At 36.7% G+C, this 72089-nt stretch overlaps 1 protein-coding gene across 1 annotated transcript; it reads right to left on the bottom strand.

The window, feature by feature from the left end:
* Positions 1 to 42410: 42410 nt before the first annotated feature.
* On the bottom strand, positions 42411 to 43469 carry LOC147531923 (uncharacterized). Its single transcript, XM_086649868.1, has 2 exons — positions 42690 to 43469; positions 42411 to 42449 (listed from the first exon to the last, which is right to left on the bottom strand). The coding sequence occupies exons 1-2, from the start codon at positions 43467 to 43469 to the stop codon at positions 42411 to 42413; spliced, it is 819 nt and encodes a 272-aa protein (XP_086505994.1).
* Positions 43470 to 72089: the final 28620 nt, after the last annotated feature.

The following is a 72089-nucleotide window of genomic DNA, read 5'->3' as shown; positions in this document are numbered from 1 at the left end:
GGATAGGCAGGAAGCTGGTCACAAAGTTAGGAGCTATTTGGGAAATAACTCAAACAAAAATGAGCTTGTTAGTAGGTTCAAATTGGGCTTTTTTTTTTTTGAAAAGTTCAAATTGGGCTTGAAAATTAGTACTGAAAATACTAAAGGAAAAACAAATGTTTGTTGGTGTTTGGTAACAATCGGACCTAGACTTCTCGAACACCCATCTCGACTAATCCAGACACTCAATTACTAATATATAACACGAAGTCCTACCACTTACTAAGTGATAGTAACTATAAATGTTATGTCGTTTGTTTTCCATCACTTGTATGTAAGTACTTGATTTTTATATCAATTCTAAATGTTATAAAAATGAGTGATTGTCTATTTTGACCTTAAAACATTTGAATACTAATTCATTAAGTTCACGAGTTTAGGTATAAAAGAACTAAAGTTTAAGAAATACTTTGTGTCGAAAACATTAACAATAAACAATTAGGAATTATGAAGGAGAAAGAGCTCACGTTGCGTCATGGAGTTTGGGTGATTCCGTAATTATTAATTATGAAGGAAGAAAGGTGAAACAATTTTACGAGTTTAGGTATAAAAGAACAGTTAGGAATTATGAAGAAGGAAAGGTGAAACAATTTTACGAGCTTAGGTCAAAGATGAGCCAAGAAGATAAGAGTCACCGTTAAAGTCATAAATTTTTTTTTTCTAAATCTATCAACTTTTTAAGATTTTATTTTTAGTTATTATTATATTGGTCATTATTATATTAGTCATTATTATATTAGGAGGAGAATAGAGATGTCATTTTTACCACTTATAAAGTAAGTGCAAAAAAAATAAGCTCAAAGTTAGAGCTTACTTTTTTGCACTTACTTTAACATCACTTAGAAGTGATTTTCATTTATAAGTGAAAAAACAAATGGCTTACAATTGCCAGTCCGTACTTAATAAGTGAAAATCACTTAATAAGTGCAAAAATGAAACACCCACTAAAATCATCTAAATTTTTTTTCAAAGTATTTTTACAGAGGGATGATAGGCTATAAATAAACCAACCTAAATTAAAATATTGTACTTCTCTAACTTTAAATAAATTTTGCTTTGATTTAGGTTGTGTTTGATATCAGGGAAAGAATTCCGTAGAAATAAAAGAGTTCCATGGAAAGTCTTCCACGAAATTTATTCCATGGAAATAAGAGTTCTTTCGTTTGATAGTCATTTATTATTCCCTGGAATTAGGAACTCTGTTATTTGGTTGACAACTAACTTCTCCGAATATAATATTCAATTAAGAGTTTTTATTTACTCCTTATGTAGTCAAAATGATTTTTTTTTTCTTTTATGTTACCAAAATTACATTTTCGTCCTTATGTTGTCTAAATTACATTTTTACCCTTATGTTTTCAAAATTATATTTTTACCCCTATGTTGTAAAACTATTTACCCTCGTGTCATTTCAATGTAAAAGTGTAGACATGTCATTTTTACAAGATAAAAGTAAGAATGTATTCAGACCACATAAGGGTAAAAATGTCACTTCTGATTTATACGAGGGTAAAAATGTCATTTTGACAACATAATGGTAAGATGTCGATTTGATATTATAAAAGGGTAAAAATGTAATTTTAGCTATATAAAATCAAAATATCATTAACAACTTTGTAAACATGTCATTCTGTAAGAAGGGCAAAAATGTCATTTGCTCAATGTATAAGTAAAAGTTTATTTTGCTAAATTTTATGGGTAAAATGTCATTTAGAACATATACGGAGATAAATACTGTATTAGGTTTCAAGTATCCGAATATATTAAAATATTTTTATTTTGATTTTTGACTTTCCACGGAAACTAATTCCTAGAGTGGAGTAAGGAATTAAAAGTGGGCTATTTCATGGAAATAGATTCCCTAGGGAATTAAAGTCATGGAATTATACTTCGTATCAAACGGTTGAAATACTTAATTCCATAGAAATTCTTTTATTTCCATAGAAATATGAGATATCAAACACACCCTTAATGTAACTGACATTTTAATTTGTTATAGAAATTCGATTTTGCCTAATTGATGAAAGAAATATTTGTCTTATATTTAGGATTGTTTTACCAAATAACTTTACGTATCATTATTTTCAATACATGACATTAATTACATCACGATAATATAACAGTGAAAGAAAATATAACTTTAGGATAAGCAAACACACTAAAAATGGATCTTTAAAAGGCCTTCGTCACAAGGGGCTTGAAAATACATCTTGACTAGTTTTACTCTATTGAAGGAAGGTCCGGAAAGGTAAGAAAAATATGTTAATAAGGAGATAATCCATGGTAAAAATAATTCGAGGATAAGCCTAAAAATCAGGTTCATGATAGTAAAAAAAATCGCACTTCAGTGTGTTTTTGGTGTTAACAGAAGTTGACCACTTTTATTTATAAAACCCATTGTATGTAATATATTTCTCAATGTACTTTTCGTGCCAGTAGAAGTTCCAGTTTTCTTAACAAAAAACGTTGAGATAGAAAAGTGAATATGAAGAGGGTTGAGATAATTATGTATAGTGTTGTGATACATTTTAATTTTTTTTTTTTTTTGTTGAAGGTGATACATTTTAATTACTTCAAGAAGGAAAATGTTTTTTTTTACCATGATGTATCCTAGTTGTATGACAAAATAATTTGATGTATTATTGAGAGAAATTTTTTGCCTAATCTACCAAGTTTAGCCATGTTGTTTGGCCTAAATGCTAAATAAGTCTAAACTTAGTAGTCATCTTGATTCTTGAGAGACTATTTATGGATATGGATTAGGCCATTCGGGAGTGGACAATTGGATTGGTGCTTGTAGCTGTACAACTTTTTGTTCTACATAAATGGGACCCCAAGTATTTAAAGCATGTCGGACCGTGGGACTTGACTTGAATGACTGTAGCCTAATCAAATGATTGGGACACCCTTCAACCATCCTGGACCTCCAACCCTATTTCAACCCCAACATTTGAAAATTGCAATTGATAATGAACCATTTCTAATGTTCTAGATGACCATTAAAGTTTGAGGAAAAAACAGATGGCGCCAACAATTTCTTTGTTAAATGCCATAATTGTTAAGATTTTCCTCATGGGCGTATGAGGGTCTATAGGCGACATGTTTTTAGTCAGGCTCACTTTCTCTGTTTGTGCCCCACTTAGACTGAGTTTAGTTCGTGATGAACTTGAACAACACGGACTAAGACCAATCTGAGAAAAGCCAAGAATGAAGACGGACCTGAGTAAAAAAGTAACGGTGCCTTTAGACGTAACCTTTAGTCATGTGTTTCTTTGAGCAGGATTGATCCATATCCAAAGCAGTTGTTTTGGCCCATAGGTTTTAGGGGCACCATTACTAGGACATCAAACACCACTTCAAGTTTTATAGTGTTCTTGAATCTTGATAGTATAAAAATTCAGTTTGTAATTGATACTTTGGTTAGAAGGAGAGCTTTTATGCAGTCATTTTGGTAAAACATATAACTTGGGGGTTTTTCCCTTCTTATATAGTTTTGGGTTATTGCGTACGTCAAATAACACTCTGCCCTATCTTCATAATTCTTATAACCCTATTATTAATTTTTAGTGTATGAATTGATAATGTAGCATGTTAAGTTGGGTAAATATATTCATTTAAGTTGCCGATACAAATTTTTCGATATTGATACCCTCCTAATCGGTAGCCACATTTTTAGTTGTTTCTTATGCTATATTTGTTAAAAGGTTTGGCATGCCCAACCTACGTGCCGCAAATTTTCTTTCAAACCGCAACACCCAATTCTATAGAATAGAGTAACTTTCAAAAAAAGAAAGTCCATAGAATAATCTTCACTTTTATATCTTATTGAGAAGTAGAATCGAACTTATGTCGAAAAATTAACTATCTGTTTAGAATGAAAATTTTCCACACCTTTGGAGCAGGGGCGGATCCATGGGGGTGCAAGGGGGTGCGGCCCCTGGATCCTCCCGAAAAGAAAATGTAGTAGTTATAACTTTTTTTATATATATGTACATGTGTATATAATGATGTGTGCCGATGACATGAAGAAGGTTTTGGCGTCATGGTTAAAACACGGATTTCAAATCAACTTGACTGTATGGGCATGCCTTTGAACCCTACCCTTACCATTTTAATTTTTCATTTTGAAATGCATGTGCCTTTAAGTCTATATTTAAATGGGCGTGTATAGTTATAACAAACTAAAAGAGTGGCCGGGATGGTAGAGCGGGTGGTCTTGTGGAAAGGCAACTTAAATGACACGGGTTTGGAGCCCTTCCTCCTCCAATTTTTGTTTTATTTTTTAAAATATAATCAATTCAACTACCAACCTATATAAAATCAATTCATCTACCATAAACCTATAAACTTCAATTCATCTACCATAAACCCCTACAAACTTCAATTCATCTACCATAAACCCCTACAAACTTCAATTCATCTACCCTAAACCCCTATATACTTCAATTCATCTATCCTAAACTCTAAAAGCTTCAATTCATCTACCCTAAACCCCTACAAACTTCAATTCATCTACCCTAAACTCTATAAACGTCAAATCATCTACCATAAATCCTAAAAAATTCAATTCATCTACTCTAAACTTCAATTCATCTACCCCTTTCATGTTCGGTTCTGTGATAGATGTCCTTGAAGTTATTGCTACACATTCTGTTAAAGCGGATCAAAAGAGGGAAGCAATAGATTTGTTGTCCAAGATGAAAATATTTGAGTTCGCATTTTGTTTACATTTGATGAAGCTTTTGTTGGGAATAACAAATGAATTGTCACAAGTACTACAAAGAAAATACCAAGATATTGTGACTGCCATGGATTTTGTTGAGTCCTCAAAATCTAGAATCCAATATGTACGAGACCATGAGTGGTAATCATTGGTCTGGAATGTTTCTACTTTTTGTGAAAAACATAATATTGAAGTTGTTGATCTTAATGGTTCGTACATAGTTCAAGGGAAAAGCAGAAGGAATGCACAACAAATTACAAACATGTATCACTATCAAGTGGAGATTTTCAATACCGTTATTGATATGCAACTTCAAGAATTAAATGCTCGTTTCACTTAGAAGAATACAGAGTTGCTCCGTTGTATGGCATGTTTGAGTCCATGTAGAGATTTTGCCCTTTTCGACAAAAGTAAATTGATGCGTCTTGCTGAATTTTATCCGTAAGATTTCAGTAGTCTTAACACTATGCTACTAAGTTCTCAGCTTGATATTTACATTTACGATATGAGGCAAAATGATGATTTCTTAAATTTAGATGGAATTGGAGATCTTGCTAGAACATTGGTGGAAACTAAGAGGGATAAAATGTATCATTTAGTTTATTTCCTTATCACTTTAACACTAACTTTGTCGGTTGCAACTCCCTCTGTTGAAAGAGCTTTTTCAGCTATGTAGCTAGTTAAAACACACTTAAGAAACAAGATGAGTGATGCGTGGCTAAATGATAGTTTAGTAGTCTTTATTGAAAAAGAAGTTTTTAGTGAAATTGACAATGAGTTATTTATGCGAACATTTCAAAATATGAACTCTCGTAGAGGTCAATTGCGTTTGTAATCATTGATGTATCGATATAATTAATAAATATAAGTATTTTATTAATTATTGTGTTTGAGAATTTTTTTTATTTAGGTATATAATTCCGCACCCCGTAAGTGAAAATCCTGGAACCGTCCCTGCTTCGGAGTGCCTTGTGGTCACTAAAAGTGAGAGATTTGTATACTAATTATTTGTTTTTTTGTCATCGATTAAGTTTCACTTTATGTTTTGGTATCCTGCGAAACATGTGTGCCCATGAAAACTATTTTCGTGGCATTGGCCGTTGTCGCGAATGGAAATTTTAACGGCTCTTTACATGATACTGAAGGGTGGGAAAAAGTATCACCCTGGATCTCTCTATACTTTATCTATATAATAAGGGAGGAGGGTGTTTTTTAGAAGAGTATTTTGATTTTAGTAGTTTACCTCCTCAATATTAATTGGTAATTAACTTTACTCCCCCCATTATTTGGTAATTGAGTTGACCTCATTAGGCTTAATATTTTTGGCAAGATACTATGACTATGTTTGGCGTAAGAAAATTAAAATCATAAATTAGATAATCTATGGACAAAATAAGTCCCTAGTAATTATAATACCCAACACTAAAGTAGGGTATTACAATTATTAAAATCACATTACCAGATCTTTATTCTTTGTAGTCAAATTTATTTTCCAGACGTCAACTATTGTCTTACCGTTTTAAAAGAAATAGTAAATTCAAGGGGTAAACTCAATTACCAATTATTGAAGGGAGCCTCAAAAGACATCCATCGAAATTTCTATTCATACCGAGTGCATGTTGGCGCAGGATACGATCTGGGTCAGGCACCTAAGCGCTCGACACCCACTTTAACTGTTCCCTTTTTTAATCCTGTTTTTCATATGTTCTTCTTCCTTTCTTCTTCTTTCTTTCTTCTTCTTCTTCTTCTTCTTCTTCTTCTTCTTCTTCTTCTTCTTCTTCTCCTTTTTCTTCGTGTCTTCTTCTTTTCCTTCATATCATCACCATCACCATCAGTTAAACGAACCACCATGAAATCCTAGAGCATTAAACCACAAGAAAATCCTAAAACATCAAACCAATTATGACAAATCAAATTTGACCATCATCTTCTTCTTCACCTTCGCATCATCACCATCTTCTTCTTCTTATTCGTGAAGACCTAAAATAGAAAGCCCTAAAATAAGTAATATCAAAACATAAATTATTTTCAAATCTAACATTGAGCAATCAAATTAGATATATTATTGGACCATCAAATTAGGTTGAAATTTGTCTTGAAACAAAGCTAGGGTTGAATATGATAGCAACCTCAAAACAAGCAAGATAGGAGCTTAAACTGGCCAATCCGAGGGGGTCGGACTGGTCAGTCCAAACGCTTTCTGTGGGTCTCAGACTGGTCAACCCGAAACCTAAAGCAAGAGCTCGGACTGGTCAGTCTAAACCTTTACTTAGGTTTTCAGACGACTCGATCCGTGTACTTTCTAATCGGGTGCCAACAAATGGTTGTGGTCAAAACAGACTGACCTTAGTCAATCTCCTCGAATGAGTGCTAACAACATTTTTTTTTGGGGGCCTTTAGCCGCTCCCATTATTGAAAGGGTAAACTTGACCAATTACTATTGAGGGGTAAACTCAAAAAGCCCTTTTTAGAATATACCCTCATCTTGAATGACTAAGATTACACTTCCCAAATTTTTCTCCAGTGGTTGAGATTATGCTTTTCATATTTATCTACATGTTTACAAAAAAATATATCCCTCTTTGTTTTTACGAAAGGGAAGTTTTATAGACACTGTCCATACTTATTAGAGGCAATGTATTTTTCACTCAAGACTTGGTCAAAACAAGTATGTAATCTATTAGGACTCATACTTGGTTATGCAGAACTATAAATTTACTTGCAGGAGCTAACGAGTTGCAGGAGCTAACGACTTGGAGTATAATGAGTCGTCACCATTCAGATCCAGATAAAGGATTCTGGACCACAACTAAAGAACATCCTAAAGAACTTAGGAAGTACGCATGATGAGTTCTTGGTACGAAGTGGGAAGTAAAAGATTGTAAATGTCATGTGTTACAAACTCCCGGACATGGAAAGAAAGTAAGCTGGAAAGTGTTCCAAGCTGATTACTGTTGCAAAACTAAAAAACGAAAGAATATAGTCAAGGCTTTAGAAGCATTAATTCTAGTAAGGAGATACTAGAAAATTATCAAAATAATTGAAGGAAGCAACCTTCGAGTAGATGATAATAAGCAAAGGTTTACTCGGATTGGATCCGTTTTAGCTAAACTGTCACCTAAGACAAAGTATGAATGGAGTCATACAAAGAGTCTAAGGCATAAGGTGCATTTTGGAAATGACCATGACCAGTAAATTGAGTAAGTAAAGGAGTCTCGGAGGAGACTCAAATTTACAAACTCTTGTTATCAGAAATAAAAATTGTTTATTTCGTTGTCTAAATTTGATTTAGTATTTAAACGACAGTCCATCGATGATGAAATATTCCAAATAGGTTTGTCAGATGCATGATTTGATGAATGAAACCCTAGTAAGTGAACTTGAAATTATTTCGTTATCATCTCCCTAGTCCAGGTCATTGATGGACAACAATGACTTATGAAGACTAGCACGTGAGATTGACAAGATAGTGTTGTTTCATGGGCTGTGGGAATAGGAGTACTCAAGTCATCTACGTGGGTGTAATGGTTGGGAATATCACTAGACAACCCACCATGAGAGTACATCAAGAGTGATGAACGTCAAAAACCTTTCATTGACAAGATTTGAGAGATTCCTCAAAACATGGTGAGTAGCAACTGAAAATGTGTGGTCACACTCAAATAGATTAAGTGATTACTCATTTGGATTGACTGTTGTGCTCCGGATCAAGAAAGTCTGAAAGATATGACATATCAGATGGGATACAAATTGACAAAGGAATCGAGCATTGCACTTGTTCTAAGTACAAGCTGGAGACTGAAGGAGATGTCCTTCGACCAAAGATGAAATGCGAGCAATTTTTCAGATAGGGAAATTGATGAAGAAGATCATCAAGTCCGGACGATTTAGGGATCGTAATGTTTATCTAGAAACCAACTACGATCGTCGAATCAAGGGGCGATTCGTGGCTAACTTCGTCCAGATCCTACATCGGGTTACACTGAAGAGTATCGATTCAATCGGAAGATATGACTAAAGGGATGAGACATATAAACATGGGTTGGATCCATAAATATGTCCAAAAGGCCAAAGAAAATCTAAGACAAAGATAGTAACAGACCGGGCTTAAAAGGAGTTTTTGACCGGGCGCTCTAGGCCTATTAGTGGGCCGCCCAAGGCATGGCCGACCAACTAAAGGGGGCCATGCTATGCGCTAAGGAAAAAATAGAAACTAGTTTCTATTTTGGTGAAATCCTTATTATGCTTCTATTTTGCCTTTTAGGAAACCTAATTAAGGTTGAACTCTAACTTTGGGATTCTATATAAGGCCCTCATTAGATCAGAATAAGGTGTGGAAAATTCTCAAAGAGATTTCTAACTCTACAACATCAAGTAGGAAAGCAAGAAAAAATAGTTCCCAACTATCTATCCAGTCTAAATAAGGTGTTCTTCGTCTAACCACCATTAAAGTTTTAGGTAAACTTGAGGTGGGAGATCAAGTTGATTACTCGGTGTCTCGGGTAGAGGAGCTACAATTGGAGCTCTTTATTCAACCGTTTAAGACTGTGGGAAATAACGATTAAGGTAACAATCTCTATATTAACTTAGTTTATATTAAGCTTATGCATGAGATCCTGGGAATACTAGTGTTAGACATTAGATGTCTAAGATTCCGCTTATAACACTAAGAGATACCATAATCCTACACATATCATCACCATCATCATCACTTAAACGAAGCACCATGAAATCCTAAAGCATCAAACCACAAGGAAATCCTAACACATCAAACCAAGTATGACACATAAAATTTCACCATCGTCTTCTTCTTCTCCTTCATATCATCACCATCTTCTTCTTCTTCTTTTTCGTGAAGACCTAAAATAGAAAGCCCAAAAATAAGTAATTTCAAAACATCAAACCCTAAAAGACAAATTATATTCAGATCTAACATTGAAAAATCAAACTATATGTGTTATTGGACCGTCAAATTAGGTTAAATTTGTCTTGAACTAGGGTTGAATATGATAGCAACCACAAAACAAGCAAGATAGGACCTTAAACAAGCCAATTCGAGGGGTTCGACTGGTCAGTCTAAACGCTTTCTCTGGGTATCAGACTGGTCAGTCCGAGACCTAAAGCAAGGGCTCGGACTAGTCAGTCTGAACCTTTGCTTAGGTTTTCGGCCATATTGATACATGTACTTTCTAACCGGGTGCCAACAGATGCTTCTAGTCAAAAGAGACTGACCTTAGTCAATCTCCTCCATCGAGTGCTAAAACCAATTTTTTTGGGGGCCTTTAGCCGTTCCCATTATTGAAGGAGTAAACTTGATCACCAATTAGTATTGAGGGAGTAAACTCAAAAAACCCTTTTTAGAATATACCCTCCTCTTGAATGACTAAGATTACACTTCCCAAATTTTTCTCCAGTGGTTGAGATTATGTTTTTCATGTTTATCTGCATGTTTCCAAAAATATATCCCTCTTTGTTTTTACCAAAGGGAAGTTTTATAGAAAATTCTCAGGATTTTTCGCTAGTTTGATAGTTTTGGCGAGCTTGGAGGTCGTTCGCTTATAATCGTAAGTGTTACCTAAGGCTTTAGAGTTTCTTTTTTGAATATCTCTAGTGCAATACTCAATTGAGATCTTAAGATGATGTGAAAGCATTTAATTTTAAGATGTCTCAATTACAAACTCTATTTTTTAGACCTCTTTTGAGTATCATAACTATCATAGTCATCAAATCTAATTTGAGTACCAATAAAAAGTCTTTCTCTCTCAACAATTTTTTCCTATTAAATGTATGTGGGACATGTGTAATTACTTGAGTTTTTTAATTAGAGTGTTGTATTTTTTTTTTGAGATGTTTTAGAGTGTTGTACCGGAGAAGGACTTGAATTAGAGACACACAATTCAGCCATACAGGAATAAGAATCCCAATTGCGGCTTGACACATAAGTCAATTAGAGTTTTTTTTTTGTTTTGCATAGGGGAGCTCGAAGGCAAGATTTTTCCCAATGGTGGTTAGTCCAGCAAGACCAAATCTTCGTAGATATTGGGTGACAGAGAGATAGGGTTTAAGCGACAAATAGAATGAGATTGAGGGAAAGAGAAAAGAAATTGAGCGAGAGGGAGAAAGAGATTTGTAGGAATGAAGAGAGGGAGACATAGAGAGACCGAGATATACAGTTATTTGTTAGAGAAGAGAGAGAGAGAGTGTGTGTGATTTTCCTATAAGAAGGAATTCCATCCATAATTGGGGAAGAAAGTAGCGTGTGATGGTGTGTGAATAAATTTGAAGATGAAAAAAAGTCTACAGTTGTCCACGTAAACTCCCTATTTGTTAGATTTCAAATTTTAAAAGATTATCGAGATTGAATCACACATATCTTTAAAATGAAAATAAATGAATAGTGAGTCGTGAGCTTGTTAGAAACGGTCAAAGTGAAAATTGGTGTAGCGTCGTTGAAAACATATTTCCCTCGGCCAAATCCACTATGTTTGTGTTTGATATCAGGGAAATAATTTCATGGAAATAAAAGAGTTCCATGGAAAGTCTTCCACGGATTATATTCGCGAAAATAAGAGTTCTTTCGTTTGGTAGTCATTTACTATTCCGTGGAATTACTAACTCTGTTATTTAGTTGACATCTAACTTCTACGGATATAATATTCAATTAATAGTTTTTGTTTACTTTATATGTAGTCAAAAGGACATTTTTACCCTTATGTTGCCAAAATTACATATTCATCTTTATGTTGTTCAAATTACATTTTTACCCCTATGTTATATACTTATTTAACTTTGTGTTACTTTGGTAACTTAAGAGTAAGAATGTCAAATTGTTAATATATAGCACAAGATAAAAATGTAAATTTGACAACGTATAGATAAAAAAAAGATTGTACTAATATAAAAGGATAAAATTGTAACGTATAGATAAAAAAAAGATTGTACTAATATAAAAGGATAAAATTGTCTTTTTAATATAAAAGTTCAGAAATACATTTTTACAAGATAAAGGTAAGAATGTCATTCAGACCACACAAGAGTAAAATGTCATTTTGGTATTATACGAGGGTAAGAATATCATTTTTGACAACTTGGTAAACATGTCATTTGGTAAGAAGGACAAAAATGCCATTTACCCAATGTATAAGTAAAAGTTTATTTTGCTGAATTTTAAGGGTAAAATGTCATTTTGAACATATATGGAGATAAATATTAGGTTTCAAGTATCCAAATATATTAGAATATTTTTATTTTGATTTTTGACTTTCCACGGGAAGCTAATTCTTAAAGGGGAGCAAGGAATTAAAAGTGGACTATTTCATGGAAATAGATTCTCTAGGGAATTAAAACTATGAAATTATACTCCATATCAAATGGTGTATCTATTTCTATGGAAATAGGAGATATCAAACACACTACAGGCAAATTTTGAATTTGGGTCATGTGCCTTTACCCACGTGTATGGCCCTTATAGAAACTTCGTGTGCCCATAACACTTTCCTTAGCAAAAAATGAGGCCCTTAGAACTTCTTGTCCTTATATACACTATTAGAAGTTAGAGGCGCCCCACATATCGTCTGGTTGCAGGTCACAGGTGCCACCAACTTCGGTCAAATCGCTTATCTTTATTCTTTAGGTACTATTCTATCGTTAACCAATTTCCCCTATCTTTTTAAGAAGAACACGACGATGATGATTAAGATGAAGAAGAACATTGAAGAGGTATTCCCAAACAAGTTTGAAAAAAGGAATTCAAGATGAAACAAGATGTGCAAAAGGTATATATACTTTTAGAAGTTCTTTATAACATAGTGATGGAGCCATGGTTTTTATTTTTTAATTGTCAACGTGCTTGAAACCTTGACTTTTAAAGTGGAAGACCAAACCTCTTACCACTCCAAGCCAAGGGCGTTGGCAAGATGGACCCATGGTTATTCACACCATCACCCAAACCTATTTTTACCCCTCATAAACTCTCTTCTTGTATAGCACAGAAATGTCTTGTTTTTTGGCCAAAATTCCAAAAGCATTCAAGATATAAACTTTGCATGTCTTTCTCCTTCTAAAACTATTCTAACAAAAAATGGTGGTTAAAGCTGCAACCTTCAATTTCTTCTTCTATCTTCTCATCTTTTTCGTTCCACTTCCAAGATAGGGTCGAGTACAAGCTGTTAGGGTTTCGATTTTGTTGTTGAGGTTCTACTTCAAAGTTCAAAGGTTCAATCTTTTTAAGAATTATAAAATTTTGGAAACTTTTGGATGATTACGAATGGTTATGATTTCGATGATAAAAATCGAAATAATACTACAGTTTAATGTTATGTATAATTTTGTTTCAGACGATACGGATTTGTTTTGTTGACGTGAGAGTCTTGATTGTTTGCAATAGCTGTAGCAGCTCTAGATTTTATGTTGATAAGACGATTGCCAACGTCGTTTGAACTAAAGCGAAAAGATGCCTCAAATTGTAATGTTTGACAGTTGGTCTCAATTCATCCTACCGAAGGAAAACGAATTATATTTTAAAAGAGTATCTCTCGATGTAAGACGATTGTTCTCGTCGTTTGGAAAAAATCAGTAGCTATAAGAGTAATGCAACATATCGGAACGGTACCTCTCGTAGGTTACCTTCATAACGTTTTTGTTTTCCTGAGTGAACACCACTTTCAAAAAAAAAAGGAAGATTTATGCAATGTTTGTATAGCTTTAGAGTGGACTTCTTTTCTCTTTATAGTTTTGTTTGGGTCAAAATAAAATTTTGAGCTTTCCTTTTTTCTTCATGATATTCACCAGTGAAACAACAATACAAATCTTCAACAGCTTGAATGTGATCTTGGAGGAAAATAATGGTATGACTTCGAGATATTCCTGAAGGAGGTGTCAACTAAGATCTGCAGTTCGATGACTGAAGTTGCTGCCAACTGTAATTGGGTCCTACAAGGGTTACATACCATGAGCATCAGACTGGATTGCAAGCTCGGAAGATATATGTGATATGAACCACGGTGGTTGAGGATACAAGGGAGACTTTGGATAGGCACATGGCTTGCCCAAGGTGGCCGAGAGCATTGGGCAATGCTGACCTATGTCTCGGCGGAGGTGGCCGAGGGCATGGCACAACAAGCACTAACCCAAATCTCTGCCCAAAGTGTCTGACGACATGTCTCGGTTGAGATGGTCGAGGGTTGCTCTTCAGGAACTAGGACATCTCTTAGGCAGAGTGCTCGAGAGGGTTGGGCAGCATGTGTGCCTGGCCATGCATGGGGCGGGGCTTTGTGCAAAGCCCAGTTGGGCTTAGGCACCGCCTTGGCCAACCGATTTATGGAGTCCCAACCGCTTGGGAGTCCAGTTAATTTAAGGAGTTTCAAGGGGTGGAACTCCTCCCACGCCAAAACCACTCCTAAAAATCAACAAGGGGACAACCTCCTAACTGTGTGACTCAAGAGAGAACGAGCTAGAAAAACCCGAAAGTTCTCTACCTCTTCCATTCTTCTTCTACTTAATAGAGGAAAGGGGTTTTCTGTTGGAATCGGAGCCTATCTTGGCTCGACCCGACTCGTCAAACTCAGAAACGGAATGCGCCATAGTGTTCGTCTCGTCGAGCTCTTCATATTAGAGCCTAGAATCACTCAAATCCGATTCCGGATGAATGAGAAATTCAAGTTTAAAGTTTAGACGGAGATTGGTTGAAATAGGTACTGAAATGTCAAAACGGACAAAGTTAGATTGAGGACCATCTGGGCGAAGCGAGCACGTCCAGATCTGGACGGCTCGCGTTCCACCCGAGTTTTGAAGCGGGATCTGATGGTTGCGCCTGAAGATGAGCGTGACAGAAGTGGGATACCGCCAGAAGCGTTGGATCAGCAAGATCCAACGGCGCGCGTCACTTCCGCGTCGAGACAGTGTTGGGATTTCGATTCCCATCTAACGATTGGCGTTCTATCTGCGGATTTAAGCCAGATCCAACGTCCTAGGATGCGCCGCCTCTAAATTTTCAGTTAAGTCCGTGAGTTTGAAAGGTTATGTCTTTTGAACCCAAAAGACAAATGCACCGATTCAATTCCTATATAAACAACCCAAATCCACTTCATTTTACATCAAATTCATTCACTTCTTCTCTTCTCTTCTAACAATTAGTGTTCTATATGTCAGAATACTTATTGGGAAGAAATTCATTCTCTTCTTTTCTTCTCTTCTGACAATTAGTGTTCTGTATGTCGGAATACTTATTGGGAAGAAATTCATTCTCTTCTTTTCTTTTCTTCTAACAATTAGTGTTCCGTATGTCGGAATACTTATTGGGAAGTAATTCATTCTCTTATTTTCTTCTCTTCTAACCATTAGTATTCTGTGTGTCGGAATCCTTAAGGCGTCTAGAAGATCATCCGCATTAGTCCAAGAGCTCATAATACTTACGAAGGTTCGTCCGCTTTCAGAATATAGAAGTACCATCTTAAAATTCTGAAAGGAAAGTCGTTGTATCCCGAAGGCATACACCCTAACGTTTGGTACTGTTACGGGGGTGTAAAATGTCTTAAGGAAAGAAAATTTATTCTTGCCTCGACTCCATTATCTTTATCTATCTCGGTTAATCCGAAGGAAGGAATTACTGATAAAGTCGGTATCTCTCTATAATAGAGAAAGGAAGTTCCCTACTTCAACCCAGACTCTGACTTAATCAAGACTAGACAGAGTTAAAGTTAACTCAAACCATAACCAGAGGAACAACAATCGGCGCCCACCGTGGCAAGAACAAGAAGAACACTACGGGTTAATCGAGACCTTCATAAGGAGAGCAAAAAAAGGTCGTCTTCTTGCTCGTGTTGTAGCTAACATTCAGTGGTGATCAAAGATTTGTGTTCGTGTGTCTTGAGTAGAGGAATCTCATTTAAGGTTCTTAATCTTCTAAGTCGCGAGATAAAGCTCCGGGTTCTTATATTATAACTTTCTAGATGAATCAACATGAGGTATATCTTACCTCTAGTTAGTTCGTTATTGATATGTTTATGAGGTCCTAGGCTAGTCTAATGCTCCGGGTTCTTATATTATAACTTTACAATTCCTAAGAACAAAAAAGCTTCAAGTGGTGGGACAGTGAGTGTGATAAATGGAGGGAATTCTAGGTTTTTAGGGTGGCGTAAGATTTTTTGAATATACTTAGCCATCTTGACCACTATTGACTAAGTGGTGAGTGAGAGTGAGAATTGACTAGGTCAAAGCAAACAGATTAAGCCAACCCGTATACAAATGTGGTAGGCGTACATAAATTTTCCACATCACAGTTATGATTTTGCAAATAGAAAAGCTGAAAGAAAAAATTTTGGGGGTGCCTACAAAATGGTGCTTAGAAAGCATGTATACATTTTGGTCTATCCGAGGACAGTCAACAATCAGGTATTTGGTAAATGGACGGTAATGAGACTATCAGATGCAAAACCAAAATCCATAAGGTACGACCGATATGAAATTTACTAGTGCAACCCGCCTTGACCAAATTAGCAATATTTTACGTATATTTTTAGTATATTTATATAATTTATGAAGAATTGACATATAATAAAAGTACGAGATGATTTTTTTGTTAAGTACAAGATGATTTAGATGGCGACAAATAATAATTGTCACTGTTACCTACATTTTCTTAATGAATACTTAATACCTAGTGTAATTATGTAGAATTGTTAGAATCCGAGCCAATTTTGGCTCGGCCCAACTCGTCAAAATCAGAAAGAGCCAAAATCAGCAACAGAATGCGCCATTACGTGCGTCTCATCGAGCTCTTAAACTTAGACAAGAATCACTCAAGTTGATCTGATTCCGGGTGAATGAGAAAATCAAGTTTAAAGTTCGGACGCAGATCAGTTAAAATAAGGGACTAAATAGGCAAAACGGAAAAATCCATTTGCGAGGCATTTGGGCGAAGCGAGCGCGTCCAGATCAGGACGGCACGCATTCGACCCGCGCGTTATAAGGAGATCTAACGATCGCGCTCTAATTTGTTCGGGATTTCTTCGGGACGGAGACAAGCGTTAGATCGACCAGGATCAAACGGTCCGCGTCATCCCCGTGCCGGGCATGAAGAGGGCCGATACCGACTTTTCAATCTAACGGTCATTTGGTTGCTTCGCTGGACAGTTGTTGGGCTACATCGAACACCACTAACGGTAGCCATTCCACCCGAGTTTTCTAGAGAAAACCAATGCTCCAGATTATTGCCAACTCCAAGATGGTAGTTATTTCAAGTTGAGTCCGCCATTTTGAGGAGATATGTCCATTGACCCCAAAACACATATGTACCTCTTCGAATCCTATTTAAACAAGCCTAACCCACTTCATTTTTCATCAAATTCATTCTTTTCTTCTATTCTCTTCTGAAATCATTATTCTGTTGTGTCTGGAACATAATTCTGATATCAGAAATATTCTAGTATATCTAAAACTCCGAAGAAAGAGTCTCTGAGTGAATTCCGTCTATTCCTTTCTTTTCTTCTAAAATCAGTGTTCTGGTGTCTGGAATATAATTATGATTTTAGATATATTCTAGTGTCTAGAATTCTGAAGAGAGAAGTATCTGAGTGAAGTTATAATATTCAAGTGTTTAGAAGGTCCATTCACCTCAGTCTAAGAGCTCATATTATTTACGAGGGTTCGCCTAATTTCAGAATATAGAAGTACCATCTTAAATTCTGAAAGGATAGTCGTTATATCCCGAAGGAATACACCCTAACCGTTGATACGGTATCTAGATTAATTGACCTAATTATAATGTGTTATGTGTCATGTGTTAATGTGCTATGTGTCGCGTGTTAATGTGCTATGTGTCATAATCTGTCACAAAGTAAGAATTAGATCTAATTTTTATGGCCATATGTTTAACCATTTCACTAACTAAATATCGAACTACATTGATAATGCTGGAGGAGAGGATGATGAGTCAGATGAAACTTCTGGCATTTCGTCGTTGGATACATCAATAACCATCTGAACCTCTCCTCATTTGGATTTGGTTTGGGATTTGGTGGTGCTTCATCTTCTTCCCGAGTGCGAAACCACCATACAATTCCAAACAGAACTGTTATGCTCACGATGGCTATCGCAACCAACACAAACCACCTCATTCCCAAACTCGTGATGGCTGGTGGATGAGGAGAATAATTAAACGATTCAATATTCAGCTTCAGAATTCTAGCACTTCAAAAAAAACACAGCTGGGTCCGTTGTGTTTTTCTTACAAATACAATTGGGTTTGTTGTGTTTTTCTTACAAATCCATCTCTCAGTTTCGGGGTAATTTTTTTTTGATGAAATGGGGTAATTTCTTTATGTATGGTAAAAATTTATGTTGATGCAACTCTAACCAGGATTCGAATAAATATAAATTCATATATGTGGGGTAGTCTTCTAGTACACCGTTCCTTCGTTTTTAGTTTTTTTTAATTGCTGGACACTTACGGCTGAAAGAATTAATATTATATATTATATGTGATTTTGAAACAAAAATAATAATATTTGATATGTGACATGTGATTAAATATTACCAATAATAATATATGATATGTGATACGCGATTAAATCTGAAGGAATCTTGAAGCTAAAGAAGTAGAAAGTGAAGATATTTTGTAAGATGTTACAGAAGAGGACATTAATTGACCTAATTATAATGTGTTATGTGTCATGTGTTAATGTGCTATGTGTCGTGTGTTAATGTGCTATGTATCATAATCTGTCACAAAGTAAGAATTAGATCTAATTTTCATGGTCCTATGTTTAACCATTTCACTAACTTAATATTATGAACTGAAGTGATATTGGTGACAGGAACCCCATGAGGGATGTTTGGTGGAAGGTTCAAAACTGTATCGTTGAAGGCGATTGAAGACAAACAGTTGACGCAATTAATCGAACCGGTTTAGCTACTTTTGAGCTAGATACCGATTCCAAAAATTAGAAGCTACTAGTTATATCTAATGGGGGTTTTCCATCCTTTTTTTCATTCTTATACAACTAAACACACACTTATCCTTTTTATAATGTTAAGAGGATTCCACAAATGGTGGTAGAGTTAAGAGAGATGGCTTCAACTAGAGTCATTATCTATCAGTAACTAAAAGTAAAGATCTTAAAAGTGGTGATCTTTGCTTAAAAAATGGGAAACACTTCTAGTTCATTGCCTCATCAAACATCTCCTCCTCTATAACATCTGTTAAGATAAGAGCAAAAAAAAAAAAAAAAAGTCTAAGGTGAGTCAAATAATGTTGATCCAAGGCACTGTAAATTTTCGATGAGAGGTGGAAGAATTTGTCGCGGAACTCTCATCGGTGGTGCCACTGGAGCTTGTGCCAACTGTCTTCCAAAACACATGATGATTCCTAACATGCTCAATAGTTCTTTATAGACAGAGCAACACCTTTAGCACAATTTGTATTAGATCAAGATCTCATCCTACACTTCAAGATTTACAAGGATTTTGGATTAATAAACCCAAATTTCAGGTATCCACCAATCCTTTGTTTCATTCTATTTAGGTAAATGTACATGTATGTTTAGCTAAGGGATTTAAACACAATCGTCCACTTTATAGCACATTAACACATGACACATAACATATAACACGTAACACATTACAATTAGGTCAATTAATGTCAAATATCAAACTCTCTTTTTATAAGATAAATCTAATTCAAAGAATGTTGGAGTGTAAGAGTCTTGGAGAAAATAAGAGAGGGAAAGTACAACAATACCTATTGCATTAATGAGAGGGAAGAAAATAGGAGAAAACCGGTACTATATATTCCTTTCTTGTTACTCAGTAAAACTTTTTTAGTTACAATTGTTGACCAACATATAGTAGAGGGAGAACAACAGTACTATATATTCGTTTTATGAAACACTCAAAGATCTCTTTGTAGTTGACTTAAGGTAAGTCCCGCATCATTTTGGTTAATGCATAATTAGTTTTGAACCAATTTAGTGTCACTCAACATAATCAGATAAATTACCCAGAAATTAAAAGAGAGATTTGTAAAGAAACACAACAGACTCGTATTATTTCAAATACTATAATTTTTTTCATATCGAACTACATTGATACAGGCCCGTGTGGTGGGGGGTGCAGGCAGGGCGCTCGCACTGAGCCCCCCACCACAAAAGGCCCACATCCTGTAAAGAAATGTTTCTAATATATAAATAAGGATGTTAAGTTAAGCATGATAGGCTCGTTGGATTCATTGGTAAGTAACATGAGGTTCATACGTTTGACGCAGGTTCGAATCTCATTGGCTTCAAGTGTATTTTAGATTTTTATGGGGGGGCCTATAGGCGCCTTGAAGTACTGCATTTGGCGCATCTGCAGAGGCAAAACTTAAGCGACATAGCCACTGATTGGACGGTTGAAAAAAATCACATGGTACATTTCTTGTTGTTCTTTGGACGTTTTTTCTTAACAATTTGTTATTTTGGGTGCATATCCTTCATATGTTGAAGTGTTTTTATAACATTTTAAATTGAGAAAACTTCTCAACGATTACTTTCTTTAGAAAATATTTGGATTCATCCACACTTTTCATCTATATCCAATAATAAATTACATTCGCATATTGTTCAACTTTTGTTTGTAACTTTTTCTTTGTAGAAGAGACCTCCGATTAAAATTTTTCTAGGGCCCCGATTCAAATTTCGCACGGGGCCTCCAGATTCTCAGGCACGGCCCTGCATTGATAATGCTAGAGGAGAGGATGATGAGTCAGACGAAACTTCTGGCATTTCGTCGTTGGATACATCAATAATCATCTGAACCTCTCCTCCATTTGGATTTGGTTTGGGATTCGGTGGTGCTTCATCTTCTTCCCGAGTGCGAAACCACCATACGATTCGGTTATGCTGACGATGGCTATCACAACCAACACCAACCACCTCATTCCCAAACTCGTGATGGCTTGTGGATCAAATGGAGCATTAGTCCTCGGTGGTGCAGCTTTGGGAATTCGTTCCATAATCAGTCTCCTCTTGAAAGAATCTCGTTGATGGTGCAGCTTCGGGACAGAGAGAAGAGTAAATTTTTTTCAAATGTTGTAGGATGAGGAGAAAAATAAACTATTCAATATTCAGCTTCGGAATTCTATCATTTCAAAAAAAAAAACACAGCTGGGTCCATTGTGTTTTTCTTACAAATACAATTGGGTCTGTTGTGTTTTTCTTACAAATCCATCTCTCTGTTTCGGGGTAATTTTTTTTTGATGAAATGGGATAATTTCTTTATGTATGGTAAAAAATTTATGTTGATGCAACTCTAACCAGGATTGGAATCATTATAAATTCATATATGTGGGGTAGTCTTCTACCACACCTTTCCTTTGTTTTTAGTTTTTTTTTTAATTGCAGGACACTTACGGCTGAAAGAATTAATATTATATTTGATATGTGATTTTGAAACAAAAATAATAATATATGATATGTGACATGTGATTAAATGTGAAGAAATCTTGAAGCTAAAGAAGTAGAAATTGAAGATATTTTGTAAGATGTTACAGAGGAGGACATTAATTGACCTAATCATAATGTGTTATGTGTCATGTGTTAATGTGCTATGTGTCGTGTGTTAATGTGCTATGTGTCATAATCTGTCACAAAGTAAGAATTAGATCTAATTTTCATGGCTCTATGTTTAACCATTTCACTAACTAAATATTATGAACTGAAGTGATATTGGTGACAGGAACCCCATGAGGGATGTTTGGTGGAAGGTTCAAAACTGTATCGTTGAAGGCGATTGAAGACAAATAGTTGACGCAATTAATCGAACCGGTTTAGCTACTTTTGAGCTAGATACCGATTCCAAAAATTAGAAGCTACTAGTTATATCCAATGGGGGTTTTCCATTCTCGCTTCGACTCCACAAATTCTTCTTCTTACCTTGCATTATTTTTGTTTATCTCGGTTTATCCGAAAGTAAAATTACTGATAAGACAGAATCTGCTTATTGTCTATCTCTCTATAACTTAGAGAAAGGAAGTTCCATATTTCAACCCAGACTCTTACTTGATCAAGACAAGACAGAGATAAAGTGAACTCGACTCATAACTAGAGGAACAACAATCTTAACACATTTTATAACGATCATTTCTCTGGTTATAAGATTTTGATTTGGTTTATTTTCTGTGTTTCAGAAAAATGGCAAACACAAGAATAACCCTACGGTTCTTCCACCAAACACAACATACGTGGAAAAATCAGAGAAGTTCAAGGGAACTGACTTCACCATGAAGCGCAAGCATCCGTCTAAAAACGGAGGCAAGCCGAAGAAAACAAGAAGTTTGACGGCGAATGCTACAACTGTGGCAAGCGGGGCCACCTAGCCAAAGATTGCCCCTCCACATAGGGAAATCTACAGGAAAAGGTGAAAAGGTGAATAACCAAGCTTCGCTAATAAGAGACACTGAAAATCAAAATCTGTGTTTTGACTATTGAAACCGAAAAAGTGTCTGAAAAACTTCAGAAAATGAACCTCTGTACGGTGGTATCTGAAGTTAACTTGGTTAACAACCAGTGAGAGTGGTGGGTCGATACCGGGGCAAGTCGTCACATTTGTAGTAACATAAGCCCATTCTCTTCTTATAAGGAGGTAGCGGGAGGAGAGACCCTATTCAAGGAAAAAAGACTCGACCACTCAAGTCAAAGGAATGGGGGAGATCGTGTAGGAATTGATCACTTCAGGTTTTGAAGTGACTTTGAATGATGTAGTTTATGCTCCAAACATTCGAAAGAACTTGGTTTGTGGTTCTCTTCTAAGTGAGAACGGGTTGAAACTAGTCTTTTTGTCAGATACCTTTATCCTATTTAAGAATGAGATGTATATTAGGCAGGGCTATTTATGTAGGGGGTTATTTAAACTATATGTTACCTTTGTAATGCCGAAGGCACCTATTATGAATGAAATTAATAATTATGTGTATATTGTTGAGTCCTACGATATTTGTCATAACATACTAAACATTTGAATAACAAGTCATTAAATAAATTAATGAACTTGGAGTTAATTCCGAAACTCGAAATTGACTCAAGATGAATATGTCAAACATGTGTAGAGTCAAAAATGACCAAAACGTCGTACAAATCTCTAGACTTAATTCACAGTGAACTCTGTGACTTAAAGATGGTTCAAACCTGAGGTGGCAAAAGGTACTTCATCACCTTTATCAATGACTCCACCCAGTTCTGTTATGTTCACTTACTAAGGAGTAAGGATGAATCAATCGAAAAGTTCGAGCTTTATAAAAAACCGAAGTAGAAACTCAACTTAATAAAAAGATTAAGGCTTTGAGAAGCGATCGAGGGGGAGAGTATGAATCTCCTTTCGCCGAGATATGCGCCAAGAATGACATAGTTCATCAAACGACGACTCTTTATACACCTCAACAAAATGGTATAGTAGAGCGAAAAAATAGATTGTTAAAAGGGATAAACTTCGATTAGTGGAGATTGAAAACGATTATCAATCTAATCCCGCTGGGTCTTGTGAAGTATTTCATTAGAGGCTAACCCTCAGTAGTGGTGGGCAAAAATAAGGCTCAACACATAGTCGCCATAAATGTTGACTTTGCTGATGACTCTTAAATATCTTCTCGATTATAAACATATCGAAGAGATAAGCGACACCCTGACCACTAAGTATAGACGGAAATATGGGTGTGAAAATGACTATCAAGAATACAGAGAGACATCAAGGATGTCGAGATAAGTCTTGAATACTTGATGCTAAAGATTCAATTCGATGACGAATCGAAGAAGTCAATCGCAAAGGCGAGCGGAGAAGTGTGTCAAGCTAAATGTTGAAACCTAAACGTTTAGACAAGGTCGACGACAGAATATTCTCGTCATACAAAGAGGTACAAGACGATTAAGTGTTTTAAAGAATTCATCTGTCTAAGATAATGAAATTTCCAAAGAAATGTCCTCAACATATTCAGATGGTAAATCAGTATAATTTTCGGTAATGTCCTTTGATCTGTCTGAGAATTACAAAAGGATCCTCATATATGTTAAAAAAAAGGACCTTTGCTGAAAGATCTCGGGATCAATGGATATTATAAATAAATCCTTAACTCTTTGTAAATAGGTCCCTAGTTCTGTATAATTTACAGAATGGTCCTTCATAAATCTTTGTGGACAACCTAATCTCTTTGGATAAATAAGGGAATTGGGGTTGATAAAAATTAAAAGTTGAATTTTACGTTATTCGGTCTAGAAGGAACTCGAATAGTAAATTCAAAGGTCTTTATGAGATTACCGATTCAAGAGTACGAACGAAAATCTAGAGACGAAGAAAGACAAAATATGGAATGATAACTTTGGTGATCATGGGATAGTTTTGAACCTATCAAGTGAGTACATATGGTAAGACATATAACTTAAGAAAAAGTTAAAAGAGAAAGGGAGATTTTATAGGCAATGCTGAAACTTGTTAAAGGCAATTTCGCTAAAGGCAATTCCTAGTTTGGTTAAAGGCAATGTGTGTCAAGGAGGCAATGCTCATATTCGACGGTGACAATTGCCGATAGGCAAACTTCAACCCACAATTTTTAAATCACTAAAACACCCATCAGGCCATCACCTCACGAGCTACCATATCCTTCTCTCTCTCTACACTTCTTTGTCATCTCTTCCATTAAAATCCCTCTTAGGTGGGCAGGCCATCACCCACCAGCTACCATCTCCTTTATTCTCTCTCTAGATTTCTTTGTCATCTCTTCCATTAAAATCCCTCTTAGGTGGGCAAACCATCACCCCTCCAGCTACTTTCTCCTTCTTTCTCTCTAGATTTCTCTATCATCTTTTCCACTAAATCCGTCTCAGGTGCGCGATTCTAAACAACCCTAACTTCTATTAATGTAGTATCTCAAATAAGAATTTTAGGAACAAAAAAAATACTTGCATCATATGATGACATTATAAAAACCCTAAGTTCTATAAGAATGGAATTTACTGTGTGTATTAGCTAGGTCGATACTCGGATCCCACTTCTTCTTCTGGGAGACCAGACTAAGAGGGCTGAACAAAATACTTGCACCATATTGATGAAACTATAGAAACTCTACATTCCATAAGAATGTAATTTACTGGTGTATTAGCTAGGACGGATCCCACTTCTTCTTTTATCAGACAAAGAGGTCTCGATTCATATCAGATTCCGAATGATGGAAATGAAGAGAGTAGAGAAAGAAGAAAAGAAAAGAAGGAAGAAGATAGAAAAAAAAGAAAAAATATTTTGTTTGCCGACGATATTTTACCGAAAAATAAAGGAGTTTGGCATTGCCTCTAACAATACTTGGTCAACTTGTTTTGACCGAGTATTGAGTGAAAACACATTGCCTATAACAACTTTGTGCATTGCCTATAAAATTTCCTAAAGAGAAACTCACCTTGTACTATAATTCAAGTGTCTATTGATCATAACTTATCATTTTTTGAAACAAAACTAAAAACGCTACACTAAAGGAGTTGTGTAAGAAAATAGTTTTGTCAAAAAAAGAGAATTTACTGGTTAGCCTAAAACTGTGGGGGCAGATATTGCTAAGTATCTGATTGGTACCTTATAGAATAGTGAAAGATTCCATCTAAGTCGATGAATAAGAGAAAATATTCTTGAAATGTGGGGGGAACCAAGAGGGAACCAAAATATCAGTTAGAAAGAAATAAATGGCATAAAAATTCTCCAAATTCTCCTTATGATATAATGGAGACGTGGAAACCAGAACTGGCCAAAGGTCGATAAGGTTTCATTGAACTAAGAACTATAATTCTATTCACTAAGCCGTGACAAGATTAAGAAATCAAGTGTGTGAATTTAAGTGATGAGGTGAATATCTAAGTAAGAATTCACTCAACAAATCTAGAAAAAACACAAACGGAAAGAACTTCTCTTTCTAACCGTACACTAAGAACGAGATTCAACAGTGAATCATCTATTCAAGATAACAGACGATACTAGTTATAAATAAGGGGGTGTTTGAGAAGATATGATCCTAATATTTTTCCAGATTGAATCGTTACTCATGATTGATTGTTTAAAGTGCCTATTTGGATTGAGAAATGTAGAATAACCACTCAAGGACCACAATAGGCATATATTTAAATTTAAACAAATTCAAGAAAGAGTTATCTGAGTAACAAGTGGTTCTAAATTATCTGAGTAGACTCGTATAATTTGGTTGTACATATCATAAACGAAGAAAAATGAAGATATGTTGACAACACTTGAATCTCAGATACAAAGTCTAACAGTGGATTTGAAAAAATCACTAAGGGCTACGATATCACAAAGTTCCTGGGCAGACGTGCCTAACTGGATCGAAATAGTAATCCTGAAGGCCTTGATGGATTCATTGCTATGAAGAAAGCAAAGGAAGTAGGTGAACTTCCTGGAAGATATTTGTTTGTGATTGAAGCCAGTGCACGTAATAAACCTAAGCAGTTGTTGCGCAGGCACTAAATACGGTAAGTCTAGAGAATTAAAAACAAATAGACTAGCACCGTAAAGTAATTGCTCTCAAAGAATGCATATATTAGAATTATGTTAAATCCTAAGTTACCTGGCGGATCCGTATAGAACAAGGGTGAACAAGAGAGTTGAAATTGCATCAACAAGGGGAATGAGGCAAAAATGCCTAAAGTATATGAGTAAAGGCATGGTGAAACCCTACTTAGATGACTGGTTATCCAACGATCTAGGTTGGAAGGGCAACTAAAGCTATATCCTAACTCGACAGTATCATTGTAAGAGAACTTTATCTCTTACCCATTCCTAGGATGAAAACAGTGTTGCCTGTAGTGAGAGGCTAAGCATTAAGTTTTTAATGAATCCAAAAATTTAGAACTTGATTCTAACGTGAGATATAGCAGGATACCTTGTTACGCATAACCTATATGTGTGTGAATTGGTGCCGGTTCTATGAGAAAGTCGTCTAGGCCGACTTCTCTAAAGCACACACGAAATCGGGATTGCTCAGGGGCGAAATGAACACAACCGAGAACCGAAGTAGGTAAGGGATTAGCTGTGTGATAGCTATTTTGGTTTAAAATTCCCAAGACTCAGTTAAGACGAAACGTTCACTGTCATCCTTGTAGTTATTCGCTACAAAAGTTTAAAGTCGAAAGACTACCTTCTTCCGATGCAACGAAGTTTTGCATATGAGCTCTGCTAGTGTCAGTCTTTCAGTATAGTATATTTGTATATACCGTAGTAAATCTGGAATTTTCATTCATGTGGGGGATTGTTGGACTCGGAGCCAATTTTGGCTCGACTCGACTCGTCAAAATCAGAAACGGAATGCGTCATTGCGTTCGTCTTGTCGACCTCTTAAACTTTAAGCAAAAAATCACTCAAATCCGTTTCGGATGAATGAGAAATTCAAGTTTAAAGTTTGGACGAAGATCGATTATAAGGGACTAAATAGGCAAAATGGAAAAATCCATTTGGGGGGCATTTGGGCAAAGCGAGTGCGTCTAGATATGGACGACTCGCAATCGACCCGCGCGTTAGAAGGAGATTTAACGGTCGCGCTCTAATTTTTTTGGGATTTCTTCGGGACATGGCCAAGAGCGTTTGATCGACTAGAATCTAACTGTCTGCGTCATCCCCGTGTGGGGCATGAAGAGGGCTGATCCCGAATCTTCAATCTAACGGTCATCTGGTTGCTTCGTTGGCAGTTGTCGGGCTACATCGAACACCATCCAACGGTAGCCGTTCCACCCGAGTTTTCTAGAGAAATCAAATGCTCCAGATTGCTGCCGACTCCTAGATGGCAGTAATTTCAAGTTGAGTCCGCCATTTTGAAGAGATATGTCCGTTGACCCCAAAAGACATATCTACCTATTCGAATCCTATTTAAACCGGCCAAGCCCGCTTCATTCTCTTCTGAAATCAGTATTCTGGTGTGTCTGGAATATAATTCCGATTTTAGAAATATTCTAGTATATCTACATTCCGAAGAAAGAAGTAACCGAGTGAAAATCGTCTATTTTTTTCTTCTCTTCTAAAATCAGTATTCTGGTGTGTCTGGAATATAATTTTGATTTTAGAAATATTCTAGTGTGTCTTGAAATCCGAAGAGAGAAGTATCTGAGTGAAGTTTTAACATTCAAGTGTCTAAAAGGTCCATCACCTCAGTCTAAGAGCTCATATTATTTACGAAGGTTCGTCCGCTTTCAGAATATAGAAGTACCATCTTAAATTGTGAAAGGATAGTCGTTGTATCCCGAAGGCATAAACCCTAATTGTTCGTACTGTTACGGGGGTGTAAAGTGTCTTAAGGAAAGAAAATTTATTCTCGCCTCGACTCAATAAATTCTTCTTCTTACCTTGCATTTTTTTTGTCAATCTCGGTTTATCTGAAAGTAGGATTACTGATAAGTCAGAATCCGCTTATTGTCTATCTCTCTATAACCTAGGGAAAAGAAGTTTCATACTTCAACCCAGACTCTGTCTTAATCAAGACAAGACAGAGATAAAGTGAACTCGACTCATAACCAAAGGAACAACAATAATAATGAAATATTAGTAATATTTTAAAGTAAATAAACATCATTAGAAAATTTGGATTTTGAAAACGGGGTGAAGTTTAGAAAATCTGTTTATGAATGGGCCATGCCCCGAAATTAAAATTCCACCACGATTTATTAATCGCAACGTGCCATGTTTACATCCTCGAGTATAAGGAAAAGAGTGCCTTCAACAATAATAATGACACTTGTAACACTCCTCAAAGAGCTTTGTTGTGATATTAAAAAATTAGAAGGAAAATTTGATACACACGTAACACTTGCTATGTACTTCTGTTACAGTCAAATAAAACAAAACCCTTTATTATTGTAAACAACATCGCACAAATTTAAGATTTATTGAACTTGGGTATAAACAAAGTAAAGGTAGGTTAGATGGGCTTTAGACCTCTTAGGATGGCCTTTAAGGATTGATGTATGACCTTTAAGGGCTGAAGATGTCTGAAAATCTGGTTGTCATAGTGCTTATTCAATTCATGAATCTTGATGTATATATATTTGTATTATCTCTTAGATGTATCAATGCCTTGTAATGACTCTTGTAGTCTATATAAAAAATGCTATATGATGTGACACGAAAATGTCACATTTGGAGAGCCTAACTAAGCCTAGTTAGTTCGTTTTGAGTATTATAAATAATATTTTATTAGTTTTTCATGTTAGGTACCTATTTTGGAGTTAAACATGTAAATCGGAATAAAGGGAACGAATTGTCACTATCATTTCATGTGCTGAAAATGAGAGAAAAAGACTTCAAGCAAATCAAATGACAAGAGGAGTTAATGACGAGTCCGACGGTGAAAACGGAATTCAATTCGGAGTTCGGACGGAGAAGATGTGAAAGATAGAAGCTAAGGTCTTTTCTTGAAGGCACCCCCTTTTGGTTCTAAATGTAGAGACAAGATGAAGGCACTCTCTTGGTTTCTAAATCAAAGCCCAAGAGCCCAAGGAAGAATGACAAGGAAGAGTTATATGGGCACCCTCTTTTTATGGATCAAAGTCAACAAAGTCTAAAGAAGTTGACTAAGTCAAGGGACCCTAGGGTTTGAGTAGTAAACACAAGTTGGAGTGGACTATTCATCATCTTCTACCTTGGAAAGGAAGAGAGAGAAAGGAAGAGGCAAGAGGGTTGGTGTTCTTCATCAACTTCTAGGGTTTTCAAGTTTGAAGAGAGGGAAAGAGAGAGGAGGTGCCGGCCAAGCTAGGCCGACCAACACTAAGGCCGGCCAAAGCTTGGCCGGCTCGGGCTGAAACAAACACGGGAGCAGCTGCGGACCAGCACCACTCGGACGGCCATGGAAGCTGCTCGGGACAGCTTCATCAGCAGCTCCGGACGCGACAAAAAGCTGCTGTGGACGCGACCAGCAGCTTCTGTGGACGCGACCAGCAGCTGCTGTGGACGCGACCAACAGCTGCTGTGGACGCGACCAGCAGCACGGACAGACGGCAGCAAGGGATGCAAGCTCGGGACGCAAGCTCGGGACGCAAGCTCGGGATGCGGCCTGCAGCTCGGACGGCTTCCACTTGCTCGGAATAGCAGCATACGGCTCGAGAAAGCTTCCCTTTGGCCCGGATCTAAGCTTTTTGGCCGGAACTTCATCTTTTTGGCCGGATCTTGAAGCTTCTTTGGCCGGAATTATCTAGGTTTTCCGGCCACTTTCTTGGCCGGAAACCTTAGGGCTTTTACACCCCATCATCTTGGCTAGCTTCCCATGTGGTTTGATTTGGTTTTGGGTTAGAAATTGTAGAGAGAGAAAGCTAGGGTTTAGCTTTAATGGAGGTTGAGTTCTAAATGGAGAAGATGATGGTGGTCGCTACAGGGAACCCATAATTTTGCTAAGGGGAGATCGGCTGCACCTTAAAGACTCATATTTTGCGACGATCTTAGCCTCGAACCACAACGAAAAAGGGGGATTCTCTCATCATTTTCTTTCCATTTCTTATTCAATCACCATGTTTGGCTAACTTTAGTGTGTCGAATATATGAGATGAAATGTGATGAATTCGTGATTATGTTTAATATGATTTGATGTTTTGATTATAAATTGATGTTCATTTATTTCGATTATCGTTTTGATCGTATTTTCATGTGTCTTGTCAAGCACTTCGCATAGTTAATAGACGAAACGAAGTATTCGATATCGATCGTAGTCTAAGTCATAATTTCATGTGTCTTGTCATGCACTTCACATAGTTAGGCGGCTAGACAACACTTTCGTTGACTCGGGATTAACCGATTATGACGTTTGTTTGACTAAGTATGATCTCCGGACATACGTAGTGCTTATAGACATCACATTAGGAGTCGAACATCGATTATACTTTGAAACATTAGATCGGACTACACATAGTCGTAGATTTATCATTATGGATTCCCGGACTTCGACACCTCTCTCACTTTTCGTTTGTTGTTTTGTTCATTAGTTTAGTGTTGTTTGCTTACTTAGACGCTTTTTTTTCTTTATTTGTTTTTGTAGTTTCTTATCTTTGTATGTTTTTAGGTACCAATTTTAAGAAAAGAGCCAAAAGAGACATAAAAGCGAAGGAAAAGGAAGGATTCGAGAAGTTAAGAAGAAAGGCGAACGAAACGAGGGGAACACTCGATAGTATCGCATTCTATCTCATCCTTTTTACTTGTGTGTTATTGTTTAGTTTACAAGTGTTAGTTCCCATTTTGTGATTGTGTGCTAGTATCTTTGAATATTGTGAGATCATGGCAAGTTGGTCATTTGATGAGAATGACCTTATGCGAACCCTTTCCAATACTAGTCGACCATCTACAAGTCATCAGGACTACTCAAATTTATATAGGAATGTTCCGACTAGTGATAGGAATAGGCGAGTTTAGCCTGACCGACCTAGGATGACCATGGGTGAATATCGACGGATTTATGGAGTCGGTCAGACTCGTCATGAATATGGTTTTAGGGATTATGAGCATGAGGGTAATCAACCCCGTAGGAGTCTTCGAGACTATCTGATGGAGACCATCTTCCTATTGGGCCTCACGGCCATGGTGATAGTGGGCCTCACGGTCAAGAAGCTACATTAGCGTAGTTTCTATAATTAAGTATTTAGGGTTTCCATAATTATGAGTCTTAGCAATCAAGGAAAGTATTATTAGTAGTTATCTATTTCCTTATTTGAGTCTATCTAGGAAAGTACAATCTCTATATAAGAGAAGTCTAGTCTGTCTTTGTTAACCAGATCAGAGAATATTATCAACCAAGTTTATTATTAATCAAGTTTATTGTTTATCGTTATTTTATCAGTTTTATTTCGTTAGTTTAGTTTATTAACAATGGTGGATCCCATTACTTTTACGCTTCCGCAACAATCTACATCAGCTGGTATTCAGAGCTTTAAGAATCTGGGAACAGATAAATTTTTTTTTAAATACTTCTCATCTTGAATGTTGGAATAATCTTCCGCGTTTAGGTTGGGATCCTTTAAGAGATGCACAATAACTCTATGTTGATCGAAAAGATCAAAACAAAATTAATGTCGATTCCAAAATTCCTATGTTTGATTATCAATATCATATAGATTTTTGGATTCAACAGATGGAAGATTGGTTTATAAACCAAGAGGTTCGTGATGAAGATAAGGTTTTTATTCTTGAACAACACTTGTCTACAAGAGTGTATGAAAAATACAACGAGATGCAATGGAGACTCGTTAATGAAGGAAAATCGTTAGTAGATGATTGGAATAAAGTGAAAAGTATTTTTCGATATGCTTTTCTCCCTTTACATGAATACTTGTCTTTTATAGAATCTCAAATTCAATCGAACAAATTATTATCCGAAATTCCTTCGACTACCATGGTCAATATTATTGAAAGAGATGTTGTTGATAAAAAAAATCATAGTTTTTCAGTAATGGAGGAAGAAAATTTCGATGAGACAGATCTAGAAGAAGAAATTCAACTGACTAACACAAGCTCGAATAAGTTGTTTGATCCATATATGATTCCGGGAGACGAATTAGTTGTGTCGAATCATAAAATAATTTCTCCTCCATTGATTTCTTCATGGCTTTCAACTTCAAAGAATCATACAAACCAATCTTCATGGCCATCCATTGTTTTTCCAAGAACAAGACAGGTTGTATATGTGACCTCTTTCGTCAAACTAAAAGACGACGGGCGATGTCGCAATTTACTAGACGTATCTATGTTGGTATTGCTTTTGCGAGTATCTTGGCAATATATGTTTCACATTATAATTGGTGATATTGTCAATATTTTTCTTCTTCGAATTTTCGACAATTTTCGTGAAAAGTGGGAACTAAGGATTGCCTTCAAACTCGTCGCCGAAGTTACCTTCAACATCGCTGATATATATCCTCATTACTTGGACGATCCGCTTTATGACAACACCAACTTGGGGGCAAGTTGTTCCGCAGCGGGGGAGTATGATGGAGACCATCTTCCTATTGGGCCTCACGGCCATGGTGATAGTGGGCCTCACGGTCAAGAAGCTACATTAGCGTAGTTTCTATAATTAAGTATTTAGGGTTTCCATAATTATGAGTCTTAGCAATCAAGGAAAGTATTATTAGTAGTTATCTTATTTCCTTATTTGAGTCTATCTAGGAAAGTACAATCTCTATATAAGAGAAGTCTAGTCTGTCTTTGTTAACCAGATCAGAGAATATTATCAACCAAGTTTATTATTAATCAAGTTTATTGTTTATCGTTATTTTATCAGTTTTATTTCATTAGTTTAGTTTATTAACAATGGTGGATTCCATTACTTTTACGCTTCCGCAACAATCTACATCACTATCGACAAGAATTTGGGATGACCACACCTTCATGTATGAATTTGTCATTTGATGAGGACCGTAGTTCTATTAGTATTGATCGACCACGTCGAAGTCTTCGTGACTATCGACAAGCATATATGAACGGTTCATTTAGTGATGACAATTCCCGACTCGATGATTTCACTCAAAGAGTCGAGTCTATGTATATACATGAAGGTAGTGAAGAAAGGACCTTGGAGACCATTAACCCGGTTTGTACTATTTGTGCGAGCTTAGACCACTTGACCGAGTATTGTCCCATGATTCGTGTTCCGCGAGAGTCTTCATCTAGTTATACTCATGTGCCTTATTACGAGGAAATGTCTGAAGACACTCTTCAAGCAATTTTAGAGTACCAAACTAGATTTAATCGAGATATAACGGAGATCACGGAACGGCTTCTCAAAATTGTTGATAGACTTGAGTCAGAGCCTATCGTCGACGAGGAAGGGATTTGCGCACCCCAAACTCAAGAAGAGACTATGGATGATGGTGAGGGTAATACGCCTAACTCTAGTCTTAAGTTAAATATCGAAGAAGCTCTTGATAGACCCTTAGAGCATGAATTGACCGATAATCCTTATTGCTCATTCCCTCGACCATTGTTATCTCACCATGATTCGACTACATTGATTTTGATGTTGAGGATGATAGCTCTACGAGCAAACATGGGAATCACACAATGTTGAACTTTCCAATCTTTAGCACTTGTGATTATTTGGATGAATTATGTAGAATGGAAGGTGTTATGCCTAACTTTGAGGCTCCAGATGCCTTTGAGGACGTCGATAACATAGTATTTGAAGAGATAATGGATAGTTTGTCGGACCATTTACCTAAGGAAACTACGGACCTTGACTTGGTCCCCGAGCCTATTGTCTTACCCTTAGAGACTAGTTCGACCTTCCACATGATCTCAGACTCAGTTGTTGACCCCTTATGGGACACTTCGGACGTCTTTCCTAACATGCCTAGGGACTTAGTGGATGTTTTATCCACTAAGCTTGAGTTTGATTTTTTACCTTCGACCGACTTCCTGACCCTTCACTTATATGTCGATCATTTTGACGACTTTTTAGTCGGCGCCCCTAGCATTTATGCGTACTTAGTGGACCATGCATCCACTAAGTTTGGGGATGGTCTCTTTTCGCTTTTAGTCTCACGTGCACTTCGTTGGTTTAATATTTTTGTGAGACTTTTAGCATTTGTATATAGTTTTCTTTGGGTTGACCCCCAAATCTTCCTGCTTTTACTATATGATCGTTAGCCGATTAAGATGGGTCTTGATGTTTGTGGGTAGCATCTCTGGAAACCCTCCACGAGACATAACTCGTGCTCTTGTGTGACAACAAGAGAATCAAAGGCTAATTGCATAGCTCAATGCAATCGAGTGATCCCGCGTGAGTGGTCATTTTATATGGTCATCTTTCTATGTGCTTCATTCTTATGATATTTGTTGATACTTTAGGAGCATTTCTTACGTGTTTTACTTCTCAGGCGTGGTTTTTTCCAAGTTTGGGATGACGCGAGCTTAACATTAACTTGGAACCTCTTTATACATGAGCCTTGGTAGTATCATCTTTTATCTCCTTCGGTTATGTAATATCTCTCCACTCTTCTCTTTAAGTTGATGTGCCTCTTTATCTTTTGGTGAGTGTATGCTTAGAACATTGAGGACAATGTTAGTTTTAAGTTTGGGGATGCATGACCATAACCAATGCATGACCATGGGTTTCAAAGACAAAAGGGTTCAAATTAGTCAAAATTTGAAAATTTTTGAACATTTTGAGTAGATTTCCATGTGATTATAGTGATAGTTTTAAGAATGTTGATGCATATGTATCGAGTTGATGGGTTTTGTGATTGCTAATGGTCTTTGCATGAAAGTCGAGTCTGAGTGTTTGTGTTATACTATGGGAGTAACATCTTAGTGAAGAAGAAACATCTCTAAGAGACCTAGTAATTAGTGGAGACTTAACCTATGTGAGAGCTCAAAGCCTAAATTATCCTTCGAGTGTACTCTTCCGCGCTAACTCCGAGTAGAATGAAGAGCTACTCAACCTCGTAACTATTAAAAGAGCTCATTTGATCTCGTGTGCTCAACTTCCTTAGCCACTAAGAGTGACATTAGGATAGCGAATTAACCTTGCCCTTGTAGTCCATGAAACCCAATAAGAGTGTCAACTAGAGGAAAGCGGATACTCCATCATCATCCATCATCTTATATCCCGAGAATGAAGACATGAGAAGAAAAGAATGAAGAATGTCAAAAGCAAGTATGAAAGGAAAAAAAATTTGATTGCACGAATATAGTATTGTGTGAGTTATGTTTGTTTTATGTGATGTTGTGTTATGAAAAGAAAAAGTGAAAAAAAGAAAGAAAGAAAGACAAAAAGAGAAAAAAAATGAATGATGAATAAAGTTGTTTATGTTATGTTTGAGCATGTTAGCTCTTTTGTGTGAGTGATGTGTTTGTGTGTATGTTCATGAATAAGTATTCGAAGCAAGAAACGAATGTGGAAGTGCTTAAGAGGTTCTATCATGAAGAGTTCGATATTCTCGGGAATCCACCATCATTATTCCATCTCTAGTATCCGTTAACCTTTAGAAAGCATTCTTAGAGGGTAGAATGGGTGAGAAGGGTGAGTGAGCTTCCCCACTCTATTTAGTGGCTAATTCCTTTTAGGAGATCATTCATTCCAAAATGTTGTCCTCACCCTTTTTTATGTGTTGAGTCCATGTTAGTGATCACACTCACACATACGAGCGAACCATTCTTGAGTGATTTCATATTTGGAGTGTATGTCCGTGAGGCCGAAGTCGAGGCGAAATGTACTAAACTAGGAATCAAGGCGTTGTAGCTTCGGAACATAGATGTTGCTCATTATGGCATGACACGTGCATTTTAGGATGAGATCATTAGTGAAGAGGCCTTTAGCTTTTACATGAACTTATTTACTTGATTCATTATGTGTTGACTCGATGTTTGTGGGTATCATCTATGGAAACCCTTGTGTTTCATGAGACTCGATGTTTGTGGGTATCATCTATGGAAACCCTCGCGAGACAAAACTCGTCCTCTAGGGGTAACCTAGAAGTTTAAAGGCTTGTTGCATACGCTAAATGCAACCGGGATGCCTTGTAATGACTCTTGTAGTCTATACAAAAAATGTTATACGCAAATCACTTTTTTCTCCAATTTTGGCCAAAACATCATGTCTTTCTCTTCGGAGAAGAATAGTTACTTAATTCCAGTATTTTAACTCATTATTAGAAAATAAATATATGAGTACTGATTGTTGATAAAACAAGTTCTTAGATGCTAACGGTAAATCACTTATTCAATTCATGAATCTTGATGTATATATATTTGTATTATCTCTTCGATGTATCAATGCCTTGTAATGACTCTTGTAGTCTATACAAAAAATGTTATACGCAAATCACTTTTTTCTCCAATTTTGGCCAAAACATCATGTCTTTCTCTTCGGAGAAGAATAGTTACTTAATTCCAGTATTTTAACTCATTATTAGAAAATAAATATATGAGTACTCATTGTTGATAAAACAAGTTCTTAGATGCTAACGGTAAACCACTGACAACAACTTCCAGAAGAGCGAAGGTGGGGTTGTGGTATATAGGTTAGGGTTCACGACTTCCTCTAATGAAAATGTGCCTAAACATTCACTGCCACGTTACGGTGAAGAGAGAGAGAAAGTAAAAGAGAGATTGAGTGAGAGAAATGAAGGGAATGAGAGGAAGAATCAAAGATGAAGAGAGAAATAGATAGATAGATAGATAGATAGATAGATAGATAGATAGATAGATAGATAGATAGATAGATAGATAGATAGATAGATAGATAGATAGATAGATAGATAGAGAGAGAGAGAGAGAGAGACAGATAGAGAGAGATAGATAGAGAGAGGGAGAGAGACAGAGAGAGAGGGGGGACGGAGACAGAGAGAGGTTTGTTAGAGAGTGAGTGAAACGTCTGTTAGAGAGACATGAAGAAAGGTCTGTTAGACAGAGATAGAGAAATATTTGTTAGAGCGACAAAGCGATAAAGATAGGGATTGAGATAGATAGATAAAGAGAGAGACGTGGTGAGAGTAAGACTGGGAAAAAAATTCCGAGAGCCTGAAAGCCGTCATGGACACCTGAGTCTGTTGAGTCCCATGGCTACCCGACATCTCTTTCGAACCCGATCCGTTAATAATTACTCGACATAACTCGCCTAATAATGATGTTTATCTACCCAATAATACCTATGTACATTGGGTACGTATGTTTGTATATATGTTATTTATGTATGTATAACATATACATATACTAAATACATAATAGTAATATACTTTAGTACATATAGCTGTGGTGGTGGACCGTAGATGCAATGGTTGTATGTCCGTGTTTACCAAAGCGACAAAATATAGTGGTGACTCGAGGAAAACATGTACTAAATAGATTCGTAAACTCTTACATATTAAATATCTTAATATTGTTTTACATATTTTAAAATATAATATGGGTCTAGATGTACTCTTCTCGTAAATAATGAAAAATTGAAAACCTACTACCTTTAAAATTCGAAGGTTCCAAGGATTTTGGACACTAGGATTTTTAAAATAAGCTGCCTATTAAACCCGAGAACCCAAATGGACAAAGAGTTTTCAAAGCCCGACCAGGTTAATGATATAATCCCGACCGATTCCCACCACTGTGTGAGACAGACAAAGAGAGATGTGGGGCGCGAGAGAAAATGAATTTCCTACTAAAGTTCCCACGATAATTGAAAGAAGGAAATATTTTGTGATGGTTTGCAAATAAATTTGACATAGCCTTAGTGAACTGACTAAGTCAAGTGTGTTATAATTAAAAAGTTACAAAGATGGAGATAAAGGGTGTTGTAATAGAAATACACAAACATAGAGATATAGAGTTGAACACTATTATTATATTAGAATGTTAATATAATATCTCAAAGCTCACAAATATGAAAATGAGTCAAGTCTATAAGATGAACATGAGGATGATCTCTCCTCCATTACAACCGTGGTGAAGGTATTTATAGGAAAAACAAATGAGAGATGGAGAGGTGGTTTTGTGGAGGTGGCACTTAGTTTTCCATATCTTCCATCCTTGATGAACATGTGTTCAAACTTGATGAACATGTGCTCAAACTTAAGTAACAAGTGTTAGATGTCTTCTCATCACATCTCACAAGTGTTAGATGTCTTCTCATCACATCCCACTTGGACGTTCATGGAGGGAAGGGAGATTACTCATCAAGGCACCCACAATAACTAACTCTATTTGCAACCCATGTATCCATGTGCCATCATCCATTAATTTTGGGCAGCCATTATGTATAACACTCCCCCTTGGATGACCACAATTTATTGTCTCATTAAAATCTTGTCAGAAAAACCCAGTGGGACACAATCTGATGAAGGAAAAAAGAGTACAAATAATAGATTGTGAGTGACGCTGGATACTGCCTCGTTAAAACCTTGCCAGAAAAACCCATTGGGACAAAAACTGGACGAAGGAAAAAGAGTACAGAGCGTAGATGGCGATACATGAACCTGCACATGATAATAGACTCCCCCTGATGAATATCATATCTTGGAACGACGTAGTCTTACATCATCAGGTTATTCAAGCGTCTCATTCCGATGCCTTCTACTAATTTTCTGAACGTTGTAGTAGGCAGAGACTTGGTGAACAAGTCAGCATAATTCTCACATGATTGTATCTTCTGGATATCAATCTCATTATTCTTCTGGAGGTGATGTGAGTAAAACAATTTAGGGGATATGTGCTTCGTTCTATCGCCTTTGATGTATCCTTCTCTGATCTGAGCGATGCAAGCTGAATTATCTTCGTGAATGACTGTGGGAGATTTTGTGATTGAATCAAGACCACTTGAGCTTCTAATGTGTTCAATAATGGATCTAAGCCATACACATTCTCTTGTTGCTTCATGGAGAGCAATAATTTCTGCATGGTTAGATGAGGTAGCGGGCATACTTTGTTTACTAGATCCCCATGAAAAAGTTGTACCTCCACTTGTGAATACATAGCCTGTCTGTGAAATCCTTTTGTGCGGATCAGAAATATAACCGGCATCTGTGTATCCTTTTACTTGAGAATCACCGGATAAGTCCTTTGAATAAAACAATCCCATGTCAGTTGTTCCTCTCAGATATCTTAGAATTTGCTTCACTCTAACCCAATGCCTCTTAGTTGGTGAAGAGCTATATCTGGCCAATAGATTTACTGCAAAAGCAATATCCGGTCTAGTGCATTGAGCTAAGTATGATAATGCACCAATAACACTCATATATGGTACTTCTGGACCAAGGAGTGTTTCGTCTTCTTCATTTGGTCGAAATGGATCTTTAAGAGCTTCGAGAGACCTAACAACCATGGGAGTACTAAGCGGATAAGAATTCTCCATGTTAAAGTGCTTCAGGACTTTTTCAGTGTATAATGTTTGATGTACAAGTATGCCACTTGTGCTTCTCTCAATTTGTAAGCCAAGACAGAATTTTGTTTTCCCGAGATCTTTCATCTCGAATTCTTTCTTTAAATATTCTGCTGCTTTAGAGAGCTCTTCTGGAGTTCCTATAAGGTTGATATCATCAACATAGACTGCGAGAATAGCAAATCCAGTATCTCCTTTCTTGATAAATATACATGGGCAAACGAGATCACTAACATAACCTTCTTTGATCAGATATTCACTAAGACGATTGTACCACATTCGTCCTGCTTGTTTCAATCCGTATAAAGCCCGATTAAGCTTTAGTGAATACATGGTACGTGGGTTGCCTCCAGGCAATTTAAATCCTTCAGGGACTTTCATATAAATGTCAGTATCTAACTTTCCATATAGATACGCAGTGACCACGTCCATTAAATTCATCTCGAGTTCTTCCAGAACTGCTAAACTGATCAAATATCGAAAGGTTATTCCATCCATAACTGGAGAATATGTTTCTTCATAATCGATCCCTGGTTTCTGCAGGAAACCTTGTGCCACGAGTCTCGCCTTATAGCGGACAACCTCATTGTTCTCATTTCGTTTTCTAACAAATACCCATTTGAAACCTACAGGGTTTACATCTTTGGGTGTCAGGACTACAGGTCCAAAAACGTTACGTTTTGACAGTGAATTCAGCTCTGTCTGGATTGCTTCTTTCCATTTTACCCAATCAGTCCTTTTCCGACATTCCTCAATAGAATGTGGTTCATAATCATCATTTTCAGTGATAATATCAGTGGCTACTGAAAGCGCAAATATATCATCGATGATTATGTTATCTCGATTAAACACTTTACCATTACAAGCATAATTTATAGATATCTCTTCATTTGGAGATAACTCATGCTCTTCAAGAGCTTCTACCTCTTCTGGGGCTTTACCCACTTCTAGGGGTGCATTTGTCGTTTCTTCTGGAACATTACTTGCTTGTGGTTGGTTTTTCCTCTTCCGGGGAACTATATCTTTAGAACCGATTGGTCGTCCACGTTTCAGACATATTTTGGACGATTCATTTGCTGCAATATTTTTATCGCGTCCTTCAGGGACATCTATCCTTGCTGGAACATTCGCAGCCGGTATATGTGATTTTGTCACTCTCGCTGCGTCTTTAAATGCGTCAGGCATTTTATTAGCAATCTCTTGTAGATGTATTATCCTTTGTACTTCAACTTCAGATTGATTAGTACGAGGATCAAAATGAGACAAATTTGGTGTAACCCAAGAAAGTTCCTTTTTGGTAACATTTGCTTCAGGTAAATTTACTCCCCCTAATGGTGGGAAAACTATCTCATCAAAGTGACAATCGACGAAGCGTGCAGTGAAAGTCTCACCCGTCAGGGGTTCGAGATATCGAATAATAGATGGTGTATTAAAACCAATATATATTCCCAGTCGGCGTTGAGGCCCAAACTTTGTGCGTTGTGGGGCTGTAATAGGAATATATACAGCACACCCAAAAATACGCAAATGAGATATGTTTGGCTGCTGGCCTTGAACATATTGCAAAGGTGAGAATTGATTATTCGAAGTAGGACGTAACCTTATCAAGGTTGTAGCATGAAGAACTGCAGGTCCCCATGTAGTAACCGGTAATTTAGTCCTCATCAACATTGGTCTCGCAATTAGTTGGATATGTTTAATGAATGATTCAGATAGACCATTCTGAGTATGAACATGAGCTACAAGATGTTCAACATTAATTCCAACTGAGAGACAATAGGAATCAAAAGTACTCGATGTAAATTCTCCTGCTCCATCTAGACGAATCGACTTGATCGGATAATCAGGAAAGTGAGCTCGTAAACGAATTATCTGAGCTAATAACTTTGCAAACGCCTGATTCCGCGTCGAGAGCAGATTTACACGAGACCACCTAGATGATGCATCGATTAATACCATAAAATATTTAAATGGTCCACACTGCGGGTGTATAGGGCCACATATATCACCTTGAATCCTTTCCAAAAATTTGGGAGATTCGATATGTATTTTCGTCAGGGATGGGCGAGTAATAAACTTCCCCAGTGAGCAACCAGTGCAAGTAAAATTCCTATCTATCAGAAGCTTCTGGTTCTGAAGAGGGTGTCCCTGAGAGTTTTGTATTATTCTACTCATCATGGTAGATCCTGGGTGTCCTAGTCGATCATGCCAAATTTTATACGTATTTGGATCGTGCAACTTCGGGTTGACAACGACATATGATTCAACTGTTTTAATCTCTGTAAGATATAACCCAGAAGAAAGAGCTTCAAGTCTTTCCAAAACACGCTTCTGCCATGATATACTCGAGGTGATATATAAATATTCTTTATCATTCTCAGCCCCAGTCTCGACGTGGTACCCATTCAGACGAATGTCTTTGAAACTCAATAGATTTTTCAGGGATCTAGTCGAGTACAAAGCATTCTCAATATTTATTTTCGTACCACGGGGCAATATTATAGTAGCTCTTCCGGAGCCTTCTATAATGTTTGATGAGCCAGCGATAGTAATCGCATTTGTGTCACATAATTTTAAGGTCGAGAAATATTTTGTATTTCGAAGTATCGAATTTGTGGTCCCACTGTCTGCTAGACAGATATCTTCATCACCTTTAGATATGTTTCTTCTGGAATCCATACCTTTCATAATATAATATAAGATTCAAACCACAACTATTTATATTTATTACATAAACAAAACTATTACAGGTACATATAATATACTATCTAATATCTAACAGACAAAAGTTATTTTACATTATAATATAGCAGCATAATAGTCATAAAATTTAGTACACTAAATATTAAACATATCATCAGTTTGATTTTCTCCTTCAGGGAGATAATCTCCAACACACAATGGTGGATCAAGTTCCATGTGGTTCATCTCTGGTGCAGCTTTAGATTTCAGAGATGCTTGATATAGGTCCACCAAATGTCTTGCCGTACGACAGGTACGGGACCAATGACCTTCCATACCACAACGGTAACAAGCTTCTTCACGAGCTTTGGGAGGGGTATTATTTTTACCCTTTACTTTATCAGGCTTTCTCGCTGCGTAATTCTTTGAATTTTCTCCCTTTTCCCACTTCCGGTGGTAAGGGGTTTGCCTGTTTCTCTCCCATTTGTTCGTGCGGGATCCACGTTGGTGGTTTCTTCCGGAACCACGTTTCCCTTTGTAATTTTGTTTCCTACCATGATCATTTGACAATATCGCATGTGCTTCAGGCACAGGTGCAGACCCTGTGGGTCGAGATTCATGGTTATGCAATAACAACTGGTTATTTTGTTCATTGACCAAAAGACAAGTCAGTAACTGGGAGAATTTAGAGAAACGTCGCTCTCGGTATTGTGACTGCAGGACAATATCCGAGGCATGGAACGTACTCAAAGTTTTATCTATCATCTGTTCATCAGTGATAATATCTCCTCCCACTTTTAATATGGAAAAAATTTTACAAAGACTGGAATTATAAGCAGAAATGGAAGAAAAATCTTGTAGTCGAAGATTTATAAAATCATTTCGAGCTTTTGGAAGGATGACCATCTTCAGGTAATCATATCTATCTTTTAAGATATTCCATAAAGCCAAGGGATCTTCCACATACAAATACTCTGACTTCAGGTCATCATGTATGTGACGTCTCAAAAAGCTTAAAGCATGAGCCCGTAGCATTTCATCTGCATTATTCCCTTCAACAATAGTGTTCAGGAGATTTTTGTATTTTAGAGTCATTCTAGCTTCGACTGCCCATTCCATGTAATTCTTACCTGTGATATCTAGTGCTGCAAATTCAAGTCTAGCAAGGTTAGACATTATGAAATATAAATGAAAATATTATACCTTTCACCAGACGGAGTAGTGGCTTAGTTTGTTCGATGTTTCACAGATGTTGACTTCGGCAACGGAGCAGAATAACGACTTCTTTCAGCTGGCTAGAGACTCGTGCTGATAACGTGTTATAATTAAAAAGTTACAAAGATGGAGATAAAGGATGTTGTAATAGAAATACACAAACATAGAGATAAAGAGTTGAACACTATTATTATATTAGAATGTTAATATAATATCTCAAAGCTCACAAATATGAAAATGAGTCAAGTCTATAAGAGGAACATGAGGATGATCTCTCCTCCATTACAACCGTGGTGAAGGTATTTATAGGAAAAACAAATGAGAGATGGAGAGGTGGTTTTGTGGAGGTGGCACTTAGTTTTCCATATCTTCCATCCTTGATGAACATGTGTTCAAACTTAAGTAACAAGTGTTAGATGTCTTCTCATCACATCCCACTTGGACGTTCATGGAGGGAAGGGAGATTACTCATCAAGGCACCCACAATAACTAACTCTATTTGCAACCCATGTATCCATGTGCCATCATCCATTAATTTTGGGCAGACATTATGTATAACAAAGTGTTATTTGTTTTTGGATAATATTTTTTTTGTTTGGGAGTAAAGTTTCCCTAATAAAAAATAATCAAGTAGCTCCCAACTTTCTACTTCATGAGTCATTACTTCATAGTTATGGAGCCATATATGACACTATCTAATAAATCCTCCTTAAACCAATATGTGATGTGGTTTTAATGGTCAAATATGTGGTATCATGTCTATGTTTCCTCTTGCAAGAAAAAATAAATGTCTATGTTCCCAATATCATTGTCGAAGTAGGGTGACCCACAAATTGATTGAACGAGACAAGTGTTTCACTCTAGACCTGATACAGCCGATTGGGCTCACTCATGCTACCATATGGTCCACAAGATGTACGTTTGCGTATCCTTAACTTCATTCTTTCCAAATATGGTATTTATCTTGGTCCGACTTTAATTTCCCACGTGTCATTTTTTTAATTGACACAAGTGTTGTCCGGTGAATGACAAGGAATACACAACAGCTGAAACCAACCAAAAGCTTATAACTTTTGCGAACTGTTTTAACTAGTGGTGGGAATCGGTCAGCACCGGTCGATAACAGGCTCAACTTCATTAGATAGGTCTATTCGGACATAAAATATTAGTGACCACTTATTTATACAGACAGTTTCAATTGATCACTTTCAAGAATTGTCTGTTTATTGACCATTTATTTTATCGAGCTAGTCGGCCACTGGTCAATCTCGGTTCGGCCTTTCTAGTAAAAATTTACAGAAATTTATAACTTAATTTCATACCGTACAAATAAAATTATAATTTACAAGTTACACATGAAAAAGTTTAAGTAAAAAAACACAAATAACTATAAAAAAATAAATTTGATCATCATTTGACAAGATATAATTAAGACATTGCTAATCGTTGAACAAACCTTCATATTTCCGATGACATACCTTTTTCTGACCTAAGGGCCATGACAAAGCACATCCTCGAACAATATGTAGTTGATTAAAATTAGCTCCGTGACAAAACCACACCAAACTATCAGAAATAACACCAGATTAATATATTGACTTTGTTTGCAAAAACAGAAAAGAAAATCCAAATATCAAATTACACCAGTAAACTATCAAAAAAGAATAACAAAAGATGCAGCAATAACATTGTGATATGTAGGATTAATTACTTGTACCTTGGAATAAAAGAGAGGAAAAGAGAATTAGGGTTACTTAGGGTATTTAAAAAAGTTTGACTTTGATCTTCTATATGAAATACAACGACCATCATATGTCTATAAAATTCGACGGGACCAGCCTCTGAAAAGGAGGACGGGTTATTTGGTCGAGCTACTCGGTCACTAGTACCGGTCAGTTAGCGGGCGGTTCGTCGACAAGAGTTTTGACCGTGACCGTTTGTCAATTCTTTCGGGCCGGTCGGACACTGACCGTTATGACCATTGGGTGGGCATGGGCCCTTTTTGTCTCGGTGTCGAACGGGTCGGTTAGCGGTCTTCTGCGTCTGTTTCCCGCCACTAGTTTTAACCATTATGCCTAATGGTAATTTAAGTCTATCCTCATGGGTTGTAGTAATTGAACACTAACTCCGCAACACAGAGGTCTTAGATTCGATCCCATGAAAGTGCTGATTGGATATAAGTAGAACTAGATTAGTTGGATTTTAAGTCTAGTAGGATGACCTTTAAAGACAGATATATATGACCTTTCACGCTCAATCAAGAAGTTATGGTGATTATTACCTCTTCATATCTTGATGTATCTTTGGAATATCTATTCATCATATATCAATGCCTTGTGATGATAACTCTTAGTTATCCATTTTCAAAAGAATAATATAGAAACTCCTTTTTTTAAAATAAGAAGTCATATTCTATTCTCCATACTATATGTTAATGATAAAAGCAAGACAACTATTCATATCTAACTTATGTGCAATGGATTCCGTTTTTTTACTAACAAAGATTCAATGCATGGGAAGGGAGAAGTCACTCAAACTATTAGGACTAGGGGTGGGATTCGAACATGACAGATAGTCCATGCATAGACATCCTCCGGATCGCACAGGAACAAACATATATGTTGTTTGACCGCTAGTATTGTCAGACAAAATAGGCGGACATTTCAACATTTTCTTTGTAAAATGCTAGTATGCGACCTTTTTACTGCTTGAACATGTCAGACAAAGTTAGGTTGAACACGCAGAATATAGCATAAAAAGCCCCAAACGAAAGGAAAAGCTTTAACCATTTTATTATAACATAAAACTATCACATGTAACTGTTGGAATTTTGGACAAGTTATTAAGTAATCTATTTTATAAAATCAGAAATTGATTTTTATAATATTTGAATTTGAAATTTATGTCTAATAGTTATATCTTTTGATAAATTATATAGAGAGATATCTCTTTTTGTGAAAAGATTTTCTACTTGAAAAATGTCTCTTTGTTTTCGATAAATAAAGTTTTCTCTAAACAAACAAGATGATGAAATAATATGTAGAAACAATATCGAAAGACCTTTGCCATCCTCATTATGTCCTAATGCTCCTTAAGTGAGATCTCCACAAATTACTTGGTGTAGTTTCACAAAGGCTTGTCATATCTTGGGAAGCAATTTGCCTAATACCCTTCAGGTAATCTCGAGTAAGAGGGGGCAAATAATGCTTTAAGGAAAGTGTTAAATTCACGATTATATAAATAATCGGAGATATGGACAGAAAGTAATGACACGATAAATTAACGTGGTTCGGTCGATTACTCAAGACCTACATCCATGGAGAAATAATTCTTTATTAATAATTCACTACATACAATTGTATGTGGGAGTTGATCGGTTACATTGGTCAGACATAACTCGATGAGTTTGAATCCTAGAACCCTCTCCTATTTATAGATGACTTAGGGTTTAGGGTTTCCTAGTTCCTAATTACTAAACTAGGAAATAATACAAAATCTATCTAATATTACCATTAGATAGTTACAAGAGATATTCTGAATATAAGAAACTAAATCTTCACATATCTTCAATATATCTTCAATATTCTGAACTCTTCTTGATCGTCAGATCTCGTCTTCTCGACCCGTCACGTACATACACGTGTTACACACGTATATTATTTCTGCAACTTATCTTGACCGCCGGATCTCCTATTTTCGATCCTCCTTATGTAACGTATCCTATTACCCCCCTCGCAAGTTGGAGCACGTAAATTTTGAAGTGTCCGACTTGGAGAGAGAAAAAGGAAATACTTCTTGATTCGTCGTATTCGTCTATTTGCAACTTTTGGATTGTGGATGCGTTGGAAGATGATTGAACGATGATTAAGTCACAACCAAAAGGTTGGTAGTTGCGGTCAAAAAATTGAGCGAAAATCAATGACAACGAAATTACATGTATTTTTCTCATGTATGTAAAGTTGGTCATTGTATGAAGAAAATGTCAACAACTAAAAGGTTGTGATGATCAATATCTTGTCGTATGAAAACGTCAAGTATGAACTTTAAGAGTGAAAACAAAATAGTATTGTTTTGTTTAAAATCGACAAGAAATCATTGTCAGAATACCAAAAAATATTGGATAAGTAACAACCAAAACGATGGTCGACATGAAATTCATTACCAAAAAAAGGCAAGATCACGGATATAATTCCGGAATTGAGAATAGAGATATTCTATTCATGGAAGAGATATTCTATTAGGTGAAAAAATATTCCAAAATATAATTTGGTGGGAAAAATCCAAAATAGAATTGGAAGAAAGAAAATAATCATTAGAAATATATGATTATGAAAATTTCGCGGTTGAATTCCGGAATGAAAATCCAAAATAGGGATTCTTTCTCCGTTGAAAGAAAAGTTCAAAATTTTGGTAGAGAAATGAAATCGCCATAAACAAAGTATGACTTTGAAAATGTCACGGGTATATCCGGAAAGAAAAATAGATCAAATGAATCTATGTTAGTGTCACAAATAGAAGAGAAAGTGACAGAAAAATTGTGTCACAACTAGTAAAAGTTGGTTATAGGTGACATTAGATGTCTGTCACAATATAAACTTCCAGCAGAGGAACTGTGGCAAATAAAATTTCACACAAAACTGTGGGTAAGATAAACTGTCCCAAATATAAATTTAGGGAAATTTAGAAACCTCTAAATTAGGGTTTTCCAAAATTGAGAAATTTCCCAAAATTTGGGTTTCCCAAATCAGAAGTTAATGGAAAATTACACAAGATAGATCATCTGTGATGTGGATGAGACTCCAAATTGATCACTGGTATAGACTATAGCTATCCAATTCGGCCAAAAATCGACCGTCGATTGTTTAATCTTTAGAGAAAGAAAACTCAAAAAAATATGAAATTTCGGGTTATGAAATAGTTGATTCTTCACCAAATCAAAAGGAGAATAGCTGGTAGCTTGTCCAAAGCAATGGAAACGATTGATTGGTAATGGAGATCTCGTCGGTAGTGAGGGGTTGTGGTGGTCGGCGGCTAGGGAACCCTAAGGGTTTCGAGCGGGGAAGAAGAAGAAGCTCGGGTCAATTTTTAAGGAAACACGGGTCAAATATTGCTGACTAAGTCAATGAAGGAGTCAGCATGTGAAAAATGCACGGGTCAACATTCGTTGACTTAGGTCAGCGTGTTCCTAAAGGGTCCGTTTGGCCGCGGGCTTAAGGAAAACCGAGTTAAACTTAGTGCCGGAACGGGGAAAATTTGTATCTGGGTGTTTCAGAATGAACCGGATTTGAGATTTTGGTTCTAAAACTTGTATTTTTAATTGTTAGGTCTAAAAAAATCGAAAAAAAAAAACCGAAAAAAATAAAAAATAAACGTAGAATCATACCTTTGTTGGAGAGGAAGTGCGTCTTCGATGAACTTTGATAATTCCATACAATCATTGATAATCTTGGGTCTCCTATTCTTGGTTGAAAAAATTCTTCTACTTTTATTTGATTTTTTTTTTGTCATAATCACAAGACTAATCTTGGAAAAGTTCAAACAAATCGTATACACGATTGAACAATAATATAATCACAACTAAAAGAAAAGTTGGAAATTTGCGGAAGCATAAAACACGAACAAATAACCTGCTCATGATACCATGTTAAGTTTGTGGTCATCCAACTCAAATCTCCATCCCTCTTCTATCCCTCTTATTTGTGTTTCCAAAGACAAATTTTATAACAATCTTAAAGCATTATTTGGTGAAGTCGGAGACTGTTGTGACAACAATTATGTTGATGAACCGGTACTGGATAAATTACATTTATAATAGTATCAACCAAAGACAATTTAAAGTTGATACATAAACAAAGTGGATCAGTAGTTTGAAGAGATATGTCTGATTGGCTTTTGAAGAAGTGATGTGTCTTTTCAATTTATATGACATAGAGCCACGGGAGTAGATTATGGAGGAGTTGATGCAAATGGAGACTGACCTACTTGTTATTCAATAGTATGAAATGAAGAAGTTGTACGAAGAACTCAAGCATGATCATCATATATCAGATAAGTCATCTTACTCTTATCTTATTCCATATTTGTTGCTATTTTTTTTGTGATTGTATTTTTTTTTGTGATTGTATTTATTTATGAATTCTTTTTTGTTTGAGACTTTAACAGTAACTTGAAGATTATCCAATAAACTTGATTTGCAAAGTGTATGTCGTTCACACATGAAAGAATTTGAAGTGAAAGGTTGTATTTTGAAAGTGCGCTTTGACTTTCAAACTAGAGTGCAAACATTGCATCACAATTGTTTGTTTGCGACTACATTCGTAAAAGAAGCGGATGACTTCGACTAAATCAATAATAGATTTCTCTTCAGAGTTGCAATTGGAATGATGTGCAGAGTGTGCATAAAATTCTCACAAAACTGTCAAAACACTTGCTCACATAGTGAAGAAACTCTTTATAACCAGAAAGATGTTTCATCATATGACAAACAACTCTTTGTATGACAAAGTGGTTTTATTCTAAATCACTTTGTAGTCATTATAGTGGATACCTGAAAAGTAACTGTTGGCGTCTTCAGTGAGAATGGGGTGTTTTAATTAACGTGTTGAAATTAAGGCACACTGGAAGTTAACATGCATGGTATATCTAAGATTTGTGTATGGTTACCGATTCTCCTTGAATCAAGATGGTTTTGTAGAGTACTTTGAGGGGATTAGTACTAGTTATTCAAAAATGGGTCTTCCCCAGGATGAATTTTTGTTTCTAGACATGAGAACCTCTCGAACTCAACAAGACGATTTCACGTTTACGACCACTTTGAGTGCCTGTGCTGATACGGGGATTTGAACTATGGAAGCAAACTTCGAGCAGTTGTTGTTAGTTATGGGAGTTCTAATATAAACCATGTTAAGTTTGTGGTCATCCAACTCACACGCTCCTTCACGTGTGGCGTTCTTTGAGCCTAACACGTGTGTTTTTTTTTTTCTTTACGGGTGACGTGGAGCACGTGTGGCTTTTAAGCCTATCACGTGTGGGCCTAGCTCTGATACCATGTTAAGTTTGTGGTCATCCAACTCAAAACCAATTGGCAATGAGTGGAGAGGACCTATACTTTATATTCTAATGAAGGCTTATTTTCAATGAAGATCATCATAGATTTGTTGAAACAAACAAGAACAAGAAGAGGAGAAACAAAAACTGCTATAAACCAGATAAGTTCTTTCCTTCTGTCTTATTTTGAATCGTTTAATTAGTTAAGTAATAATTCTGATTTTGCGATACATAGTGACAATTCAGAATCATATATACTTGCTTTGTGTCTTGTGTGATTCTTCTAATTTGTTCTTACGAGAAGACGATCAATGTGATAGAGTTGCAAGTTTAGTATTTCACCATTGTTCAAAATCCATTTTTATGAATGACTACCAATAAACAATGAACATGGAGAGGATAGTTCTGGTGTCTTTCCAAACCAGTACTATTAATGTAAGTACGTTTGAAAAGGGTCACTTCCCTCTGATGGTTACAAATAACTTTGCATGAAATCATTCAATTTAAAAGTTATGTCTCTTATTCTGTACTTTGTTTTGTGTGTTAGAGATCATATCCATGAAAGTTCAAAGACTGTTTACAAACTAATTGTACAGTATATCCATATGACTATTAGAGAATGCAAGATGTTGGAAGATCCCCAACACACTTGGTATTAATCATATGTTAGGCATATTAAATCTGTTGATTGATCATAAAATTTTCTTTGTTGGTTGATGTTGCTTACTGACCAGAGAACCTAGTCACAATTATTGTGGGTATATATTGTTGGAAATTAGTAATTTGTAATTTCCTATGTAGCTCTTTGTATTGGGAGAAATATTTAGATGGAGTATTTTCTAAAGTAGAAATAAGAGAAGAATAGTCTAGAGAAGTTTGACTAAAAGATTAGTCTAGAAACTATATTTACTCTTTGTAAGTCCCAATGTGGAATTTTCTAGTCTTTACTAGTATGCTCTATCTTTAGTATAAATAGATGTAAGATGTAATGGGTATGGGACACAGGAAGCATAGGAAGCACAAGAGAAGCAAATTAGAGATCGAATTGAAGAACTTATAAAGTAAGTTGTAAGAGTTGAAGGAGCTCTGTACGGGCTTCTAGCCCGTACATCTCCAAATTTTAATATAGTTAAATATATTACTATATGTCTAAATTTATTATAAATCTTATCTAGATCTTTTCTCTCAAATATCGTCCCCAACATATATACTGTACAATCTGAAGTTAATACATATTCCGAGAGAGATTTTGGTCATGGGGGATGGCATTGAGGACATGAACATTATACTAAATTGATCATAAATTTGTTTGTTGTGTATTGTTCAAGTTAGATACAAAATATAATGTGTGATTTTGTGGTTAACTGGAGCATTGATGACCGTCACTGGATATAGTGTTATTTTTTCTTAAGTTATTGCTATGTATAAGTTTTTTTTTTTATGAAGGAAATTGCTATGTATAAGTTAGTTTGATGCCTTTTTGATTTCTTATGATAAAAAAGAAAAGCTTTAACCTAGATGCTGAAGTTCTGCTATACTAAGAAAAAAAAAAGGGAAAAAAGAATTTCCCATATCCCAACAGAGAATGGATATTTATCTTGTCAAGAAAAGGTGACACCTACAGCACTTGATTATGCAACCAAAAGAAGATTTGGACGTCTTTGTTTTGTGAACAACAAGGACAGCATAAAATGATGTTATGCTTGTACATATTCAAAATAGTGGGGGTTAATATAATTATTATGAGATTTTATGAAATTATGTTTCTCATAATATAAAGAGAAATATTATCGAAGTTGTAACAAAATCTTGGTGTTAGAGTGGCCAATCTGATTTCAAGATCGAAGATGTTACAAGTTTAATATTTTGTGATCTCTAAAACATTTGCATGAGAATGAAAGAGAGATACAATCAATTGTTGGATATTTAAATTTGTGGGGGTATCCAATGTGATTGTTCATCAGAGAGAGAGAGAGAGAATGCCCCATTCAGCTTATTTTGGTGAAACAAATATGAACTCACATCAAGTCTCCTCCTTTATTTTATGTGAAGCGGTGCAAACGGTTACAGTGATGCCGGAGCAATTCTAGGGGTGGTTCGCGGTGGTTTCCGGTTAATTTCCTAGCGTTAATTAAGTCTAGTTGGTCTTTAGGGCCTTTTCATTGGTCTTTAGGACCTGTTCTATTATCTTTGTTTAGTTCTTCCATCCTTGAAGAATCCACCATGGATACAGATGAGGAGTTCACTAGACAACTGGCGGATCTTTCTACGGATGACCCTGAAATTCTATTCGCAGAAGGAGAGGAGGATGGTCTTTTTACCTCCAGTTTCAAACAATGTTGCATGGTAAAAATCCTGAGTTATAAAGAGTTTAAATCAGATCTACTAATGAGGAAATTAAAAGGGGTATGGAACCTGCCGTTTCCTTATACGGTCACAGAGGTCGGAACAAATCTATTCATGGCGAAACTGGAAACACCAGGGGAAGTTGATATAGTTGTATCTAAAGCTCCATGGATAATAAAAGAAGATATCTTCCTTGTTGAAAGGTGTGTTATAGACAAACTCCCAGGAGATTACACATTCGATAAGGCCTGGTTTCACATTCAGTTTCATGGGATACCTACAGCCTATTTAAACGCCAAAACGATCAATACACTTGCCAATCAAATAGGCAGTTTTGTTCCTGCAACTACAGATGAAGAAATCAAATGGACCCTATACGGTCGTACCAAAGTGGAAGTGGCCATTAACAAACCTCTGCCCAAGGAGGTCCATTTAAAATTCAACAACAAACTCATCAAGGTACAATTGAAATTCGAAAAACTTGGCAGGTTTTGTTTTTACTGTGGTTACTTGGGCCATATTTCCACATTTTGCAGAAAAAGATTAAAACTTCTTCAACTCATGGAGGAAACCACGGACAACAATAAACAAGAGAAAATCCTTCTTCATGCACAACCCAAATATCCAGAGGATTTCAAAATCCTACCATTCTGGGAGAGAAACAGTAAGTTGCTAAACAGACATCCCCTTGCTGAAGAAGAGATATCAATGGACGAGATCGACTCGGTGGTTCTCCAATCGGAATCCGGTGGCAAACAACCACAAGGAGCGGTTACAGGGACTCACCATAACTGCCACGGAGTGGGCATAACAAAGGACCTGATGGTAGGCCCCTCCACTATGGGTGTAGGTATCCCAACTACTATTTCAACTCAGACCCATGTTCTCAAGGCTAAACAGAAAACCACATCAGCGGCCAGTGAGTCATCACAGATGGAAATTACTGAATCGTCTCAGGGAGGAACTAAAGGCATGGAGGACCCAATAGCATTTTGGCCCAGGAAAAATCTAAAGCGACAATCAGGGAGTCATTCAGATGGAGTTAATATGCCAAAACTTTCGAAATTAATCCTTCATGAAGAAGAAACAACTCAAATGGTCGTGGCGGCTGTACCAGAAAAGCCGCAAGGCCCATGTTAGTTTTTTCGTGGAACTGTCGAGGATTGGGGAACTCTTCGACCATCCACACTCTCAATCAGTTCCTCCAGGCAGTTAAACCGGATGTCATTTTTCTGTCTGAAACCAAAATTTCGACTCCAACAACCCCGAATCTTGACAGGTATGGCCTTATTCATAAATACTTTGTTCCTTCTAATGGTCGTAGCGGAGGTCTTGCCTTATATTGGTCGGACCAAGTTAATATTCAAATTGATCACCACTCAGACAACCTCATTGCAGCTCGAGTTGATGAATCTGAATTCTCTTGGTCGTTATTTTGCATTTATGGCCCTCCACGAATTTCGGACAGGGCTGCTTTTTGGGACAACTTGGAAGAGATTCTTACTCCCATGATAATGCCGTATATGTGTATAGGTGACCTAAACGTCATCAAATCACAGGTGGAAAAACTGGGAGGATCTCATAACATCCCTTTTGTCAACCAATTCAACTCATTCATTGATAACACAGGTCTGATTGACCTAGGGTTCCATGGTCCAGCCTACACCTGGACCAATTGTAGAGGCCGCAACCAACTAACTAGGGAACGACTTGATCGAGCATTGGCCAACTCGAAGTGGTTGGATCATTATCAGAATGCCGGGGTAATCCATCTCCCTAGGTACAATAGCGACCATTGCCCTATTTTGCTGAAAACAGAAGTCCATGGAACTAGGGGTCCAAGTTTTGATAAGTTCGAAACATACTGGTTGAAAAACGAGGGTTATCTCAATAAACTCGAAAATTGCTGGAGGGAACATCTAGAACCATTGCTGAAAAAATTGAGTGGGTTGAAAAGAACTTTAAAAAACTGGGGTAAAATTACTTTTGGCAATCTAGACAGAAGATTAAAAGTCCTCCGAAGTCAATTACTTGAAATTCAGACTATAAATCCTTCTGAAGCATCTCTACAAAGGGAATCACTACTACAAGAGGAACTGATCTACTATGAAGAGTTACAAAAGACGAAATTAGAGCAGAGAACTAAACAGTTTTGGGCCTTAAATGGTGATAGGAACACCAAGGCGTTCCATTCTTCCATAGCAATGCGTAGGAAGAGGAACAGAATCCTATCAATTACTACACCAACAGGGCACCTATTGAAGTCGGAAGGCAATATCGCAAACCATATGGTCCAACACTTTCAGAATTATTTTAGGGAGGAAACGGTTTCTCCTGCCCCCGAAGAGGTATTGAATGATTTTAAGCAAGTTATGGAGTCTGATCAGCCTGCCTTATCGAGGATACCAACAGAAGAAGAGATAAAAAATGTAATCTTTGAAATGGGAGCTCTCCAAAGCCCAGGTCCAGATGGGTACCCTACTATATTTTATCAAAACGGTTGGGAAACATTGAAAACAGAAGTTACACAGTTCATACAACAGGCTTTCCGACAGGGTTCGTTTGATCCGGAGTTAAACAAAACCAATATAGTTTTGATCCCCAAATCTGAGCACCCAAAGATGGCTTCTGACTTCAGACCCATTGCGCTTTGCAACACACTCTACAAATTCATCACCAAGTTGATAGCCAACCGACTTCGACCTCTACTCGATGACTCTATCAGCTGGAACCAGAGTGCCTTCGTTCCTCAACGTCAAATTATTGACAATCTGGTTATAGCTCAAGAATGCCTTCACTCAATGAAGAAATCTAAATCTAGAAAAGGGGCATTTGCCCTCAAAATTGACATGGCGAAGGCGTACGATCGAGTTAACTGGGGCTTTCTAAATGATGTTTTAAGGGCTTTTGGTTTATCGGGTACACTTCTGAACCTGATCATGTACTGTGTATCGACACCAACTTACAGTGTAGTTGTCAATGGAAAACAGTATGGTAATTTCAACTCCTCGAGGGGCCTTAGACAGGGGTGCCCGCTCTCCCCTTATCTCTTTATCTTGACCTCCCAAGCATTATCTCTCTTAATTGATAAATATGAAAGAGAGGCTCTCTTCACAGGTTATAAAGTTACCAAAGAGGCACCTAGTATTTCCCACCTTTTATTTGCAGATGATTTACTAATTATAGGTGAGGCAACTTCAGCAAATAAGGAGGCAGTGTTACGACTCATGGAAACCTACACCAAATTCTCTGGCCAGGCAGTCAACTACACTAAATCTTCTATCCACTTTAGCTCGGGAGTAACACCAGAAATGAAACAATTGTTTATCGATTCATTTCAGACCTCTCAAATGAACGATGGGGATAAATATTTGGGGACCCTCATCCTCAAACCTAATAACAGACTAGCATCCCATGAATTCCTAATTGATAAATTCAAATCCAAGCTAGCAGGGTGGAAGAAAAAGCTAACATCACAAGCAGGCAGAACAACATTGATAAAGGCAGCACTCAGTCCTATCTGCACATACTTCCTTGGTCTCTCCATCATCCCACAGGGGACATTGATGAAATTGGAGAGACTCGAAAGGAATTTTTGGTGGGACCACGAGGAAGATCAAAAAAGAATGCACTTCCTGCCGTGGGACATTATTCAAAGAGCCAAAGAACTAGGGGGCCTAGGTATAAGGTCTCTAGCTAAGGTTAATGAATCCTTAGTGGCGAAACTCGCCTGGAGATTCATCTCAAATCCAAACACAGTGTGGGCTAAATTATTACAAGCTAAATACTGCAAGATAGGGAACTATTGGAATGCAAACAGAACTTATAACTCTTCGACCATTTGGTCCTCTATGCTGCAGGTCAGGGAGGTGCTCCAAAACAACACTTGTTGGCAAGTGGGAGATGGTGATTCCATCAATTTCACAGAAGATAGATGGGTACCTACAATCCAAGGTTTCAAACCAACAGTAAATTACAGGTGGCATCACAACAGAACCAAGGTTTCTGAACTTATACTAAATGGAAGATGGCACGAACCTTTAATCAGAGATTTGTTCGACCATGAATCAGCAGTAGAAATTCTCAAAACACCTCTGCCCATGCATCCAACAGAAGATAAACTTATATGGGTTCCCCACGAAAAAGGTATTTTTACTCCCAAATCTTATTACAGAGAAGTGTCGCCTCAAATCCAATCAGCCAGGACAAACCAGGAGTTCCCTTGGACAAAGTTTTGGAAACTTAAGAATCTGGAACCAAAAGTATTACAATTCCTATGGAAAGTAGTTAACAAAGGAGTACCTGATCTTATAAGCATCAGCAGAGGCAATCCAAGCATAAATACGACTTGTATTCTATGTAATCTAGAGGCAGAATCAACCCAACACCTATTTGGCTCCTGTTTGGTATTCCGAGAACTCATGCATCAAGCTTCCTCCCACGAAAATGTCCCTCAACATGCAGATCCAGAAGAGATAATAAGAGAGATGATCAATAACAGAAAAGAAGAAAAGAAAGTAGTGTTCACGGCTTACCTCATCTGGGGTTTCTGGAAGGGTCGCAACAACAAGATGTTTAAAGGGAAACCAGTAAATCTACAAGAAATCATACATCAAGCACAGATCAGAGCAAGAGGTCTTCTCAATAGCCCATCCGATTCAACTAATGTAACCCAAATCTCAGAATGGCTACCTCCACCAGACAACTATCTCAAGATAAACTTCGATGGTGCCTTCTCACAAAGGGGATCGGCGATTGGAGTAGTGATCAAAGACGGTAGAGGAACAAAAATTCTCGAATCGGCAAGAAAGATAGAAAGCAGCTCGGCTATAGAAAGTGAAGTAAAAGCCCTCTTGTTGGCGCTAGAAATGGGAGTGGAAAGGAGTAATGATCGTTTTATAGTGGAAGGAGACTGTAGGGTTCTCATTCATGCGGTGATCGACGACCAGGATTTAGGCCCATGGAGAATCAGACCCTACATCCAACGAGCCAAGACCCTCCTCAACAACCCTAATCTTCAGGCACTCCAACATTGCCAAAGATCAGCCAATTTAGAAGCCCATTCTATGGCTCAGTCGGTTCTTCGAACTCCCTAATTTGAGTGCTTTTTGTACTAAGTTTTGTCTTAGTGTGTCTACTTCATTTGTAATCTCAATTGCCTTTGGGCCCTTCAATGAAGTTTGATTCCAAAAAAAAAAAAAAAAAAAAAAAAAAAAAAAAAAAAAAAATGTGATTGTTCATCTAAACGAGATTGTGCATATAGTGCAAAAATAATGAGAGGATTAGACATGGTCCGAAATATTAAATGTGAAATACATAATTCATGATGGAATTATAATTTATATTTGAGACCATTTATTAAATCAATTTACTAAACCTCTGACGAGAGGTAAGTTAAATTTAACATCTAGAGAGGTGGGGCTGAAACTCTTTACATAAAAGTCACCATTGACGGCAACCCAATCTAACACTAGGAAATGACTAGACTTAGATTCAATGGGTAATAACAAGTCAATGATAAGTGACTTATTTCAACACTTAAAATATTATTATCTAACCCTATCTAGGATGATAAGTGTTGGTTGCTACGGACTGAGGTTGAGTTTAAACTCAACCTCAGTCCGTAGCAACCAAGTATCTCTAAAGTAGCAAAGATACTGGAAGAACTTCAACTATGTGAACTTAGAGGTGGTGCCGCCTCTCATTAGATTTAGAGTTTATCTAAGGAGAGTTCATGAAACCAAGAAGCACATGGCCATATAAGTGCTAAGCAAGAAAAGTGTGGAGCAAAAGAACAAATGTATTGTGTGTGTGGTGTTACCGGTTTTATCACAAGGAATAACTGGTTCAAAGCTACAAGCTACCTGGGATTTCGATAAAACTTTGTGCACTTACACTAAGGTATGGTTCAAATCGAAAGATACCATACTTTATGCACTAATACTAATATATATTTAGTTTGGCAAAGGAATTTTATTAATAATTGTCCAAGTGGGGGATTGTTGGAATTTTGGACAAGTTATTAAGTAATCTATTTTATAAAATCAGAAATTGATTTTTATAATATTTGAATTTGAAATTTATGTCTAATAGTTATATCTTTTGATAAATTATATAGAGAGATATCTCTTTTTGTGAAAAGATTTTCTACTTGAAAAATGTCTCTTTGTTTTCTATAAATAAAGTTTTCTCTAAACAAACAAGATGATGAAATAATATGTAGAAACAATATCGAAAGACCTTTGCCATCCTCATTATGTCCTAATGCTCCTTAAGTGAGATCTCCACAAATTACTTGGTGTAGTTTCACAAAGGCTTGTCATATCTTGGGAAGCAATTTGCCTAATACCCTTCAAGTAATCTCGAGTGAGAGGGGGCAAATAATGTTTTAAGGAAAGTGTACCAAGTACACGTTTCAAGCCTCTAATCTCCATCCCTCTTCTATCCCTCTTATTTGTGTTTCCAAAGACAAATTTTATAACAGTAACAACTTACATTTAGAAGAACACGACTATGCCCAACCACTGGTAGCCCAGTTGGTCAGTGCATATACTCTGCAATGCAGAGGTCCCAGGTTCGATCCAATGGAATTGCAAATCCATGAATAGTGAATTTCGGTATAAATAAAGTAGTTTATGTAAGTTTTAGGCTATTTTAATCGTTAGGTTATAGGTCATTTAATTTGTCGGGCTTTAGGCTTAGTAGTATTTGGATGAACGAATCATGAATCTGTGGATTCATGAGTCCTTTCTATTCGTGATTCCACGGATTCATGAGTCCAAATGATTTTTTTTGGTTGTTAGGTAACTAATAAGAATTCTAGTATTTATAATTATTTGAATTTTTTTAACGCTTGTTCAAACAAAATTAAAGAAACTTTTTTCTTGAAAATCGTTATTTTCATAACCATTCGTTTTTTTGTCAAATATCGTTTTCGAAATTTTTCTCGAAAGTTGTTTCTTCATAATTTTTTTCAGAAACCGTTTTTTTCTAAATTCATTTTTTCGAAAAAAGAATTTTTTCATAAAAATTTCTTTAGAAAATCATTTTTCAAAAAAACGTTTTATTGTTTCTTGTAAACCATTTTCCCCGAAAAAAGTTTTTTCCCCAAAAACCTAAAAAAAAAAACGATTTGCGGGGGAAATCGATTTCAAAAAATGAGCCAACAGTCCAAAAAAATGGGGGTAAATTCGATCTCAATGTTTTCCTGCCAAAAAATTAGAAACAGGTCCAAATGTCAGAAAAGTACAACTTTTCTTGTTTTCTTTTTCTTCCGCTCTTGCCCTTGGACGGGACATTTCCAGCTTTTCTAACAATCTGACATACTGATAGAAAAAATATTAAATTCCCGGACATTATTTTGTTTCTCTCTCTAAAACATTCAGATCTCTTTCAAATTTAGATAAATGGCGCAATTTTTTCCGAAATTTTGGCCAAAATTTTGGGATCCCGCCGATTATTTTGTTTCAATTCCTTCTTATTTATACATCCAAAAATCTCAAACATCTAAAAGTTTTTTGTTCTTATTTTTCATGTGAAAGGTTTCTCACTCTAAAATTTTCTGTTCCTTCTTTATTCTTATTTTGTTTTAGATTTTATCTCACTCTAAAATTTTATGTTCCTTCTTCATTCTTATTTTGTTTCAGATTTTATCTTCTTCATGTCTTTCAATCTCTAAAACACCTAAAAATTTTCTAGTCTTTCTCTCTCTAAAAGTTTTCTTTTCTTATTTATACATCCAAAGGTCTTCTTATTTATAATTTGGGTTTCTTTCTCTCTCTAAAAGAAGATCAAAGGTCGACTTTATATAGCTCAAAAGATCAAGGATCGGTTGTGATTTATGATCCATTTCGTATGGTTAGGTTCTTATTAAGAGAGTTTTTAATGAAATCTTTGATTTTTCTGGATTCATGGATCTATTTCACTATGTTTTATGAAATTTTTTGAATCTGGTTTATCATATTTAGTTTTCCTAAATTTGTAAACGAATTTTTGCTTGAAATGTAATTTACAGTACTAGAAATTTTGTTTGGTTGAAATAGTTTACGTTTCGGAAGGAATGTATAGGAAATTTTATTATGTACTGTACATAACAAAATTTCCTGTACTTTCTTTCCAAAAGTGTCTAGTACATAACCAAATAACCAGTACATAAAAACATTCTTCGTACATAAGAAAATGCCCAGTACACTAAGTGTCCAGTACAGAAAAAATTCTCGGTACATAAGAAAATGCCCAGTACAAAAAGTGTCCAGTATATAAAACAATGCTCAGTACATACAAAATTGTCCAGTACATAAAAAAATGTCCTGTGAATTTTAAGTGAAATAGTTTACATTTTGGAAGCAATGTATAAGAAATTTTATTATGTACTGCACATAACAAAATTTCCTATACTTTCTCCTCTTAACCTCAAAGAAATGGGGTCTTGGAATCACATTATTTAACCAGGGACGTTTTGTCATTGGATAATGTGACGAAACACTAGTTTTTGCATTGATAACAAGTTTTAGAATTGTTCTTTTTCTTTAATGTATTGTTTGTATGGCTATTAGAAATTTTTTTTCGAGCCTTCGTTCAATCCTTGAGGATGAGTTCAACGAAATTAATTTCTCTGTTTTGAAAAAGGGAATCCGAGCATCGTTCTCAGATTCAAAACAAAGAAAACATCCGAGAACACCCCAATCCTAATGTCCGTTGTTACCTCAACGGTTGAGGATAAAAGTAGGACATGATTGTCTAGGAAAATGGTGAAAAAGAGTCTTTTGTGATCATCCATAAAGTTTTCTCTTTTAAAAAGATTAATGAAATAGATGCATACACAACTATTCGATGACTAAAGGAAGGGTTCTAGTAGAAGTTGTGAATGGAGAAGTCCTATGCCTCTAAACAATTCTGAAAGTCGTCTTGAAAAGGAAAACACCAAAAGGTTTTCATATTTTTTGATATGATCTGTTTGTTCGAAAACATAGAGCAACTCAGATTTTGTCATCATCAAGAAAAGACAACAGATTTTATCCCTCACGGGTTCAATACAGATTGAACAAACATGGATAAGACCTTGGACAAGTCACTCAGGTTGTTGAAGACAACTTAGCAGAACATGTGGGAATACCGAGTCTAAGAAGCAAGTTCTTGAGATTCAGAAACCAAAAGAATATAAGAAAAGAAGCTACCTAAGTACCTGGAGGACAAAAGGAAACAGAATTATGAATTCTGATTCCAGAGCCTTTGTTATCGAAATTAATTTGGCAAATACCATAGACTCCCTTCATCGGTGTTTGATACCTTATGTGAAGCTCAGTGGGAGCTCAAGGGAATTTGATGTTTAACTAAAAGAAAGAAGTAACTCTTAATAGTAAATAAAGCAAACGTTGCCGCAATTGCTATGAGTTCTTGCAATCTTCCTGTAAACGTTGATCTAGATTAGAACTTAATAATCGTTATTGCGTTCTAAATCAGTACCAAAATAAGTTCTAGGATAACCAAAAGCATTAACAATGATACAAAGTCTATAATCAAAAGATTCAAACAGGTTAACTTTGGTTTCATCATTCTACCAGATTGGCATAAGACACATGTAGAAGCTCCAAATGACGGAAATCTAAGATCGAATGATGTAGAAACATACGACACATGTGGGTATTGTCTAAAGAACAAATGACAAAGTCACCCTTGTCAAGAATAGGATAAATGAGTAGTGAACGAATAGAACTCATACATATGGATGTGTGCAGAATTATTAATACACTAGCTAGAGATGACCAAAATTACTTTGCCACATGTACTGACAACTTCAAAGAGTATGCAAACATACAAGTTATGAAGCATCGGTTAGAATTATTTGAAGAGATTCAAACAAGTAAATAACGAAGTAAAGATTCGTCTTGATAAGAAATATAAGTCATCCGATCGGATCGGGATGAATATATGTTTGAGTCAAGAACTTGATAACCATTAGAAGAGTTGAAAAATAGGTTATCTACTTGCTCTAAGTAACACGTCATATGAATTATGAGTCAAGTGGGAGTAATCGAACATCATTAGACATGATTCGATCAATGATGGGTTTAGGCCAAGTCTTTCGAACACTATCTGAGGTATATTCTCAAATACGGTTGTTTTCCCACTTAACCACATTCTGTCTAAAGCTGAAAAGACGTCATAAGAGTATGGTTGTTGGAATGGTTCCAAAGATGTTTTTTCTCAGTGTCTGAGGATATGAAACTTCTATAAAGGTTTTACAAGAACTATGTTTGCATATCACACAAATATTTCTTTGCAGAATAGGCATAAGAAATATTGGGGATTCTTGTATAACCGATCAGAGAACAATGTGGTTGTTGCTCGTGACGGTGTCTTACTTAAAATAAGAGTTATTTCCAAAAAAAAATTAGGAGAAATATAAATATCGAAAAGACTCGATATGAGCAACAAGAGAACTCTTAAAAGTTAAGGGTGTCTCACTAGATAACTCTCGAAGAATTAAGAATGCTTCGAAGTTGTTCAAATCTCTCGTAGGCCTCGAAGACTCATAAATCTGCCTCGAAGGATTGAAGTCCTGCTAAAAGAAGACAATGAGCTAAATACCTACACAAAAGCTATGACGGAACCAGACTTTGAAAATTGGCTTGGAGTCATAAGATCAGAAATGTACGAAATCAAGTTTCGAACTTAGTCTATTTGCCTAACGAGGTGATTTCTATTGGATACAAATGGGGTTTTCAAAGTGAAAAATAGATGAGGATAGAAACATTTGAAGGAGATATCCTTCGACCAAAGTGGCAACGCGAGGAATTTGTCAGATAGGACAATTGATGAAGAAGATCATCAAGTGCGGCCAACTAAGGGATCGTAATGTTTAGCTTGAAACCAACTAACACCGTTAAATCACACGGGGTGCTTCGCGGTTAACTTCATCCGGATCCTACATCGGGTTACACCAAAGAGTGTCGATTTGATCAGAAGATATGACTAGAGGGATGAGACATATAAGTAAGGATTAGATCCGTAAATATGTCCAAAAGGCAGAAGGAAAACATAGTACGAAGTCTAAACCAAAAGGGGTTTTGGGTCGAAGACCCATAAGTATGCCGACCATGGTATGGCCGACCACACTAATGGGGCCAGCCAGACCTAGTCCATTAGGGCATAAGGTGACTGGTCATAAGTAGTATAAGTTTCTGTTATGGTGAAATCCTAAAATCTGATTCTATGAAAATTAGGAAACCTAATTAGGATTTGACTCTGACTTTAGAAATTCTATATAAGGGCCTCATTAGGACAGAAATGGGTGTGAAAAATTCTCAAAGAGATTTATGTCTTTACAATATCAAGTAAACAGAGAAAGAGATAATAGTTCCCAACTATCTATCTAGTTTATAGAAGAAGGTGTTCTTTGTCTAACCACCGAGAAATTCTAGCTAACTTGAAGGTGAGAGATCTAGTTGATTGCTCGGGTGTCTCAAGTAGAGGAGCTACAATTAGAGCTCTTGGTCTCCGAGTAATCAATCATATTAGTCAATTGTATTTAACGATTAAGGTGATTCACTAAACCTCTTAGTTCATATTTAGCTTATGTATGATATCTTGGGGATCATAGTGTTAGACATTAGATGTCTGAGATTCAGCTTAGAACACTGGGAGACACCATAACCCAACAACATTAGTGTTTCCCAAAGAAAGACTAGAGGATGAAGGTTACAAAATGCATGGTATGGACTATGAACAGACCATCTCTCATGTCACGATGCTCAAGTCCGTAATGATCACACACTAGCAAATATAAGTCAGAACTAACATCCTTAACATAATGTGTACGTGACACAGTTCGGACGGTAGTTAACTCTACAAAAGGTTGGTATCTTTGAGAATGAAGAGAAATCTTGAATTTCAGGATGTTCAAGAAGGATAACGAGAGTGACTCAATTTTTTGGTCTGGTATGTAGAGGGCATACTACAGGTTGAGAACAACATTCTGATGTTGAAAACAGTTTAGAACTGACTCGATAAAAGGACCACACACAAAGGAGAATTTTTGGACATCAAAGATCTATAAGGATAGATCGAGAAGGTGATAAGACTCATTCAAGATAAAGTTCTTGAAAAGTCTAATATGAAAGACTCTAAAAGAGTAATTCTATCCAAGTCTCATGGCACAAAGCTCAGCAAGATTCAGCGTCCGAAGGACCTTGATGAGGGAGCACACATGAGAAGATGGTTATGCTCGGGCATAAGATCGGTCATATGGGACATGATTAGCATTCGCCTAGACGTCTCAAATACTTAGAGTATCTATAGTTGTCATCAATCAAATCCAAATAAGCTAATTTGGACCGCAACTTAAGAGCATCATAAAGTACTTGGGAAGTACTAAAGATTAGTTCTCGCTATAAAGCAGGGAAATAAAACGATTGTAAAAGGCCATATATTGCAATCTTCTAGACTAAGACGTCGATCTTGACTTGGAGGAACAGTAAGCTGAAAGAAGTTCCGGACTGAAGATTGTTACAAACTCTACAAATAAAAGAAAATAATTAAAGCTTTAGGAGCCTTAATTTATTATTGAAATACTAAAGAATTATCGTTCTTTAATCTGGATGAAAAATCAGCAAAATTCACACAAAATGAACTAAACTGTCATTTTATACCGAGTATGAAAGTCATACAAGGGTCACAGGCATTGAGAATATTTGCAAGAAGATTAGACTAGTAAATTGAGTGCGTAAGGTTAAGTGGGAAGCTCAAATTTACAAACTGATGTTATAAAAAATAAAGAAATTTATTTCGTCGTTTAGAATTGATTTAGTAATTAAAAGACAATTAAAAAATAATGAAAAATTCCAAATAGGTTTATCAGATACCTGATCTGATAAATGAAACCCTATTAGTGAACTTAGAATTATTTCGTTATTCTGTCCTTAGTCCAGATCATTTAGTGGACAACAATGACTCAAAAAGACTAACATGTAAGATTGATTGATAATGTTGTTTCATGGGATATAGGAATTGGGAATTCAAGTAAATAAAATGGGTGTATGGTACATTAGATAACCCAAAGTGAGAGTTCTTCAAAAGATGAACGTCATGAAGTCTCACAAACAAGATTGGAGAGATTCCTTATAATATGAGTGTCCGCTCATCTTATGTAAGGAATGTCAACTTTGGTACCGTTGAACTTTGCACCGTCACAGGAAGTTATAAAGGCGGTTACTCGGTGAGGCATGATAGACATGAAGATGAGTAGGAGTACAAGACTGGATTATGTCCTCATATCATAACTCAGTTAGGATTAGTATCTCCGAGCCACTTGAAGAGTAACTACTGAAAATGCGTGACCAAGCTCAAACGGATTAATAGTTAATCATTTAGTAGACAGTTGTTTTCTAGATCGAGAAAGTCTGAAAGGTATGGCGTATCAGATGAGATATGAAGTGACATGGGAATCGAGCATTGCACTTGTTCTAAGAACAAGTGGGGACTGAAGGATATATCCTTTCGGGTATGTAGGAGATGTCCTTCTGAATGAGTGTTCTTCGACCAAGATGAAAATGTGCTCAATTTTTCGAATAGATAATGATGACTTTATCCAGAAGATCATTAGTCCGGTCGACTTAGGGATCGTAATGCTTAGCTTGAAGCCAACTACGATCGTCAGATCACTTCGGTGATTCACGACTAACATCGATCGGATCCTAATATGTATTACACCAAAGAATGGTGGCTTGATCGGAGAGACTTGACTAGAGGGAACGAGGTAAAAGGTTGGATTAAATCCAACTTGATAGACCCAAAAGGTTCGGATAGGATCCTGACAAAGAAAAGAAGAACTGGGCCCGAAAGAAGGCTCGTATCAAGAGACATGGCCCGACCATGTTATGGTCGGCCATATGAAGTGGGTGGCCAGACCCAACCCAGTAAAGGGGTTGTCCCTGCCGACCACATAAGAGGAGTCCCAGATGGGGCAAAAATCCCATCTGGGAATCCCATTCAAAAAGAGTTTCTGAGTCTTATTATCTTTTCTCGAGTTATTAATTGAATCCTAATTGGAATAAGTTTCCAACTTTAGGGTTCTCTATATTAGGACCATTATAGAACAGAAAAGGTGTGAAATTTTTTCTAGAGAAAATCAATTTTTTCTAGACTTTTAGATAAAAGTCTCCCAACCTATCTATCTAGTCAAAGAAAAAGAGTTCTTCATCTCAACCTCCAAATAAGGTCCTTGATGGCTCTAATGGCGGGAGATGAAGTCAACTTGCTCGGGGTATCTCAAGTAGAAGAGCTGCAATTTGGAGCTCCCATCTTCGGGATAAAGGCATCAGATTTAGTCTGAGGAAAAGCAATTCAAGTAAATCTCTATCCATGTTTGAGTTTATCTTTAGTTCATGCATGTGATCCTGGTAGCTAATGTTAGACTTCTGAGATTTCGCTTAGGACACTAGTTGACACCAAAACCCTACAATGGCTATGTCAACTAGACGTCAAAAAAATATAATACATCAGTTGACATTAAATTCGGGTGCCACATCACTAAATCAGGATGAGATAGCTGCGAATGTTGTGGACTATTTTGATAACTTTTTTCAGGAAGAATCAATTAACCTTCCCCCCCACCGAGATATTAAATGCATAAAAGGTGTTCACGACCGATTAGCTGGGCTACATATCAAGGGTTCCTTCGTCTAAGGAAATTAAAGAAGTCGTTAAGGATATGGGGTCGTCAAAAAAGCCCGGGACCAGACGGATTGCGTTGCTTTTTCTTTCAACGCAATTAGGACGTAATAGGACCAATGATCATCTCATTCATCTAGTATGTCTTCAAATCAGGTTATATCGACCCCTCCCTCAACGGTACGACTATAGCATTAATCCTTAAGACCAGAAACTCGAGTATGACCTCTGACTTTAAACCGATCTCCCTCTGCAACTTGGTTTACAAGTTCATCACTAAACTGATAGCCTATCGAATTAGACCTTATTTAGAAGAGTGTATCATGTGTACCCAAAACGCTTTTGTGTCAAGTAGACAGATAGTGGACAATATTATCATAACACAAGAATAATTACATTCGATGCATCCTTCTAAAGCAAAAAAAAAAATAGCTTTTTCTCTGCAAATGGACATGGCCAAAGCATACAGTAGAGTCAGTTAGATTTTCGTTGAAAAAGTGTTACAGGTTACATGTATCACTGGTCAACTCCTGAAACTTATAATGTCATGTATCTCCACTTCTAGATTTAACATAAAATTAAATGGTAAATTGGTCGGGGGCTTCACGACCTCTAGAGGCCCTAGGCAAGGATACCCGTTATCGCTTTATCTTTTTATCCTAGCCTCACAGTTACTTTCTCTCCTACTTTATCATTATGAACAAAGTCAAAAATTTACAGGATACAAGATTAACCAAGACAGTCCGAGCATTACACATATACTTTTTGCAGACGACTTTATTATTGTTAAATTGACAACTAAAGAAAATCTAGAATTTATATTACAAATCATAGACCTAAATTCTATGTTCTCTGGTCAAAAAGTCAATTTCACCAAATCATCCTTATTCTTCGGTAGGGGAGTACCAACCAACATTAGAGATGAATTCATTTCCCATCTTCAGGCTCCTTTGATGTCTGACCAAGCTAAATATCTAGGTTCCTTCATTCTTAGACAAGAAATAGAATTCGAAGTCACCAATAGTTAGAACAGAAGTTTCAAAAATCCTTACCTGGGTGGAAACATAAACTAATTTAGCAGGCTAGTCATAATGTGCTAATAAAATTAGTACTTACTTCACTCTGCACATCTTTTTAGTTACTATGTACTACCAAAAAAAGTCATAAAAAAACCAGAAACAACTTCGTAGGTTTTGGTGGGAGCATAATCTACTCGAGAAGAGACTGTAGTTTATAAATTGGGAGATCCTTAGTTGTCCCAAAAATCATGGAGGTCCAAGCATAAAATCTTTAGAAACATGACAACGATCCCTCATAGCTACATGACTTGGAGGATCCTTACTAGACCTACTGATACATAGGTAACACTTATTGAGGCTCAGTACTTAACTTTTGAACTTCGGAAAGTCCAAAATCATCTCTACCTTTTGGAAAGCTATTTTTACAACTAGGCAAACCATGAGGAAGAATGTCATATGGATAATAGGGGATGGCACTAATGTTAAGATCCGAGAAAACCCTTGGCTACTAGACTTACCTGGACATTCACCTCATCTAGTGCAGGACTTACCCTCCAATATTTATTTGGGTGGCAGATTTAATCGTTCGTGAAGGTTTAACATACGAATGGAACATGGATCTATTAACATATTATTTTGATTCACAGACAATAAATGCAATTACAAGCATAACTTTATCTCAAGACTCTCAAAGAGATCAACTAGTCTGGACCTCAGTAGAAATTGGGAAATTTTTCCCTATATCATACTTTGTGAAAATTAAACACTCCCAGCTTTAACATACGAAGCACACTCATTTCCATGGAGAAAATTTTAGAAATAGAAAAATATGGTGTTGGGTTATGGTGTCTTTTAGTGTTCTACGCCCAATCTCAGACACTAATGTCCAACACTAGTATTCTCAGGATCTCATGCATAAGCTAATAATGATAACTAAGTTAAACTAGTTGTATAAATACCTTTATCGCTAGTTTTCCCTCGAACTTTTTCGATCGCTTTTGAGAAGGCCAAGAGATCCAATTGGAGCTCCTCTACTTGGGACACCGAGAAATCACCTTGATCTCCCACCTTGTTGCTAGCTAGAACACCAATGGTGGTTAGATGAAGGACACCTTCTTCTTTGACTAGATAGATAGTTGAGAATTTTCTCTCTTTCTTTCTCTACTTGATGTTGTAGAGGTTGAAAGCTTCTTGAGAATTTTCCACACCTTATTCATGCCCTAAGAGACATTATATAGAAGCCTAGGTTAGAATAAAACCCTAACCAAGTTTCCATAAAGTCCTTTTGAATAAGATTAAGGAAACCCTTGAAAATAAAAACTAGTTTCTATTTCCTTAAAAATCTGGCCGCCCCATGCAGGCTTGCTTGGGAAGATCTGGCCGGCCACTTAAGGGAAGCCAATCAAGCATGGCCGACCCCTCTTTTGGGCCCGAAACATCCCTTCGGTACCTCGACCAGAATCCCTCCATTCGGCCCTTTTGTACTTATCTTTGCCTAAACTTCTTTTACGCCTTTGGACATATCTTATGGGTATCACCAATGTATATATGTCTCGTCCCTCTAGTCATATCTTCCGATCAAGTTGACACTCTTTGTGTCACCCTTTGTAGGATCCGGACGAAGTTAGCCGCGAATCGCTTTGCGATTCGACGATCGTAGTTGGTTTCTAGCTAAACACTACGACCCCTAAATCATCCGGACTTGATGATCTTCTTCATAAATTGTACTATTCAACAAATTTCTCGCATTGCATCCTTGGTCGAAGGACGTCTCTTTCAGACTCCCACTTATACTTTAAACAAGTGCAATGCTCAATTCCCATGTCACTTAGTAGTCCATCTAATACGTCACGCCATTCAGATTTTCTTGATCCCGAGTACAACTGTCAAAATAAATGATTAACATTTAATCCATTTGAGCACGGCCATGCATTTTCAGTTGCTACTCATCAAGTGGGTCAGAGATACTTTATCCTAATTCAATTAAGAGGACATAATCCATTCTTGTACTCCCGATTAACTTCATGTCTATCATGTCCTTCCCAATATCCGCTTTTATAACCTCCTTTTACGGCGCGACGTTTGACGGAACCAAAGTCAGACATTCCTTACATAAGATGAACGGAGCACTCATGTTTTGAGGAATCTCTTCAATCTTGTCAATGAGTGGTGTTTGACGTACATCACTTTCATGTACTCTTATTTATGGGTTATCCAGTGCACAATCCTTATTACACACCCACGTAATCGAGTCGAATACACTATTCCTATAGCCCATGAAACTGCGCAATCTCGTGGACCTCCCGTGTTAGTCTTCATGAGTCATTGTTGTCCATGCAATGACCTGGACTAGGGAGATGATAATGAAATAATTCCAAGTTCACTTAATAGGGTTTCATTCATAAGATCACGTATCTCACAAGCCTATTCGGAATATTTCTTTATCGATGGATTGTCTTTTAAAATACTAAACCCAATTTTAAGTGACAAAATAAAACTCTTTTATTTTAGATATCGAACGTAACTAAATAGTACATAAACTCGTTTATGAATCCCAATTACATTTGTTGCCATTGCCTAATGCGCTTTATACCGATGCCCCTCATGTGTGAGTTATTTTTTGGTTGATGTTTCGGTTTAGCCAACGGATCCGCTACGTTGTCATCCGTATGGACTTTGCAAATAACCACATCTTTTCTTTCTGTGATTTCCCTGATCACGTGGTACTTCTTTTGGATATGTTTGGATTTCTGGTGTGCTCTTGGTTCCTTGGCTTGAGCAATTCCTCAATTGTTGTCGCAATGCAGAGCTATTCCCTCTTCTATGCCAAGTATGACACCAAGTTCTATTATGAACTTCTTAATCCAAAATCCTTCCTTGGTTGCTTCCGAATCTGCTAGGTATTCTACTTCAGTAGTGGAGTATGCAACAGTGCTCTGTTTGGAACTCTTCCACCTTACTGTTCCTCCATTTAGACATAAGACGTAACTAGATTGTGATCTGAAATCGTTTCTATCCGTCTGAAAACTTGCATCCACATGGCCTACAACCTTTAGTGTCTCTTCCCCGCCGTACACCAAGAAAGTGATCCTTAGTCCTTCTCAGGTACTTTAGAATATTTTTGGTGGCGGTCCAGTGTGCTTCACTTGGATTCGATTGGTAACGACTACACATGCTCATGGCATACGAGACGTCTGGGCGAGTGCAGATCATGGCGTACATGATCGGTCCTATTGCCGAAGCATAAGGAACATCGTTCCTGTATGCTAGCTCATCAGGATTCTTAGGACACTGATTCTTGCTTAGCGTGATGCCATGAGACATGGGAAGGAATCCTCTTTTAGAGTCTTCTATTTTGAACCTGTGTAGAATCTTATCTATATAAGTTTTTTGACTAAGTCCAACCATCCTCCTTGATCTATCTCTATAGATCTTGACGCCCAATATGTATTCTGCATCCCCAAGATCCTACATTGAGAAACACTTCTGAAGCCAGTCC

Source organism: Eschscholzia californica, unplaced genomic scaffold (genome assembly GCF_041429995.1).
Source record: "Eschscholzia californica isolate CP2 unplaced genomic scaffold, dmEscCali1.0.p SCAF_6, whole genome shotgun sequence".
NCBI lineage: Eukaryota > Viridiplantae > Streptophyta > Magnoliopsida > Ranunculales > Papaveraceae > Eschscholzia > Eschscholzia californica.
This window is presented reverse-complemented; position numbering and strand designations above follow the sequence as displayed.

Coding starts and splice junctions, on each gene's coding strand:
- LOC147531923 (XM_086649868.1), bottom strand. CDS start 43,469: ATGTCTAACCTTGCTAGACTTGAATTTGCAGCACTAGATATCACAGGT. Junction 42,450..42,689: donor CAGCGAGAAAGCCTGATAAA/GTAAAGGGTAAA, acceptor TTTAATATTTAG/TGTACTAAATTTTATGACTA.